This window comes from Cyanistes caeruleus, chromosome 2 (assembly GCF_971803275.1).
Source record: "Cyanistes caeruleus chromosome 2, bCyaCae1.hap1.1, whole genome shotgun sequence".
Lineage (NCBI taxonomy): Eukaryota > Metazoa > Chordata > Aves > Passeriformes > Paridae > Cyanistes > Cyanistes caeruleus.
The window spans coordinates 75,326,875-75,398,963 of record NC_141702.1 but is presented as its reverse complement, the minus strand read 5'-3'; the positions used below and the strand labels follow the sequence as shown (position 1 = coordinate 75,398,963).

The 72,089-nt window shown below is 37.8% G+C and overlaps 1 long non-coding RNA gene across 2 annotated transcripts; it reads right to left on the bottom strand.

Moving 5' to 3' along the window:
- Positions 1-38,093: 38,093 nt before the first annotated feature.
- On the bottom strand, positions 38,094-69,172 carry LOC147654930 (uncharacterized). Of its 2 annotated transcripts, none has more exons than XR_015283472.1 (3): positions 69,059-69,172; positions 48,707-48,826; positions 38,094-41,395 (listed from the first exon to the last, which is right to left on the bottom strand). It is a non-coding gene; the product is annotated as an uncharacterized LOC147654930 (long non-coding RNA). The 2 variants fall into 2 exon arrangements; XR_015283470.1 differs by lacking the exon at positions 69,059-69,172 and adding an exon at positions 65,412-65,524.
- Between the last annotated feature and the right edge of the window lie 2,917 nt (positions 69,173-72,089).

Sequence of the window (72,089 nt, the reverse complement as noted above, 5' to 3'; positions counted from 1 at the left end):
TGAAAAGTTGTTGTAGGAGATATCTGTTGGGGCACATCATATATAGAGCAAGAGAATGGTCAAGATGAAGTTTTGTAACCATTTAGAAATCAAACTCAGCATACAAGTACTTTAAATAGTTCCAATATTTTGGCTTCTCTGTAGTTACCTGTTACCTGCTTGTTTCAGAAAGAAAAAAGCTCCTGCCTCAGCTCCTATCATAGTTCTACTGCAGCCATGGAAGAGCAACTATACTCTCTCTTTCACCATGCATCACTGACAGAGTTGTCAGCTGAGTCCCCAGCTACAGATTCTTTGTTGGTGGTGAAAATGTGAGAAGCAGAAGGTAGCTCAGCTTGACCTGAAGAACCCAGGCTACTGGGTTCCCAGGCTATATGAATTCTTATTCAGAAAAATAATCCCTTTATTCATAATCTGAGCAAAACTGATAATGAGACAATAAAAAACCAATGGGAAGCAGTTGCAGTCGATCATAAAGGGTTTCATCTGACTCCACAGGATGTGCAATACGAAGCAAAGAGATAAAAGGAGGGTTTACTAGGATCAAATCCAATGGGATTGCACAGCAGGTATGTACTCCCTATATATGGCAAAATATTTCAGAAAACTGTGGAAAAACATGATTTATTAGTGTGCAGTTGGTATGAGAAAAACAAAGACTGGACACAGATGAGATATTCTGTTGCAGTCTGCAACCTCAGGATCTCATCCAGGGGAGCTGCAGGGTTCTGGGGACCAGCATGGAACACCAACGAGACGGGCCTTTGTTCATGAAACCATTTATTCAGCATGGGAACAAACTCAGATGCAGAACAGAGAGCCCTGAACAAAGGCAGGGCAGGGGTTTTTGAGGGACAGAACTTTTGAGGGTCTCTACCCTTGAGGGTGGAGTTCAGGGTCAGAGACCACTAGAAACACAGCAAGGGAGAAACCCCCCAGGGACTCAAACCCAAATCAGAGCACCTGGGCTGCCCTTCACAAGGGGTTTGGGGTGGGACAATGGAACTCTTTGCCTCCCCCAAAGCATGTCGCCACAATATTCTGCCTTGCTACTCACCTCTAAAGATTGCCCTTCTCTGGACAGGCTAGAGAAGCAAAATATCCTTCATGTAGTGAGGTGCCCAGAAGTGGACACAGTACTTGAGGTGTGGCCTCACCAGTAGTGAAAATCCTATTTTCAGAGATTTATAGTCATTACAGACAATTTGTTTCCCACGGTATAAAATACTGTATATCCTGAATAATTACTTGCAGTATCTAAGAAAAAGTATTCAGGAAATGCACACATCAGAAGTCCTGCGTGATTTCTGGTGGGTCTACATTAGCATTCTCATTTTTTTTATCAAAACTTAATATGTTTTGTTTCACACTGTAGGGCTGTCCTGACTGAATACCCTGCAAAGTAAACTAAATCAACAGCTGGAAGACCCCCCTGTGCACAGACTACGAGGCAAATAGCCCAGTTTCTCCTTTTTTGGAGGGTTCCTTCCCAGAGGCACCAGCTTAAGATATTCTGCTGCTGCTCAATGATAAAATTAGGGGAACTGGGTGTATGAGACTCTGCTGTGGGAAACCTGGGGTTGTGCCATTAAGGAAACCTGGCCTGACTGCGTGAGTGAAGTGTGTAGGGAATCAAGTGGGCATCCATTGGCTTACTGGAGTCACTTGCTGAGCAGTGGCTTCAATCCCAGCAGTTAAGGCCACTGATGGTGGGATTGTGACTGCCAGTGACTCCAAAGTAGTCAGACAGGGAAGTTTCCTAAAAAATTCTTATCAAAGACGTTGTTAAAGACCACAAACATGCCTCAGTTTGCAGTATAAACATGCCAAGAGCATTTGTACCCACGATTTGTTCTTTATGCCTGCTCCTCACTTTTTCCAGCCTTCCTTAGATTAATACAGAGGTAAATTCTCTACCATTTTAGTGTCACTTCCTTCCTGCAAGTATAGGTTACTCAGAGTTTTGTGTTTTAAACCGAATGTTTGGGAAAATGGAACTTTATGCTCATAGTTTTCTGTGTTTTGGGCAAGTCACAAAAATTCTATGCACCCTTTTTTCAACTCTTTAAAATAAAGGCAATTTTTCTTCTAAATCTCTGTAAAGCAACCAAAAACTAGCATAGCAATATTAAAGCAGAATAGTATCCCAAAGACTTGAAGTTTCCCCATGAAAAAGTTAATAGATTTTGCATCTTCCTAGTTCTGTCCAAAAACTGCTTCAAGAAAATGACCCAGTAACAATAAATCTGTATTTTCAGTACTGAAAGCTTTGCCATGGCTGAAAGACAAAGGCACAAAAGTGTGTCAAAGTGAAAAATATTTCAGGCTCTAATAAAATAACTTTTTGGTTTTCCCATGAACATTATGGAGAGCTACTTTTTTCCCATTTAATCCAGCCAGTTTGCCCATTTCTCTGTCAGTACAGACACACATAAGACCAATTTACATCTGTGCAGGATGTTTCTACCCACTGTGTTTAATTTTTCTGTACAAGTCATAATTTAAATACATAAATAAACACCTTTCTTCTTTCATCTGTGTTCCAAGTAACAACTGCTTTCATTAAAAAGAGCAAAGGTTTTTCTGGGAAGCTTGCACCTTTAAACCTAGAAATTAATTACAGGTAGTCACTCCTGCTGTCAAGCCACACAACGTTTCCCTAGCTGAAGCCCAAATAACACAAAATCCAGTTAGAGACTATAATAAAGCCATGTTTTCATCTCCTCATTGGTGAATGTTGTTTATCTTTTTCAGCTTTAACCAAGTCCTTTATCATTTAGAATGCTTCTCTAAGTCACCTTGAAATCTTCCCTTTTGCAGAGAAAAATCCATCAGCATTTGCTTTTCCTCTCTTCATTTCCCCTGAACAAATATTACTCATTTATCTCAAACTGCCTTTTCCCAACAAGTCTCACAAAAAGTCACTCAAAAAGCTATAGCACAGATGTTCCACAGGAAAATCTTTGTTCAAAGATATTTTTACTTCCTTCTCATATTCCGATTTTTTGAGGGCTCATATTTTGAGGGCTGGGGTTCTGTGCTGTTGTAGGGATATGTGTATATATATATATGTATGTATATTAATTGTGTCATAAATTTTTAAGTAGGCTCTTGTATGAACTCACTGGAGATTTCTCCCAGTGACTGGCCCTAAGCATTTGTCATTCATTACATTTTCACTGCCATAACCTGCTAGAAATCTTCCAAGTTAGTTAAGACTTAGCTTAAGGCTCCTTTCACCCATGGCTGTCTCAGAACAAATTATGCATTTTGAATTGCAAGGTGTTTCCTCCCTACAGCCATGCAAATTGTTTCTAATACTATAACTGCAATTGGTAGCTAGGAAGAGACTCCATAATTGTTGCTTGTGATCTCCTTTTGTAGACAGTGAGCAAATGACACTTTCAGACAGTAAAAGTCTCATGTATATTTGGAAACTTTCAAAAATTTCTCTTGGAGTTTTTCTAATTTCCATTCTCCCTCTTCTTTCAGAGGGATGATTTCTGCACCATAAACAGTCATCACTGCTCACTGGAGCTGGAACACCGAGGAGAAGCAAGAGCCTCTGGCACCGGTGCTTTTCCTGTTTGATTCCTACAGGGGAAGCACATGAACATTTCCATGGTTGTGTGTGGACACACACATGCATGCACACCATACTGTAGGTACCATTTTAAAAAGAACCATTTGGGTACTGACTGCAACAACCTTCTGTGTATTGTGCAGCGATTTGTTACTTCTAACATCACTGTGTGGCAAGGATGCCACATCCTAAATTACCACCACCATATATGCAAGCACAAAACAAACTGGAGATAATTATGAATGGCTGTGTACAATTAAGAAGACTATTTTGACCTCAGGTTATTCCATTTCGAGAGTTTGAAATTATACTACTAACACATTACAGGTAAGAAAGACAGGTAAGCATTAGCAGATGGAACAAAGTTTTGCTGTCATCTCACTTAGAGGCACGAGATTACTGCTTCCTGTAGCTTCCCAAAGGGGCTGGACAGACCCTTAAAACAGGTAGCAATAACACAGACTGGAGTTGTGTCAGATGTCAGACGTGTCACCTCTCTAAGGATCTCTCCAAACTGCCACCATGTGCTTGTGGGGACAGTGGTGCCTTCCACCACAGCTGGATGGAGATCTTTCTCAATAAAAGATACCCAAGCTGCAAGCTAAGAATAGATCTCCTTCCTGATGACTTGCTGAGCTCTTTATTGAAGATTGTCTTGGAAGGAACCATTAATCTTCACATAATTTCCGTTCTGGAAATGGAAACCTACTCTGAAAAAGCCAGTCATATAATTTTTCATCATATGGCTCACTTCAGTCCCTTCCATTGAAATGTAACTGGTTCTTAGTGCTTTATTTTTCCCTGGGTTTTTGCTTCTTTGGTGTACACATGCCCTTTAACCAAGTAAAAAGATTTTTGTATTCTTTAAAGTTGAAAAGAAAACAAAACATCAAACTCTATTTCTTCTTTTTTCTGTTACTGTCTTTAAAGGATATAATTTCATCTTCTAAGGTGCTTGTTCAGACAGTTGTCCATTATTATATCTCTGAAAAGATTTGTGATTTTGTAGGTCACAATTAAAAAAACAGCAGAAGGAAGCAATCCTTTAAATAACTACAGAAATGTGCTCCCCTCTTTAGAGCGCTCATAGTTATTATCATGAGCAATGTCCAAGTCATTAAACCCCATCTGAGATCAAAGCTCTCACCTTAAACTTCTTTTATCTCTAAAGATCTTCCTGATATACATGTCCTAAGTGCTCTGGGGAGGTATAGAGGAGTCTCAGCATAGCCTGACTACATTAATTATCTTGAATTTCCACCAACCTATCTACACACTGGGGAGAGAGCTAAATTTCATACCTCCTTTCACCTTGCAAATCTCATGATGTATTAGGAGAGCAAAGCAGGCTTTAGTTTTTTAGTTTTTAGCTTTTTTTTAGACCGCATTTCTTTCTCAGGGTATCTTAAAGGTTCTTTGCAACAAGAAGTTGAATGTGTATGACCCAGAATCCATGGCAGGAGATGATTTAGAAATTCAGCTATTGGCTGATGTCTGGTAGCAATGCTTGTATGAGATTCCTCTGGACCAGAGGTTTTTACTAGAAACAATATTTTCCATAATATTTTTCCAATATTATTCTTTTCCACAGAGTTTTTAACATCCAGTGAATTGTTTACAAAAACACTCAGAAATTAAATCAATTTAACTATTCAATTTAACAATTAATTTAATTTACGAATTAATAAAATCAATTTAATTGATTTAACTAATCAATTTATCAATTTAAATTTAATTTTTAGCTGAGCGGTATTCATTACTTGTGTTTGTTGGTGCTACCACCGACAGTGAATCTGGGTCCTAGGATAAAAAAAAGGAAACCATGGGTCATCTGTGCAGGAAGGAAGATAACATCAGTAACTCACATAACAACAGTAACTCAATTTAGACCACTGCTTACATTCTTCCTCTCCTACATTCTCAGCTCATCAAGTCCTTTTTCACACCAGTACAAATCAGTATATTTCAAGATGATTTTGAACTGGGTTCTGAGCAACCTGGTCTAGTGGAAGGTGTCCCTGCCCATGACAGGGGAATTGGAAGTAGATGATCTTTAAGGTCTCTTTCAAGACAAATCATAAATTCTATGATTCTGTGATTAAGGCAGGACATGGCACAGCATCTAATCATGTCTGGCATTCCAGTCATAACAACCTTATCTTTGAAAACAAATCCTGAACAGCAACTAGATCATGAGCACAGCTACCACGGTTTGATATAACAAAACCATTTTTCTTCTCCCTATTGACTTCTCATTGGTTTGCCTTCTAATAATTTCCTACAATGCTAACCACTGAATATTTTACCAATACCTCTTAATTATCTCTAAAGAACTCATTTTTTTATCTCTTAGATAAATAGTCACTGAATTAAAATCACAGTAGGACATGTATGTCTTTGCTTCTTCTTGCTGAGATTTAAGTTGTCTCTCTCATCTATTGATAGATACATGTATCAGAATGCAAGCAGGATGTAAAAAAGATATTTTTTTTTCTTCCCTTCTTTAAATATCTTAGCTTTTTTCTTAAGGCTCAACTATCTCAGGTAGCTCTCCTGTATTCCTTTATTAGCTTGCAGCATGCTTTTTTAAGCATGACATGGCAACCCAGCTTAAAAATGAACGTGATCTTAAAGGTCTTTTCCAATCTTAACAAGTCTATGATTTGAACAATGACCAGGATGAGTTCTTTACGAAAGACTAATCCACCACTTAGTCTGACTTCCCCTTTCTGGTTATAGTTTTTTGAGTTGTTTTTTTTAAAATCAGGCAAATGGCAAAATGATTTTGGAGGTCTCTGGAAAAACAACAACTCAAATAATCAGAACTCAGATCATGTCTGTAAAAATACTAGAATGGTTAGGTTGATGTGCATATCCTGAAGAAAAGTGTATTTCAAGTGACTGTGTGCTATAGGGGGAATTCAGTTTCATTTGGGCACTAGTTTGATTTCCAGTAAAGAGAGTATGATAAATCTCTTACCCATCTCCTCTTCCAGCAGGAGAATGTGAGATACAAAACTATTAGTTTTGTCCACTATTACCATCCATATTGGGTCAGTAGTGTTACATCTGTGCACTGTGAAAGCAAAATTCTCTTTGCTGTTGTGCCATCAGATCACCATGACAGCACATAGCATGCTAGGCTCATAGATAGAACTATTCAAAATCATGGGCAATGCTGGTTCAGTCTCTACATTGGTTTCCATTCACACCAACAATTCTCCAGTGTCAAAGTGCAATGGCTGCCTTAGGTTTGATTTGAGATGAACAGTTCTTCATCAGCACAGCATTTGACAGGATGAAGTTAAACGTAGGAATAAATGAAGGAATCAAGGAACTTGTAACAGTGGTCATGTTGAAGATCATCTAGTCAGACATTCTTGATCAAAGCAGGTCCACTAGAGCAGGTCACCCATGACCATGTCCTGTCAGGTATCAAATATTTTTAAGGATGGAGATGACTGCTCTGAGCAACTTGTCGGGATAGGACACTTTAGTAGGATGGCATCTTGTACATTTACAAACATGAGCAAATAAATAGATTAGGCATGGGAAGAATTTCCAAGCAGGTACATTCATCTGCTTCTCTGGGAAACTATCCTCATCCAGAACATAAAAGTCTCAGGCTTAATAGATACTGTATGGAAATGCCATCACCAATTTGTTCCAGGCCTACAGATCATTTGCAAAGAGTTTGTTCCACTGACTCCCCATTCACAGTTCATACTTTGATGCTTTGTTACACAATTCAACCTCTCACTTTCTGGATGATTTGTGTAATTCTTCATCCCAGCAGAAAGTCTAAATAGGACATTTTACACTATGTGAAGTATTCTCCTGGTAAATGTTTGTGCATTTCAGGCTGATGTTTGCTTTACACAGTAATAAAAGACCCCAACCACTCAAATAATTGTGAAAGGCAGGCACAAATGGCTTGCAATCAAAACCATTAAATCTGAATTCGTACTCAAATGTGAATAAATCACAGAAAAACTGATCCTTACTTTCACTGAGTACTCACCAATTGATGTTTTGGAGGTGTATTTGCTCATGGTCCTTTCTGGTCATTGCATGATTTTGAAAAACACCTTGCTTTTCTTCTACTTCTGCCTCTCCTGATCTATGCAGACAAGCTCACAAACAATAGCTGAAAGTTTGCCCCAAGTTGGTCCTACCCCATTTCCCACCCAGAGACCTTAGGTCTGCAGTAGCCTGAACGGTCAACACAAGAGGAAAGACGAACAAACAGACAAATACACGTGTAGGCCTATGTAAAATTTACCTAAACCATTGAGTGATGGTGAGGTGATGAATGCTCTTACTCTAATTGATATTAACAGAAGATGCTAAATGATCTGTGCAAATTCAAGCCCAACTTTGGGTAGCTATTTTTGACATACTCTCTATGAGGAAACAGTGTGAACTGAAAAATATGTTGTGAGCAACTGCTGCATTATTTGTAATAAAAACAATAGCAACAACTTCAGAACAGGCAGATTACTCTATATTTAAGGTTCTTTTTTTTAAAAAAAAAGGAGACAGAAGGACACTTTCGTTATTGTGCTTCTCAGAATCCAAGTTTCAGAGGGCATTTCTAGAAGGCTTTTACAGTATTACATGACATTACTGGCAATGTTGACTGAGATAATTTAGAGTTTAACTAAACTAACTAAATGGGAATTGACACTTTTTTTTTTTTCTGATTTCTTCCCATAAAGTGTAATAATCATGTAGATCAACAGCATTTCCAGAGAAGCAGTGAAAAAACCACATTTGATATTGGCTGTATATTCTCAGATGATGTTCAAGTACTGTCCTGGACTATCTAAACGTTTTGACAGCATGACTGAACCAGAAATATCTTGAGGTTAGCGTGACTTTTACAATTTCATATTTCCCTCTTTCTGGCCATTTTACAAGTAAGCTGTTTTATTTCATTGCTTATTGAAATCAATGAGATTTACACCTTTCTTTAGGTTAGGAACAGCCCTAGAGTGAGCTTTCTCCTTGTTATTTGGAGACTCTGTTTTTCTGTTCTCAATACAAAATAGGTATTATAGACATGACTTTACAAAGGAAATCATAAAGAAAATTTGCATTTTGGAGATTCAGAAAAGATGGATGCTGGAAGGTGATACGTATCTGGGCCAGAAAGCACATCCCTTCTTGAGAGAACACAGATGAAGAGAAGACACCATTTCACGGTTCTGTTATTACCTGTAAAATCTACCTGTAGAATCTACATAGCCAAGTTCAGCTGTCAAAATGCACAGAGGCCTAATTGTAATTTACAGCTCCATCCTGGTGGGACTGAACCATGCAGTAAGTCAGTCTGTGCCCAGATGGGACTTCTGTCTTGCATCAGCTGCTGCAAAAATATACTTACTTTCTGTAATAACCTTACCCACAAGAGAGTGAAGAAATTGCATCTCAGACACCGATCTTGCTATGTGAGCAAGTCCTGAGTCTCCCATGAGACCCACACACAAAGTCTCATGAACTCCACAGTCAACTGGAGCTAAATTCTTTGGCCAGGTAACCCTGTTACTCTTCCTCATGGTGATGTGCTTTTGCTTTGTGCTTTGCTACGCATCCCTGTTGCGCCTGCAGGTGTGGGCAGCCCACATCGGTGCCTCCTGATCTCAGGCAGTTTTGCCTTGCAAATTGAAAAGACCAATTACCTGTTCTTGTCTTCATTTTGGTGCGTTTGATTTTTTTTTGTTGTTTTTCTTGTGGTTTTTTTTGTTGTCGTTGTTGTTGTTTGTATGCTTGTTTTGTTGGTTTTTAATTGTTGGGGTTTTTTTTCCAGTACAATCTTACTTCATCTGCTTAATTCTTCATTAGAGAGCATATGAAAACTGTTGTGTAAGGAAGAGGGAAAAAAACAATTAATATGTGGAAAAGGTAAAGGAGACAGAGTTTTTTTAAACTTGTTTCAAAATACAAGGAGAAAAAGACTGAATTGAAAAGAGTAAATCCAAAGCATATAAAAAGCCTCACTGAGGCAGGCAAAGTATAACTCATTTCTGGAATTCACTGCTACATTAAGTCCACACCTGACTTTTAAAGATTAGTTATTTTGAATTTGAGAGCTTCTCTGAAATGAATCACATTAGCTTTTATGCAAGTTCACACTGGGAAAAGAAAATCAAAAAAACCAGTGATCTATTAGTAATCATGAATATGAACTTTAATACTTTCTACAAAGTTGGTTTTTCAAGCACATTGTGTAGATCTATTTCAGATCCTGTACCATTTAGCAGATAAAGGAATTATGACCGTCTTATCAGTTTAGGTGCTAATATTTTGTGTTAATTTCATATGATAAAAAAAATTCTAATGACTTTTTTACTAAGCATAATAATAGAGCAATGTAGCCACAGTAACTGGTTTTTATACCGTGGGGAAAAAAACATGCTTAAATTAATTTTATGCAAACAGTACCAGGTATCAAACTTCATTAAACTAATCACACATTTGTATTATCATTCAAATTCACTTTACGTTACTCAAATATAATTTTAAAACCCTAATCTATATTGTTCTATTTTAATGTATTTATTTATATAATCAGAGACATGGAAGAAACATATAGTTTAGGATTTTTGAGCCAGGTACATTTCTTTCCTACTGGCTAAAAAAAATCCCAGGTTTTTTTTCCTGTCTTTCTCTCTTTGTCAATCACCTTCACATACTACTGCCTTTAAAATAGTAAATGATCTTCCCTTCCTTTTAGACTCAGAATAGATTTTTCTCTGTCTTGGTCTCATCTAGGTTTCCTTGTGTGTGAGTACATGGTAAGCAGGCTACACACTTCTTCATGGTACAAGAAGAAAGACAAAAGCCTGAACAGGCATCATGATCAGTCTTCAGAACAGCTTTTCCTTCAGGTCCAGAGGGAGAAAACAGGCCAGAAAAACTTTCATTGCAGGTGTCTACACTGTTTACTTTTGCAGATGCATTTAAGGTAGCTTTTTAAGGGGTCAGTATTTAATTACTTTATGGACCATTATCTTCAGTTGAAAGATGAATAAGCTTTTAAAAAAAAAAGCATTCTTAGTAAGAATTCCCAATCTTTGTTAAAAATTCCATGCTGTGTGTTGAAGAGAATCAGAGAATGCAAGGCAAAAGCCTCCTTGGTAAAAGATTGGAAAGATACTTAAAATAAAGCAATGGAGAGGATGCGACCACTTTCATTTTTGTATTATAATTTCTTTTCCACCAATTTCTTTAAAATCTTCTGGAAGAGAATGGAAAGTTCCCACGGAAATAGAACTTAATCTAAAGAACATTGCTTTATAGCATTTTACTATGTTTTGTGTCATGTCACTGACTTCTATGGCTCAACATTTATGATAAAAATAAAATCCAAAATCTTAACTAAGTCCAGACACCTAAAACATCAGTTTTCAGAGAGGCTACCTGATGGATTTTTTGTACCTTTGCTCTTTATTTATACAAAGTAAGAAACTGCAGACTTTGTACTCTACTTTATGTTATTCAAGCTACCAAGGATGACAGATGTTTTTTTAAGGTGCAGTTAGCAAGACAGTGTAGATTGAAATGCTTTTTTTATTTTTATTATTGCTTTTGATGCACACAATCCTTTAAGAAGAATTTTAGCAATTGTTCTATTATTGAATGTCCCCTCTCCCCTTCAGATGAATTATTCATATGTTGTTGTCATAGCAATCCTTCCTCTCTCTGAAATGTTTAATTACTAGTCTTGACTCCCAACTAGACAATGAATCAAGGTGTAACAAAAGCTTTATTAACTCATGTGCTTGTGGCAGGCCTATTGTTTGTCTTCCACCTACACTTGCCTTGAGCTGTTGTCAGTCCAGCCCAATGTTACTGATGACAGCAAAGATGCCTGTAAGGAATGCCCTTTACATAAACTGGTTTCTTGGATAGCATCCATCTCCTTTGCAGAGTGGTGAACCTCTAAGTTTTCTATACTTTTCCCAAAGCAGTGGCAGGCAGCCACTGCTCTCTGCAGAGGACACCTCGCTGTGAGAGATGGGGATGTGGGATTTAGTGGACTTTAAGAACCACATAAAGCATCATGTCTTAAAAGGGAAAAAAAGGGTGACAGTGGAATTTTCACTGTTTTAGGCCTATGTCAACATTACTCACCTGTGCTGATTTACTCTTTAACTATGTCCTACAATGCAGACCAAGTAGATGTTGATCTTACTCGTCTATTTGCCCCAACATTATCATGATTGGCATGACTGATATTTTGCATCTGAGCACTGTACTGAAGAACATAATAACCTTTCCATCTACCATACTCCTGAGGAGGAAAAATCTGAATGCAAGTAAGAATTCAGAGAGTGTGCAGATCTGAGCTCTTCTACCATTTTTACAGCAGTGCCTTTGGGGAATATTACACAGATGGAATAAACAGTTCCTTTTAATTTTCCTTAGCAATCACAGAATGGGTCAGGTTGGAAGGAACCACAGTGGGTCATCTGGTCCAACCTCCCTTCTCAAGCAGGATCATGCAAGAGCACATTGCACAGGATTATGTCCAGGTGGTTCTTGGATATCTCCTTTGATAGAGACTCCACATCCTCCCTGAGCAATCTGTTCCAGTGTCCTGTCACCAGCACAGTAAAGAAGTTCTTCCGCATAGGTGAAGCTTCCTATGCATGAGTTCCATCCCATTGCCTCTTGTATTGCTTGGCACCAGAAAGCAGAGCCTGGCTGCATCCTCTTGGCACCCCACCTTCAGATACTTAGAGACACCAATGAGGTCTCCTCCCAGTCATCTCTTCTCGAGGCTAAGCAGGCCCAGCTAACTCAGCCTTAGAAGAGAGATGCTCCAGTCCTTTGATAACTTTGTAGCCCTCCACTCCAGAAGCTTCATGTCTCTCATATACAGAGGAGCCCAAACAATGGTGTCACCTCATCCAATTGAAGATCTAAAGTAGATGCATAACAGCAAATGATGATTTATGACAAATATTAAAATAACGGAGTTTATTAGATGCCAATTAGAGAAGGCATTCTCCCTTTCTTTAGTGGAATGTTGGAAAGCTGACTTTGGGTGACGGCCAGCAGCTGGGGGTGATGCTTAGCTGACGGAAGAGAGGAGAGAGGGAAAGCTGGAGGGACTTCCTCCTCACCTGACTGGATATTCTGGAGCATTTTCCTTTTTCTTGCAGCCTCTTTCTTCAGCCACTAAAGGTTTGGGAATGACACAAATGTTCTGGAGAGAAAAACAAGGTGTGAGTATGTTGGCTTGGGAGTCCTTCTGCCCAAATCCATCTTCAGAAGTCAAGTATCCTGTGAACAGAAACCCCCCAAAAGACTGATTCATCCACTTCCTCTGCCTCTCCCTCCTCCTTTAGCCCTCCTCTTCCCCCTGCTCCTCCTCCACCCCTTCTCCTCCTCCTCCTTCTTTATATCTCCTCCTTCTTTCCTTGGAATCTCATATTCAGTGGTTCCTAGCCTCCAAACCCAGTCTCACTCTGTACAAATGCAATTCATTCCCTGCACACTTTTTTTTTGAGGTCAGCTACAAGATACTCCAAAACTGATTTTAAGTTCTCTATGAGCAATCTTCATTTCATTCAGCCTATTATTCCCCTGGCTTCACAGTTCATGGGACCCCTGGAATGCCATTCCTAAACATGAGAAGGTGGTACAGTCCAAATGAAGACAGAGGTAGCCCTGTTTTAGTTTGTTCAGTTCAGTGCAGTTAGCTTTATAATCCCCATGTGTACTCACATTCCAGTTTCATATATATCCTTTATGAGTTTCCCCTTGGCAGAAACAATGGACACTGTTGGTTGTTGACATACTGGAACTCAGAGCTGTGTGAAAGTTGTGGATAAATGATCTATAGGTAATGTCACATTCTTCTGAATGTCACTGAAAGGACAGTGCAAGGCCCAGCTCATGGTGTCAATATCAGCCAAAATCCATCTGACACTCAATAAAAGCCATGTTCTAAAAATTCTGTGTTTGGTCTGAAAGAGATAAATCAGTTAATGCAACAGTCTTTGAGCAGTATTTCTGGATTAAAGACCTGACAGAAGTGTAAATCACTAGAGCTTCTGATGATGGCACTAATTCAGCCAGGAATAGCAGTCTATTTTCTTGGAAGAGAGTTCATGGGAATAACAAAGGTTTATATTTTAGGACACCAGCTGCTTTCAAGATTGAGCAAGGCATGTGGGATGAATGTCTTATTTTTCTCCAGCCTGCTGGGATGACAAAACCCAAAACCCTTGGCCAACAAGGATTTGCTTCCAGGGAGGGATATGGAACCAATTCTGCTATGCTGGCACAACTCTCATGAGACAAAACATGTCATTCAGGGAAGTGGTGCCAGAAGCCAACAGACAACCTCTTTTTTTTTCACTTCTACTTGCAGTGTGTGTAGGGGAGAAAAAGAGTGATTTTGCCAATACAGGTATTAGAAAAACTGCGGGGGAGACCAGTTGTTATCCCAAGAGATGGGCGTGGGGTCACAGCACAATTTCAAATTAATCCATTCATATTTTCTTTTGGCTGCCATTACCATACTTCACTACTTTACCCTGGATTTTGCCCATAGTTTAGGAAGTGTCTACAAATAAGTTATTCTTTTCAGTCAGAAAAGATCCAGAAAGGTTCTCCAGAGAAGGCTCTGCCCCTCTAAAACTTCTCTTTAGTTGAGTGGTACATTCAGCATCATTTACTCATCCACAAATTGCTATGTATATTTGATCTAACAAGTGCTTTATCTATTCAATGTCCTGTTAAAAAGATCTACTGAGCTCTTTCCAGCCCTCTGAGACAAAAATATTTAATATAAGGCAGAAGATGTGTGACTGGGTTTGGGAATATTTTGTGACATTAGTGCTCATTATATGTGGCCTATGCCAAAAACTCTGTTATTTTAATATTTGTCATAAATCATCATTTGCTGTTATGCATCTATTTTACTTCATGAATGTGTAATGAATGGTCTCTGGGTTAGACTGAATTTGACTTTTGTAGCTCATTAATATCAAAAGAAGTGAGGTAAAAGGAGAACAATACTTAAAAATAATTCCTCTGGCTCAGAAAAATATTGAAAAAATGCAAAGGTTTAAAAAAATATTTTCTTAATTTAATAAATATTTCAGAATTGTGAAGTAATAATTTTCTGTGCAAAATAGAATAAATAACATAGTATGCAATATGTAGCTGTGTGTCAATTTGAATACATATATATTGTTCTCTAAGCCACATTAAAATACAGGTCTTGCCCAACAAAGTGTAATAGCTTGTATGTTCCCTGGATTAATTCAGCTAGTCTTCTTAAATCATCTGTCATTACAAGAAGACAAGCTAAAGCTTTGTTGGACTAGGCTTACCTAGCCAGAGCCAACCTTCTCTTTCCAGCCCTGTCCCCTATTATTATTATTATTGTTGTTGTTGTTGTTGTTGTTGTTGTTGTATGCAATATTTTGGTACACTGAGTGGTTATGAGATTTTTGTGATCCAGTGAATTAAAAGGAAATTTCTCTTCCTTTGAATTAAGGTTTCCTGTTTCTTCTGTGGACCTTTCAATATCTTGTAGGATCACTATAATGGGAAAGTACTACAAGTACTTTGCAACATGTTAGATGCAGTCCATCAATATCCTGGCATTTGTTAATCCTCCCAGACAGTTCCAAAGCTGTAAGACTGAGATCAGAACCAGAAGCCTGGAAACAAGATAGTAGTTTCATACTGTTTTCTTGGTGTCTGTAGAGATGTGAGCATAGGTCCACATTAGAAAACAGCCCTTCTGTGGTCTGAAATGCTCTTGCCTTCCAAGACACAACTCAAAGTATCTGTTATTCCATTTTTGTTTACGGGAAGCAAGAAAGAACTAGAAATTCCTCCAAAGAACGGGTTACCTGTAAAAGTAGCATAGAGAAAAGCACCAGAGACTCAATATCTTTTTACTTCAAAGAGACTTGTGTTTTCCCAGCCTGAAGGAGAGGCCCTCATCCATAGCAGGTTTTTATCTGTGTGTGCTGGTTTGGGCTGGGGTGGAGCTGATTTTCATCACAGTTGCTGGTATGGGACTATGTTTAGAATTTGAGTTGGAAACAGTGCTGATAACACAGGGATATTGTTGTTCTTGCTGATCAGGGCATTCACTGAGTGGAGGCCTGTTCTGCCTCAGCAGTCTCTTCCTCAAAGGCTGAGGATGAACAGGGAGCTGTACAAGGACAGAGCAAGGACCATTGACCTGAGTGACCAAAGGGATATTCTGTAACATATAGCAAGACCTTCAGCATATAAAGCTGGTAAAAGAAGGAAGGTTGTGGGGACATTTGGAGCGATGGAATTTATATTCCCAAGTAATAATTTCTGCTTTCCTGGGTTGGGGCTGTACACCTCTCTGCCCACAGGAAGCAGTGAAAGAATTCCTTGGCTTGCTTTGCTTGCTTGTGTGACTTTTGCTTTACCTATTGAACTCTCTATCTCAACCCACAAGTGTTCTCACTTTTATTTTCATATTTTCTCTCCCATCCTGGCAGGTGGAAGTGAGCAAGTGGCTGTGTGGGACGTAATTACCAAGTGGAATCAAACCACCCCACCACGGAACAATCTGCTGAAAGGGATACTGCTGTTTTTGGAAACAAATGTGTCTGGTTCAAAATGGAAATCCTGTACAATTTTTTTCAGGACTTTTTCTGAAAACTTACTAATCACTTGATAAAAGATAACATATCACCGTTTTTAGGGGAGACAGATGATAGGAACACCTTGATTTTGTTGTCATTTCACACATCCATTTGACATAATTTAAAACTATTGTCAGCAGTAGTGACTTCAATCCATGAAGCAATGCTTCGCCATGGGCACTCAAAAAGTCAGTTCTACGAAGACAACGTCACTGGTTATATTGCTAGAGGACTGTGGGTGTGCAGCCCTCAGCTCTTGTGTACTTTTGGAGAACTCAGAAGCATGCTTGAGCCTCAGAAGAGGTTGTCATCAGCAGCAGCAGAGGACAGCAGACATGCCAAGCTGCTGCTGAGAGCTCTTGAGCCCAGGACAGCTGAGCTCTTGAGCTGTGATTGCCTCTTGGACCCATCTACATACCTGTCCTCCCACAGAGTTCAGATATAGACTTTCTTCTAATTTCCAGTAAAGGAAATGGCTGCTGGCAGAAATGTATTCATAAACATAATCTTTAGTCCTCAAGTCCCTCCTGAGCTGACTGTTCTTATGACTTCTGCCTGTCATAAGACTCTGCTGTCCCTTCTCTCGTTCTCTTGCCTCAAAGAAAAGCTCAGTGTTTTATACTTCTGAGTTAATGAGTCGGCCTGGCTGACCTGACTGTCAGGATGAATCAGCAGTTAGTTCTGCACCTCCATGCCATACTGACACTCTATCTCAGGTCGATTTGGCATCATTTAATAATTTTTTTTTTTTTCTGTATTAGTCCAGTGGAGATTCTCTCATACCTTAGAAGTGTGAGTTGATCATTAATGCTGTTTCACTTAAGGTGCGTCTCACAGTCCAGCTTCAGCCTAGGTACAAGATGGATTTTGTTCTTCGTAATATCCTCTGTTAACACTTACTGGTTGATGCGTAACCTTTTCTGTTTCTTTTGCATAACTCTGTAAAGAGGATTCCAGAGTGGAAGCCATTCACCCTGAAAACTCAACTTCTGAGCTTGTTGACATGGTTTTCTAAAGACTTTCCCAGGACAGTAACTGTAAACATAGATATGTGTACATTCTTTCTGATACACGTCTTGTGATGGGCATCTCTCACGGCCAGTGCAGTGGGAAAGTGTTATCCTGACCATTCAATCCCTGGCTGTGGTCAGAAACCTATAAATCCTGAGAGGAAAAATAAACTCTGCTCTTCTTTTCACCACACCTCGACCTGTGTCCGCGTGGTCTATTCAGCACCAGCGGCAACAGAAGCCTAAATTCAAAACAGATTCCTAATTTAAATTCCACCTACATTATTAGCAAACATATAAAATTGCAACTTAAATACTAGCAACTCACATCCATACTTGCATTTATCATAATTCATGAAAATATTTATATTAAATAAACATTAATATCATTGTAGTACGTGTGAACTGGTAAAGACAATTCTCTGAACCAGGTAATTCAGGAGTTATGGAGCCCTAGATCTGAATCTGCAAATGTTTTGAGGGAGTTAAAAAGCTATAGACTCTTCTGCAACTGCAAGGATAGTATTTTCTGCATTTTTATTTGTTTAGTTACTTAAATTCAGTGGCTAATTTATTCATAGCTGAGAAAATTTTGGCTGCTGAAAAATGGGATAGCTTATTATCCCTCTTCCAATCCATAAATATAAATGAGGTGTAACAGGATGAGATCTGGTAGTTCTGAAATCATGACAGACATGACAATCAGAAACCATTAGTACAATTTGTTAATTGTGGACAATACTTCCTTTGTTTAATGAATCAATTAGTTTCAAAACTCATTTCAACAAATGAATGTTTTGCCTAAGTAACCATCTATTTAAGGTAGTTTAATTTAACTAAAACAAACAACTTTATGAAGCTAGGTTTGCACTTTAATTGATTTGCAAATTCCATCCAATTGCACCTTGACAAGAAACACAAATATGAGCATTATCATAAGAGGGTAAATAGTAAATGTATCTATCACAATCTTTCTAAATTACATTCTAATCATAACCCAGCTAAATGTATATCAGGCTATACCCTGACTAAATGCATATAATTTATTCACCTCATTAAAATAAGTACTTTATTTAGCAGACAAGCTGTATTTAGGTGGAAATCAACACCCTCCCATGGTTACTAATCAGTAGGTTCAATATTCCTTTAGGAAGGTGGCTAATAAGTAAAAATGCAAACCAAGATTAAAATTGATTATTTAAAACTAATTTCCCTCTTTTCTGGTTTAAATGATGATTAAAATTGTTAATCCACAGTAGTCAACTCCTGTTTTCTATTAGAAACACAGCTTTAATTGTTTTTCTGTGGCAGAATACATCACAAATGAAGAAAAAATCACTTGTTGTGATAATCTATCTGTTGTGGTAATTTTGTATCACAAAGAACCCTTTTTCTGTGCTGGAGAAGTTTTCCAGACTGGAAGTTAGTGGGTAAGCATCCCTTAGGATTGGCACCAATCCAACATGATATCATTATGCCGTAGACTTTCTAGCTAATTGTAAGCCAGCTTTAAGATCATTTACATGTATGTAATTCTTTAATTACCTAGAGCTCTCTGTAACATTAATATAACATCCTGCAGTATTATTCTCATTTCTGTCATTACTATGAATGCTTACAAATACCATTGCGTATGGAAAGCTGCCAACTTCATTTAAGCCCCTGAATTTTTCTGTCCATCATTCAATTTTCTTGGCATACATTCACAAAATAGAAGCATTTTCAAGGAGTAAATGATGGTAACTTGCATTGTACTGCTTGAAAGAAAAACCTCTTTCATCTCAGCTGTCCCCTGATCACCTCTGTAAGAGAATCTCTTCAGCATCCCTTCTCCCCTGTCCTCTTGCTCTAGTGAAGTGAAAGACAGCCAAAGTCTTGCTATTTAAGGACTGAAGTGACACCTCTGAAGATTGCTGAAGACTGTAACCTCCTATAGGCCCACCTAATAACAATAATAGGGTTAACAGAAATTCAAAATTACTGTCACACTCTTGACAAGAGTCAAAATATATGAGATGAGTATCCCATTCAAATTTCCTTCCTTACGTTGCTCAATGGAACCATGGAAATGCTTTATCAAGCAGGGATTCTTCACATGGAAGACATTCCAAAAGCAATACATAAAAGGGTTAAGTTCAGTGTACTCCAAAGAGGCAAAATAAACCCCACTGCAAGTCAGTCAGTACATCTCTGCTGTGCATGGAGGACACATTAAAGAAGAAGGAACAGTAACTTATGCATAGACCAGCATTGTTCCTGCCCTTTTGCCCTGCTTTTTTCTGTTGGAATGGTGAAGCTTGGATACAGGAAATTTTTTTTAATGCGAAACCTTTTACTTCTCTGTCCAGAACTCACACAGAGGTCCACAGAGACCACAGTACCATTGCACTCAAGTGCTGCAGAACAAATTCTTACCTCTACTACTCCATGGGCATTATTCTTTTTCCCAGTAGCTAGCCAGCCCTGGAGAGAGTCTTGCATCTTGGCTTTTTTTGCACAGAACAGAGTAAAAGAGAATGCTTTAATATTGGGGAAAGAACTCAATATCAAATTGTCCCAGCATTTTTCCCATTGCTCACAGGAAATGATCAGGAGTTTTGCATCAACCACTGAGAGAAATCACTGAAGCAATATCAGAGTGTTTGTCATGAGCTCCCATTCCACCACAGCCATCAGTACCCAATCTGTACTTAAACTATCCCTTCATTACATCAATCCCTCTTCTACATAGATGCACATCGACTTTGTAGGAGACAGCTCCTCTTAAACAAGGACCCAGATGCAATTCATTGAAGCAAAAAAAGAGGAAATTACACCCTGGATACTAGCTGCTTTAAATTTCCAGCAAAAAAATTATTAACATTTAAGTAACCTTGCCCTCTAGATCATACACAACTGCACTTCAAAGCCAAGTAAACAAGAGGCTGCTCCACAGTTTGCATCTGAATGCAAGGAAAGACTAGCATATGATCTCTGCAGCTTTGTGCTGGTGGTATTTAATTTTAGAGTTACAGAAAGAGGCATTTTTGTCCACATATGCTTATAGCCCAGTCTGGGTCATAAATTAAAAGACAGCCCCTTTGCAGTGCTATTCTGATGGGTCTAATAAAAACAGTAATGACTTTTGTAATGACCTGTCCTGGTGTACAAGAAGCAGAAGTGTTACTGAATTCCCTGTATGTGTCTATCTAAGAAAAAAATCAGAGTAGGAGTTCTTTTATGCAAACTAGCTCATCCCCACAAAATTCTTTTTCTTGTTTCTTCTACCTTCATAAAGATATGAAGGTAGAATGTTTAGTCTAATGTTTAACAGAAATCTAAAAGAAAACTGGAATACTCTTATGATAGGATATTCTAGTATTTTGCTGCTTGATTTGTGTATAAATACCTAATGGGGGGACAGGAACAAGTAAAAAATAGGGAGACAGTGGTGTCTAACAAGAGGAGAAGAGGGAATTGGCACAGACTTACAGACAGGAAATTCAGTGAAAAGAGTTTACTGTGAAAGTGGTCAAACCCTGGCTGATTGGCACAGGTTTCCCAGGCAAACTGTGGCGTTTCCAGCCTTCGATATGTTCAACACCCAACTGAATGTTACCTTGAGCAACCTGTTCTATCCTGGACCCTGTTTCTGACTAGAGACTTCTAAAGATCTCTCCCAGCTTCACCTGCTCCATCATTTCAAAGTCTCAGCAAGTTTTTAAGGCAACAGAACAAAATATTCCACTCCAATATTTACAATAGAAATAATTATGTCAGCATTTTTGTACAGAGCAGTCTGGTTTGTTGAATCTGACTGACAAATTTGTTTTCAAATCTTTTTGGTATTAAATTACAATTACCCCTTTACTTGTCATTATCTTGGGGTAAAGCATTGCTGTTTTGAGCTTCCTTTAACAATCCATCCTTTATTTTTGTATCATGTGTCTTGTTAACATATGGCACAGCTAGACTATGGGAGAAAGACATAAGTGATTGAGTAGCCAAATGGTAATTTTAAGAGTTTGAAAAAAAATCTTCTGTGAGTCAAGAGTAAATATTTTTGTTTTGTTCAAGAAACTGAAATATTTTAAATTCATCATGCAAACGACCAAAGCTATATAAATTCAATTTCCCTGATAGAAGAAAATTTAATATCTGGAAGCATGATTCTATTCCCTGTAGTTTGTAGAGACTGTGTTTCCCTTAGGAAAAAAACCCACATAGATACAAGCTGATAATAAGAACTGGGATAGCAAAGTGCAATGGGAGACTGTCACAATCATTTCTTGCATCCTATTGCCTACTGTGTCGTGGAAAAGGGGTCACTTCAAATTTGGTAACTCCCACAGAGGTCTATGAAGAATAATATTGGGGATGGGGAGTGTCAATATCCCAGTCCTACTGTCACATGGAAGAGCTTGGTTATGTTGTATTTGACAGAAGTTAAGAGCTAATAATAAGCTAGATCATCTATTCCATCTGGCAGCTCATATGCAAAATATTTGTTCCTGTCCACACCGACATAAAATCTAAGAGTCAGTGGAGAATACACATCCCAGTGAAAAATGACAATTCAAATAGCTGCTCAACAGCCAGATAAGCTGTCACAGTCCTGTTCCCTGCTCTGACACTTTGCAGGACGGCACTATCCCTTTCTTCTGTAGTAGCACAAGGAGGCCACCCCAGTCAAAAAACAACTCAGGAAAACAAAGAGAAGATCATTTTTCAAGCTGTTCCATTCCCTGAACAGCAGCTGCAGATTCACAAGGAAGTCAGCAGGACCACACAGCCAGGGAGCACAAGGAGCAGTGACAGCCTCAAATACATCAGCCTAAGTGGCTGCTGAGCAGGTCTCTGTCTCACAAAACTCCGTGTTTGTGTAAGGGAGACCTTTATCTTTTCAAAGCAAAGAGCTGTTAATTAACTGGGCAAGTACTGGCACTAAGTGAGAGAACTGGCACCTCTCAGGAAATGATATTTAGTTCAGTTAAGAGAGAAATCATGGAGAGGAAGATTAAATCTGTGTGTACCTCCTGGAGGACTTCAGATGGACTATAAAAGCTAGCATCCGCAAGGGGTTTTCTCCACAGCATACAACCCCAGGTGTTAAATAGACACAAGTCCAGGACTCCTAATGAGGTGTACATGAGAAAAAGCTGCAGCAGGTTAGTTGTGTTGAGGGACAGACCTTCTGGACTGAGTCTCTGGGAAGCTAATGACACACAGATCCTCTAATTCTGTCTTTTAAAACTCTGCTGCTTACCTTGGATATGCACAGTCACAGCATTTTCCTTTTACCTTACCTGAGTCATTCATGATCTTAGGGCTCCAGCACAGCAAGGTATTTCTCACCCAAAGGCCTGGCTAAGGTCCAAACTGTGACACAAAACACCCACATGAGCATCCCTGCTTCCAGCCTCTTCCCTGGAGAGAGCAAAGGGCAGCAGAGCAGCTGCTGCTGCAGTCCTGATGCCACAGTGTGTGTCTGAGTACTGTTCACATCCTTAATGCACAGTATCTTTTTCAAATAGTGGAATCCCTTATCTTCTCTGTTCATAAGCATATACAGCTTTTTGGAAATGGAATAAAAATCTCTAAGTACCTCAGAGAGACAAAAAATACTCAACAATTGATCTTCTGTGACATTTATGTACACAACTAAAGATCAGCCACCATATATTAAACATAATATACATTGTACATATATTTTATTCCCTTGCTATTCTTGAGGAATGAAAGTGCTTCGGAGGACAGGTGTGAGAAATGAAAAGTGCTTGGATTGTGTAGGGAAAGATAGTTCTGAATAACATTAAATTTTAATAACTTGTGAGTTTTGTCATCAGCAGAGCAGCAGTAGATGTGAGAAAGTAGGAGTAGGAACCACATGGAAATCTTTTTGCACATATCACTCCTGTTTGCTTTCATTTTTTCTCCCACCAATCTATTTGAAGGATACTGCTGACTCCAAGTGTTCTGCTGTTGTGAGTCACATTGTGTTGATCACCTGCCAGCATCCAGGTGATCTCTAGGCAAGTGGCATATTTCAGTCTGGGAATAAGATCTGTTTGAAGGGAAAAGTCAGCTCTCTTTTTTTCTCCAGCAGAGCAAGCAGAAATGGTGATAATTTCTCTATGGCAGAGCTACCTTATTCAAAACACACATCTCTTTTCTCACTGCTTAATAATAAAGAAATACAATACTGGTCTACTTCCTAGTAGAAATTCAAACAAAAATAGGTTTAGTTATTGATTGTTCTTGTATAACCAGCTGTTACAATTATCTTCTCTCATCCTGTTAATCTAAAGAGAAAAACAGGAAACTGCCAATTATACACTACTGATACAGGAAATCTACACAACATGGGATGTGATGTTCAGTTCCCACAGCTAGAGTTCAGTTGACCAGTTGTGTGCTGAAGATTGGAGCAAGCTGGCAACTGTTTAAACACATCTTCTTGTTCAGCTGGTCAATTATTCATGAGAACAGAAAAGCAGGAAAATAGTTTCTGTTTGTGTGAAGTGTGCATACACATCTATCAATGGCTTGCAGTGAGATCTGTGGCTATTTCTTCCCTCCTCTGTGCCCCCGGTTTTCCTTCCACTCCTCACTCTTTGCTAGACCAGGTTCCACGGTCTGAGTGGCCTCCTGCTGCTGTGTAATGTGGAGCATGAGGCCCTTGACCTCAGTTGAGTCTTCAGGGTTCTGCTGTTCACAGTTAAGGGATAGATGCATTTTCTTCCCTGCTGTAAGCTACAATATCCTCCTTCCCTTAGAAGAAAGATGCTAAGATGGAGCTCCAGGTAGGTCAAACAGTCCCCACCCTGCCGTGGCCCCTCCGCACACCTCGGGGCAGCCCAAGGTAGCAGGAGATGAACATCTCAGCATCTTTATGTACTCAGTAATTCTTGAAAATCTGAGCAGGAACAGTGGTTTATTTTTCAGCTCATGGGCCACCTAACTCTCTTTTAAAAAACAGACATTGTAGGCTACATTGCTTAGCACAGCTTTTGTAAGTTCATTAGCGTTACAGTGTTCAGCTTCTGCAGTGTTGACAACCAGAGACAAAGCAGCCTGTACAATTTTTTTGAAGACCTGTTTTGACACAAAAAATCCCTATTAATTCACAATAATAATTTATTGCAGTCTCACACCTCAGCAGGAGGTCCTGTCATATTGATAAGACTGAAATCTCACTCATGCTTCTTTGAAGGTTTTGCAAAGCTTTTTACCTTTTTAATTTATTATTTAAGGAATATTGTAAGCACAAAAAATTCTTTATGAAATACAGCAGAACACAAGGTCTCTGGCACCAGAAGTCCTGTGATCTGCTTCAAATACAGTACATTTAACATCAGTTTAGATGCAACTGGTGCCAGTTATGTGGGAAACACAATGTGCAGGTTTTCACTAAAAGACAAAAAAGACTTAAACTCTCGGAAGACCTCCACTGATTTTCTTCCCTTTGAAATCATGCAATGATACATAACTCACAGATCTATTTTTACACTAAAGCATTATTGGGAGCTGGCAGTGTAGTATATTTGTTGCAACATAGCAAGAGGCCAAAAGTTGAGCCTATTAAAAAGAGAAGAAATCTGTGCTAATGCAACAGATTTCATATTTAAGTGTAATACGATTACAGAAACAAATAAAAGAGACTCCTTATCCTACATGCATACTAGACTTCTAGAGGAAAAAAAAAAGTCATGGAGGTTTAATTGCATTTTTTGACTTGAAACAGTGATTTCATGATAGCAACATGTGGAAACTGCTATTCTGGCTGCACTCTTCCACAAAGCTCTTTTCCTCTGTACTGTCTCCAGACCTGTAATAGTCATTGTGCTTGATAGCGCCTCTTGCTAGAGGTTAGGATCTGGGAATGTTGCATATGATGCTTTGGTTTTCAGACTTTTTTCATATCACACCAGTTAATGCTGACTATTAATTGTGAATGTCCATCTCACATTTAACCCTTAAAGACTGCATTTGGTATTACAAGATAATATATAATATTCTTTATATTATGATACATTTTATATATATATAAATAGATCTTTTATATATATATATATAAAAATAGATATTTTATATATATATATAAATAGATATTATATATATTATATATATTATATATATATATTATATATATATATATATATAAATAGATATTTTATACAGCATCATCACAACCAATGAGAAAACTGTAAAATTCTCCATCCTGTAGAACACGGCACAAAGAGGGAAAAGCTGGAACAGAGAAACTGTTCTAATTAACTGGTCCTGAAGCAGAAAAAATACACTATTGGGTGGCCTGATATTATATGAACAGCAGTATTAAATTAAAAATTTGGGAAGCTGCCTTCCCAAGACTGAAAAAATAAATATGGCAAATTACTTTTGCCAACATATCATTATTTTCTGTTAAGTGGAAAAACCAGACATCAGAATACCAATGGCTTCACCTCTCTGATATATTCTTGAAAACTTTTTTTGTTTGCATTTAGACAAAAATGAGATTTTTTTTGGGAAAAGGTTGCATTTTGGTCAGTCTTTAGGAGCAGATTTTCCTGAATTTCCTATGAAGTATCAGGTTATTAGGAATTAAGTTGCTGTGAGCTCCAAAGGTCACAAATATTTCAGTACTTCATTCAGACTAATTATGGGCACTGCTACAGGCAAATGTATTTTAGAAAGAAAAAATACCCAAACCCAAACCAAACCCCTGACCTTTCCCTGCCTTAGAAACAATCATTTTCACTTTATGTTCAATAGTGGTGCATCTTCAGTGTTTTTTCATTAGAAATACTGTTTATTTACTTGCATGGACACCTGCAACCAACTTCTTCTCATTAGAGTAGCAGAGGTGCAGTGTAATCCTATTAAAGTAATTCAAGTAACTATAGCTTCCCATGGCTGTAATGTCCACCCTCCTAATAAAAAAAAATAATCTACTTGTCTGTAGATTTGTATCTATTCTTTAAAGTTTAATGGGCAGAAACATATATATTGAAGAAACCTAAACTGTAAGACTAAATACTTTCTAAAAGAGTCAGTTTTATCTTATCTCTAGCAATTATTTTGCCGATCACCATTGCACAATTACATGAATCTACAAAGATTTAATTTTGTCCTTGCACAGCAGTGGGAAGTTTGCGTGTAAATGAGTATCACAAAGCATTACTACATAACAGAAAATGTGTCAATTAGGCTGTTTCAGTGCAACCTGAAGATTGTGATGCAAACCAATATAACATGTCTTTACATCACATGGCTGGATTTCTGACCCTTTTGTGACAATAATTAGGCTGAACATAACACTGTAAGCAAGATCTGGAATATGATTTTGTGTTAGTCTGTTACACATGTAGCCCTTTGCTTTGCTGTTTTAGAGCCATCTACACAGGAAGACAAACTACCTGTTTATCTGGAACCAGCTGTTTGACCCAGAGAATATTAAGGCACCAGATCTTTACAATAAAATTTGGATGAAGAAAAGCCTAATTCTCAAGTACTGTGTCAGATACATACCCCAGGAGTCGGGACCTGATCTCTGATCAGAGAGATCAGAGATTACTCTTCTAATCTTGTACCATTTTTAAAGAGTAATAATTTACTTCTGATATGTATTTTCTGCCTCCCTGATAAATTGTTATAATCAGTTTCTCACTCTCTAATCCTTAATTTTCTTAATAACTTCTTGTGAGTAACTCTGCCTTGTCTTAATGCCATCTTTTTCATCAGCACAATTAAGATTAAATTATTAGATTTAATCATATTACTCACATTACACAGATTTGGATATCATTTACAAGGATCCCTATCAAGTCTGAAAACCTCACCAAAGTCAATAGGGTTGTGGTTTTTATAAGTGATAACAATTAAGGCCACAGGCAGCATTGACTTGGCATGGAAGAGCAATAAGCACCAACTGGCATTCAGCTTCCTGATGCCTTGAGCTTCTGACCTTGTGCATTTTGACTGGCTGACCATTTTGGTGCTTGTACTATGATTAATGAGGTTGTTAAATAGTGGGAGACTATGAAAAGGTGATGTATTTTGAGAATTTCAGACTTTAGAAAGATATTTGAGATTTAACTGACAGCTTGATCTTCAGGGAGAAAAAGGTTAGTAACCAGAAATAGTCAGGTTAAGATATGATTTGCACAATTCATTTGTTTGGTGACCTCCTTGAGCTTCATCACAAAAATTACAAGAGGACAGTTTTAACAAAATTCTGCTGCTCACAGCCAATGGTTTTAAAGGTTTAGGATTCATGCCAAAAGAATGGTCTATAGGTGTAATGAGGAAAACAAACTGGAAAAATGTTCATAATCTTAGTTTTAAAACCTAAGGACTGACTTTTTTATCTCTTTATTTCCTCTTAGAACAAAAAGTAATAGTGAAAATAATATTTTTTCAAGCATCCTCAAAGGACTGAGGTTGTTAACTTGTTCATATTTATTGTGTAATGAAAGAACAATCTTCATTCTTTGTATCAAGCTTTGCATCTAAAAGAACAGCCTGTAGATTTTTAAAAGGCATCATAAAGACCAGGTCTAGAACTATTCATCATGTTTTAATGTCTGCTTTCAAAATAACATCAGTCATGACATCAGTACTGAACTATTAAGTGAAATATATTTTGTTTGTTACTTTCATCTTCTGTCATGGTAACATGGTCCACTAGTGTGTTAATACAAAGGAATCCCAGGGACTCATAGTAGCACTTTATCTCAGCAGAAACTCATGACAAGAGTAGAAATGTAAAACATAGAATAACATTTCTAATGGGCATGTCTGAACTTTTGTTTGATTTTACCATTTCTGTATGTTTTAGGGCAAATACAGTGCTTATAGAAATGCAGTGCACAAAGCCTCTCCTCTGGTGAGAATGCCTGACCATTCTTGAACAATTCTGTACAAAGAACACATGATCATTCTCTTTGAAGTGCTAAATCTAATCTAAGGTCTATATTTTGCTCAACTTCTACTCAACTAAGCTTTGATGTATCACAGCAGACCAGCAGGTATCACTAAAACACAAAACATCACAAATTATATTGGCAGTTCTGCTTCCCAAAACAGAAGATCCCACAGTGAGATGAAATTTTGATTCTAAATTAGCACACACTTATCATAGCACTGTAATCTGTCATTAAAGTTTTAATCTACATATTTTATCTTTGTTTTATACAACAACTTGCTCACTAAGAGCAAAGCCCTTATCTCTCAGATGGACAGATTAAGAGAATGACAAAAGGGTGGGCAAGCTCAGCAGTTATATCATTACATCAATAACAAGAGGGAAATCAATTGGCTTCAATAAAATCAAAATTAATCTTTAGTTAATAATTTCAGAGAATTTATGATTTCAAAGTATTTTCTTTGAATTTTCCCATCCTTAAGATCCCAGTTTTATTTAGGCTAGAGAGAAAAAAAGCCTTTTTCTATACATTATTTTAAACACAGGCAACTAATCCCAGGATTTCAGAATCAACTGGGCTGGAACAGGCCGCTGAGATCACTGAGAACAGCCTATGACCAAACACCACCATGTGAACTAGACCATGGCACTGAATGCCACATCCAGTCTATCCTTAAACACATCCAGGGACTCCACCACTTCTCCAGACATCCCATTCCAATTCTAATCACCCCTTCTGTGAGGAAATTCTCCCTAACATCCAACTTAAACCTCCCCTGGCATAACTTATGACTGTGGCCTCTCATGCTGTCCTTGGTTGCCTGGGAGAAGAGAATGATCCCCACCTGGCTACACTCTCTTTTCAGGTGACTGTAGCGATCAAGAAGGTCTCCCCTGAACCTCCTTCAGCTCCCTCAGCTCCTCCTCATCGGACTTTTGCTCCAGACCCTTCACCAACTCTGTTACCCTTCTCTGGACAAGCTCTTGCACCTCAATGTCCTTCCTGAGTTGAGTGGCCCAGAACTGGAGACAGATCTCAAGGGGTGACCTCACCAGTGCCAGGTCTAATGAGCTCTTGAAAACTTCTCCCACTACATTCTCATGAAATTTCCATTTCAGTTTCCAATCCAAATAATTTTAGACAAGTTCAGATACATTAGCTTAGATATGCTAAACCATATGGACAGGGTTTTTTAAGCTTCAGATAAAAAGGGCTAATACCTCCTTAAAATACAAATTAAAAAAATTGATAAAACTGTCACAGTTCATCTTCCTGAAACTAGCATTTTCTCTTCTACTTAGAAAACTGCCAGCATTTTATGATGGACTATTCAAAAGACAAGATTTTTTCCATTGCTCACAGACATTAGATATTCCATCACATTCATTAAGCACATGAAGAATATAAAAAATATCTTTTGTTGGCATTGTCTTTCCCTTCCTCCAGTGAGTTCTATAGAGGGACTGTCCATGTGGTTTGCCTGTGGAGCTGAGTGACTTCTTTCTTTCCTGTCAACATGGATTTCTTAACTGACTCTAACAAAAGAAGGGCTGAGCCTTAGTTTGGGGTGCAGGTAAATGATAAATGTTTGGTGTATGTATATATGGAGTGGGGGTATATGCACAAAGATTACCCTACCTCTGCCCCTCTAGGATATGTCATATATGGTGCTGTACAATGATTTTTGACTTTAAGAGCGAGAAGGAAAAGGAAAATAGTATTGCTTGAGCTTTTCAATATTTATGTCAAAACCAAAGAGGCAATGATTTATGGAGAGAAATCGTATTTGTGTACATGACTCCAAAAGTCTTTGAAGTATTTCTAGCAAACCCTTGTGAAAGAGATCAATATTAAGCAGCAGAGATGGAATTTTCAGTTCTACTAATGCTTTAAGCTGATAATCCATTTGGAGTAAAAGTATGTCTAAATTTCTGTTCTAGTTAAGTAGCCCTCCCCTCTGGCTTTGTAGGGCTCAGGTGCCAGCTGTGCTTACTCAGGTGCCAGCTGTGCTTACTCCAAATCAGCAAACACAGTCCAAACCTAGAAAATTCTCTTATCAACCTGCTCTAAATTCCCAGGAACCTGTATTCTGAAAGTTGATTTTTCAGTATCACTTCATACATATCCCAATAGAAAGCATTCTTCAGGATTAGGGATTTCATTTAAGAACTTTACAAAGAAATTTTTCCTTCACTCCCTGCTTTATATCTCCATGTTTTAGATATCATCAGAACCCAAAGCAGCAGAGGGCTTTCATGTTTGCTTATAGCTAGAAAATCTAGTCTGTGAGACCCTGGTGTACTTTTGCTATTTCTGCTTACTGTTGCTGTTTAATGAGCAAAACACAAATCCACCCAGACACCTATTGTAACTTTTTCATTTATTCCAGATTACACCATTTTTGTTTCTCTTTTCTGCCTGTTTTTGTTTGAAAGACATAAGGACTTGCTGAACTTTACTCTTTAAGTCAGTTTCTAAACAAACAGGTGGCATTACTTCCTTTTCCATCCTACTCTGAAAGAGCAGCCTTCATCCTGGCTGCTTGTACAACTTACTATTGTTCCCATCACAGACAATGTCTTTAACAAAACATATTGAATTTATTTAACACCTTCTTACAAAAAAACAAAAGCCTGTAAGCAGACTGGTTTTTCTGTCATGAATTTCCACTCAAAGACACACAAATGGAAATTATGGCACTTTGAAAATTCCAGTTCGTAAGACTTAGGATAAACCAAGTGGAACAAAATATTCTCCATCAGTTTTTCACAAGAAAAGTTGAAACAAAATTTGTGATATTTCTAAAAATGAAACTTTTCTGTTTTTCCAGCCAAAGTGAATTGTTTTTTCTGGCATCAGTTTAGTGCTGATCTATCTGCCTGTCTCCCAGGAGCAGCAGGCTGGTTGTCTGTGGCACATATTCCTTGTCTTTGGTAGTGCTTCCTGTCTGGACTACTGCTTCTAAGATAAACTGCAGTGTCCCATCTGTCTTCTACACTAATTCAAGTATTTTAATTAGAAAATTATTTAAACCAGCTTTTAAAGATACACAGTCCACCAAAACACTGAAAAACTACTCCTATCACAAAAAATCAAAAGGTAATTTAGGAAATTATTAAAAGCATAGATGCCCAGTTTAACTCTTAAGTCAGCACTGCATTTTTCCTATAAATAATTAAGAGCAATATAGATACCTTTTTCAAGGATAAACAGCAGTAACATTATATAAAATTTGGTATGAATTTCCTGTCTGAGAAACTGGATATAAATGCTTTCTTTGTCAATTTGGAGGTCTTGTCAGTTCACAAAATGAGTTTTGAATAAGTAGAGCTGTTTAACGGTACTGTCATTGTTATTGAGTAAAAAAAAGTATTCTTTCACTTCTGAGTCACGTAATTGTCTGTTTCTGTTTTAATATTGACTGCATTAATTTTTCTAGTATTCTAGTATTCGTTGTGAAATGAATGTATATAAGATATGTGGGTGGAGATAATACATTGTGGGCATAGATTAGTCCATGGAGAAACCAAGCATTTATTGTTTCATAGAAGTACCCATTTGAATATTCCAGAAGCTTTACAATAACTCTTGGGGATTTGGCTTAAGTCAGCACATGCCCAGGGCACTTCTTCCCACCACCTTCCTCTGTGTTTGTGTGTGAAGTTGTGGATGCATACCTGAATCCCCTCAAAATAAATTCCACTAGACAAGCCCCACCATGCTGTCCACCTCAGTATGAGTGGAAAAGAAATCTTATGGAGTCCTGGACATGTTTTTTCCAATGCAACAGCTTTAGATACATTTAAAGAGATTTAAAGCTAAATGAGAACTGAAATCCTTCCTCAGAGCCAGATACAGGGAAACTGTGTCAGCCCTCAGAGTGCAGAAACATGAGCTTGGTTGCCCACATGATGTAATTGTGCTGAGCCTGCAGAGACCAATTGCCTTAGAGGATTTCATGGTGAGACATTGATTTATACTGTTCCATGAATGATTTAGGGTAGGGTTTTTATTTGAGAGTGAAAACAAATAGGAAAATGTATGGCATAGTTTAAAAGATAGAAGATATAATCTGTCTGATAAGTTTACTACTACTCTAGAGATAGTAACAATATGCTAAATTACAAATAACAAGGAAAATAATTTTCTCCTGAAGAATATTCATTCACCAGTATATCCAGAGGTTGATCTGATCTCCTTTGAATAAAGCTATATACCCCTGGATGGATAGTATACAGTTATTTTCATACATCTTGTAGGAACCATAAAGAGATACCTTTTCCAGAAAGTCTGAGCAGCTGCTCAGACTCAGTGTTTGAAAGTACCATCAGATAAAAGGTCTGCAAGGTAGGCAGTCACTAGTCAATGACCATCAAACACAAATATTAACTGCATGCACTGAGGACCATCTTTCCCAAAAGCAACCTGTCATCCCCCTCTGCAGTCAGTCACAAATAATCATATGACAGAAGCATGGTATCATGCCATGTCTGCTCTAATAGATGTCCTTTTAAATGATAGGGTAATTTTTAGCTTGTCTTTCAAGTAATCTAACACCAGAAATTAATTTCAGGCCAATGAATTTTGTGTGCAGGAAGGTTCAAGCATGCTCCCTAATCCTTTGCATAACCTCTTCCCTAAAAAGGGGCTTATGCACTGGGTGTTAGTAATTGCCAGTTACATTTAAACTGTGTTCAAGATAATTTGCATTTGAAGTGTAAGGACTTCCCACTGTGCAGAGGAGATGCATCATATTCCCAGGGCTGAACAAGGTTCATCCAGTAGATGGAAATGGAAAGAGCTGGTTGCTCTCTCACTTCTATTTCCTCCACTTACTCAAGACTTCCTAATCTCCATCTCTACAATCATGGGGAGATTGGTCTGATCTCATGCTGGCCACATGAAAGGAGGAGTGACCATTCTATCTGTCATATGATGTATTCACATAAGGCAGGAAGAGTATGGGTGGGAGTGAGGCATATCATCAAGATATATTGGCATTTATGATCAACACTGAAAACTATGCTGAATGTGAACTTGATTTGGAGTCTGTTTAAACCTTACCATGCCTCTGTCTTAATGTACAATTAGCAGAGAGAAAAGATGATGATTTTGCATGTAGGTTCCATTTCACTCACAAAAATTCTTTTTCAAGAAAATACTTTGGGGTGATATTTAAAATGTACATGTATGTATATTTAAGCAGATGCCAAAAGCATTTATGAGAATTTTAAAGAAGTGTAAATTCCTGAATGTCTTCTGATTCAATAGGAATTAGAGAGTCAGAAACTTTAAAAAAAAAATCTCCTTGTATGATTCTTACATTTAAGAGCATAAAAATTAGAAATTAGACAAAATATTTTCTGTAGTATAAAAAAATGAATCACTGAAAGATCACAAATAAACACTTACTGGCTATGGCAACGGCTCAGTAGAAATTCTGGATTCAACTTTCATGGCCTATTGCAGCTACTTGAGCCATCATGTTCCACTTTCCATGAGAATACCTTTTCTGATAAGCTACGGCATATGTTACTGTTCCATATGATATGCATGTGTCAATGAGAGGAAGAACGGCCTGCTCATTTATCTCGATTAATGCATGGCTAAAATCAGTGAGTTTAGATTGTTTCACTTTCTAAGTGGGGAAAAGAAAATATGCCTGAGCAATGCAGAATGAGAGAGAAGCCATCTCCCTTGCACGACCAGGGCCTCTGAGCAAACACAAACTCACAGTCTGCAGGAAAAAGGGAAGAGTGAATCAAGAGCCTTGCACCATTTGTGAACAATTTCTTAGTGTAAAAGGGCACTGACAACTAGCTGTTTCAAGTTGTTTGCTGCCTGCCTCAGATGAAAACAAATATATAATAAACAATCTGAGGGAAATCATGGCCTTTGACACTAAAGGAAATTTTGAAATATTTTCCCCTTATTAAAAAAAAAAAAAAAAGAAAACATTGCCTTTTATTTAATCACAGCCAATTGCACTTGGTGGCATTTTCTTTTTATTTGGCAGATAAACTAAGAAATCAATTATTGTTCTATATATTGTACAGTACAGTATATTGCTGCACCTTTCTGAATACCTTTTAAGTTATGGCCCTTACCTCCTGAGGTAGATTTACAGAAATGGGGGTCGTATTTTTCTTTCTAAGTCAATAAAATCCCAGGGGAAAGAGGAATGTTTTATGTGACAGAAATTCCCAGATTGAAATTCCTAGACCTTTCCATTAATTTATCAACCAAGCAGAATTTATGAGGTATCTAAATTGGAAATGAGATGTGTATCTTAATGGTCTGTTTCCCCTGTAAGCAAATGAATAAATAAATAAATCACACTACTCTCGTGGACAAAATGCAAAGTTACTTGCACGTTTCTATTCAGGCTCTAAATATTTGCAAATCATGAGAAAAGAAGGGTGGTAGAAAATGTGTCATATACCCACGATCCAGTGTGCAAGAAAAAAAAAATCCATTTGTTTGTAAGATGGAAAGCAATAAAAGATCACTAAAAGGATAAAACACTTTAACAAACAAATCACAGATTTTAGAACCCTCTATACTTCTTGGATGAAGATGTAGAAAATATTACTCAGCAAATTTAGAATGCTGCATGCCACAAACATTGAAAAAGCAGTGTAACTCATTATTACTATGGGGCTTTCAGGTAAAACAATCTGGTGAATTTAGATTTTCATGATAAATTAATATTAGAATCAAAACCCTGAGTTTATAAGGATGTGCGTGATGACCTAACCAAAACAAAAGATTGCAGGGAATGGTAGCAAGAAATCATGTCACATCTACATCTCCATGACTCATAAAATTAAAAATGTCATCTACTTTTACACAGAAGTTGCTATTCCAAAATACTTTTTAATTTATTTTATTTTTTTAGTGCTGTATTTCCAGGAAGTTAAATCTTTTATATTGCAGCTGATCAAATGTAAATATGTTTCTGTAACTAGCATTCTTGGAACCTGCTAAGAAAATTGACCTCCAAACCCCACTTATGAAAACTGGACATGCATGATTGCTCCACACCAGCACAGAGCATGTTCAGTTAATGCTTAAATTATAAGTATTGTGCTAGCAACATAAACTGGAATTAAACCTTTTCACTACCCATCTACATCTGAACAGTCATAAATTGAAATAAGTGTAGAAGAGATACATCCAGTTTCAGCTCGATTCCCTGGCCTGATTATGTTATGCATGTCAATATACATTCTCTTAATTAAAAGTGGTTCAGTGAACACTTGTGGTAAGAAAAAGGGAGGCTATTGTCCTCTTACTGCTACCCAAGATACAACTAGGAAATAATAGAAAGTAAATTAATGGGGGAAAACATAAACTAAAGATGAAGCTGTTGTGTTATGTCATCATAGTGTTCTCCTATGCTGAGAACACAAGCAGGAAACAAAAAGTGTCATTATTTTTCCCTCGATGACCAACTGTGGAGCTTAAAACCACACAAAAATGCATAGCACCTCTGAGGAAACCAAATGCTACGCTTAACCATGTGTCACAAATCATCACAAACGACAGGATGGAACTGCTGGAAGACTGCAGTTTGAGAGTTGAAGAGTAGCATTGAGCCCAAGGCTTTCTACCACCCTCAGTTCTTTCTATTTCACATGTGCCTGATGCACTGCACAGAAGGCTTTTTGTTTTGATTTGGGTTTATTTTCTGCTTCTTTTTTTTCCTCAATTCTCTTCAGTTCCCTTGTCCCTTTCTTCCTCTTCCCTAATCAGTCTGCCACAGTGACACCTGCTGAAGTCATCACAAAGCAGCCATTGGCACACACAGCGCATAAATGGATTCCACATGGGAATGTTTTCATCAATATGATTTGGTAGTGAATGGTTGACACACAAAAACTGAGTTTGTAATGCTCCAAAGAGCGGATACTTGTGTTCAAGGGCTTTAATTACATTTCCAGCAAAGATAGCTTTTTACTCAGGGTAATGCAGATCCTTGGAGAAGAAGATGTGATGGACTGGAAGAGTCATTGGGTACTGTCATGGAAACTGAGTCAGGAGTGGAAAAAATATTTACAGTTTGTTGGTTTGTGTTATTTCTTTTTCCCTCTCAGAGTCAGGATATGGATTACACAGGACTTATGTTTCAGAGGGAATAAAACATTCTCTGGCGTGGTAGCAAGCATATGTTGATTGCACAGATGAGAGTTAGATAATCCCAGGTATCTATTCCCATCATTACTGGTTGCACAGGGTAGAGAGACTCTTATTTTAGCCCATTTTGATGATTTGATCAATTCTGGACCTGAGAATAGAAGGAGGACCTGAGAAACTACCAGCCAGAAAACATCAGCTTCACCTTCAGTCCTGGAAAGGTGATGGAACAGATCGTTATGGAGGACATAGAAGAAAATAAGGTCATCATGAATAGTCAGCATGAATTCACCTAGGAGAAGTCATGCTTGACCAATCTGATAGCCTTCTACAGTGGCATGGCAGGATGTGTCGATGGGGGAAGAGCAGTGGATGTTGTCTGACTTCAGCAAGGTTTTTGATGCTGCCTCCCATGGCAACCTCACAAGTAAGCTCAGAAAATGTGGGTTGGATGAATGAACAGTGAGGTGGATCAAGAATTGGCTGAATGGCAGAGCTCAGAGGGTGGTGATGAGTGGAGCAGGATCATGTTGGAGGCCTGCATCAGTGGTGTTCCCCAGGGATCAATACTGAGTCCAGTCTTACTCAACCTGTTTGTCAACAACCTGGATGAAGGGGTAGGAAGCACCCTGAGCAGTTTGCTGATGACCCAAATCTGGGGGCACTGGCTGATCCACCTGAAGGCTGTGCTGCCATTCAGTGGGATCTTGATCAGCTGGAGAGCTGGACAGAGAAAAACCCAATGAGGTTCAACAAGGACAGGTGCAGGGTCTGCAGCTGGGGAGGAATGACCCCAAGTACCAGCACAGGTTGGGGACTGACCTCCTAGAGAGCAGCTCTGCTGAGGAGGACCTGGGAATCTGACTGGATGGCTAACTGACCATGAACCACCAGTGTTCCTGTGGCCAGGTGGGTCAATGGGATCCTGGGGTGCATTGGGAAGAGTGTGGCCGGCAGCTTTAGCCCTAGTGAGGACACATCCGGGGTATTGTGTTCAATTCTGGTTTCCACAGTTTAAGAAAAACAAGGATTAACAGGTAAGGGTCCAGTAGGGGGGTCACAAAGGTGATGAGGGGTCTGAAGCATCTCTCTCATGAGGAGAGACTGCAGGAGCTGGGCCTGTTTTCTTTGGAGAAGACTGAGAGGGGGCCTCATCAATAAATACAAGTATCTCATAGGTGGGTGCTGAGAGGACGGTGCCAGACTCTTCTGATGCTCAGTGACAGGACAGGGACTAATGAACATAAGCTAAAGCATAAAAAGGTCCAGCTCAACATGAGGAAGAACTTCTTCATATAAAGGGTAGCAGAGCACTGGAACAGGCTGCCTAGGGATGTCATGGACTTTCCCCCTCTGGAGACATTCAAAACCCACCTGGATATGGAACTGTGTAACCATCTCTAGGTGATACTGCCTTGGAAGGGGGTTTGGACTTTTTGATCTCCAGAGATCCCTTCCAACCCTAACAATTCCATGATTCTGTAATAATATTTATGAAAAAAACATTTAAATTCAACTTCATACACAGAAGAAAATTAAAATAAATTAAAAGTATTGAAATGATACTTGGAGCAGATCACACTGGAACACAAATCTGACTCCCTCATGTTGTATTGACTGCAGTCAGGCTTGCACAGATAAATATGATGACAACTGATGGCTCTGCATCTTGCCTTTCAGAAACCCTGCCAAATCCTACTGACACTCTCTGCCCTCTCTCCCCTGGGCTCTTTCAATCTAACAACCCTGAAGTCTAAACATATTAGAGAAGTTTTCATTCCAGTCAATTAAAGGATACATATTTTGGTCTCATTTTTGTCTTATTTAATTCTTTTTTTGGTTTAGTTGTTTTTTTGGTTTGGCTTTGTTTTTTTTACATTCATGAACAGTCTTTAGTTAGACTACGATGGTTTCTTATATATTTGCACAGTAATTTTTGAAAACACTTACAAGGCTGAGATTTTTCACAAATTTCACAAATACATAGTATGATTTTCATCAAATAGCAAGAAAATCCATCACTACTTACTTCTAAATGAAACTCAGAAAGATGGTCCCCATCCCGAAACAGTTGCAAAAAGCAGCACATTGCCAACAGAACATGATATTATATGTGAAAGAAGAGCCACAGGCAGTGGAAAGTAAATGAGTAAATCTTAGGGTGTACTTATTTTCAATATAGAACTATGTGAAGCAAAAGCACAAACAAATAAATGGGAAAATAAAAATTTCATTAAACTACCATAGGAAAACTTCTTCCCTTTTCATTTTTTTAATAATGACTAATATTTTTTACTTCCATTGTGGAAAATAGGGACCAATGAATGGAAGAAAGGGAAGTAAGTTTCTATTTTAATCAGTCCATATTTCTTCAAGTAAGAATTTCTTTGCTGAAATTGGCCAAGGTAGCAAAACAGCACACATGCAAACTGAGATCTGGAAAATTCTAGTTTTACTATAGATGAAAATTACTTCTGGTCTTCAACAGTATTATTTTGAAGCAAAGGAAATTGGGGAAATTCTTGTCTAGCACACCAGTAACATCCACATCTCTCTTGGCAGTTCCCCCTCACTGGAGAAGATAACAAAAAATTATCTAAACCTTCACAATCATCTTCTTACTACAGGAAAGCCACTCACTACCATGGATTTGACAATAACTTATTTTTTCCAGCAGCTCAGCTCTGTGTCATGGTGTGGCATTTATTTTTAATTTTCTTTTTAAAGGCAGCTGAGTGGTGGGCTTGGGAGACATAGAAAAGATGAAGATGATGTTCAATGTAATTTTGTTATCTATTAGCCCTTCTGGGCCTATAGGTTTTCACAATCCAGTTTGTCTCAGTGAAGGCTGAGCAGAAAAGCAGCTACACAAATAGATACCTGCCCCACTATCTTGTCAGCAGCTTTTGGTCTTGCCAGAAACAGGAGAATCATTAGCAAATATTAAATACAGATGTAATGAGCAATACAAGACAGGGAAAAACCCCATATATTTAATCTTCACTATTCAAATAAGCAATTTACACAGATAGCGTGTTTCTAGTTCCCCAGGCTACAAAACCGTATCTGACACCATATTAGTTCGTATGACTTCTGTAAGCCATCTAGGTTTCCCACCACATTTATCATATTAAATCCAAAACAATTACTTATCAATCTTCAAATATGACGTACTTTTCCACATAAGACAAACCTTTTGCCAAACAGTTGATTAAGAGTGATAAGAAACTTCAGACTTTGCTGATGTTGTCAAACAGGATGCTAATTTAAGCTATTTCTGGTGATAACATTTTCTTTTTTTCTTTTTCTTTCTCTCTTTCAGTCAGTGTCAACATTTAGACACATGAAACCCAGACTAAATGCAAACAATCTTAATCCAATGCTAACACAGAGACTTTTTTCCCCATTGGCTTTTCAGGGACTCTGAATAGCAGCAAAGTTCCTAGAATTTTAATGGCTGTCATGTCGGTGCTTCTTCCAAAAATTTTCCTCCCTGCACTGTAAGCAAAATAAATTACTGTTCTGGTAATTGTAAAGCTGTCATATAAGCACTATAAGGGTCCTTTCTCCCCTGTTCTGAAAATCAGGAAAATATGTTTTTCCATCGACCTTCCCAGGTTAATCCAAATTCCCCCTTCGCAAGAACATCTGGAGGAAATTAAATGCAATAACACAAATCTTTCTAAATGGTTTGAGTTGATGCTTCCATAAAAGTCTTATTTCATTTATGTTCTTATATTTCCCCTGTCTTTCCACTCTCTTGTTCACAGATAATAAAAGATATTACTTACATCTATCAAAAGACTTTTAAGAGCTTTAAGAAGCACAGTAAGTTCAACCAGTCTGGCCTATACTGGTGAAAAAAAGTCCCAAACCAAACAGTGCACATGACTTAGGTTAGATTTTAAAGCCTGAGGTAAGTTCTGTGACACACAGTCACATAAAGGACTCTCAATCTTTTCAAACCCCTCAGACTTGGCCAAATGGCTTATGTCTTCCAGAATGAGTTTTCCATGTACCAGGAAGCTTGTTCATGTCTTTTCATTGGTTCTGTCACCCCTTCATCCTTTTGCCTCTGCCATCATCCCCAGCACCCTAACATCCCCCCCGCCCCATAATCTTACTGTTTTCACAGCCCGATGGTTTTAAAAAGTTTAAAATTGGGCTTAAGTAGGATATGAGTCATCCAACATTAAATGCAGACTGCTTCTCCATCTACATCCCTGCTCATGTACATAGGATAGCAAATGGAACAGTATTCCAGATAGGAAAATCATATCATAATCTAAGATTCAAAATTTTGAATTTTGAAATGCGGTTCAAATTTTTTGTATGAGATAAATTACAAAAATTATGCAGATAGAAACATTACTTGCCTTTTGCCATTTAGAAAATTTGCTGTTGTGTCCCCTGAGATAACAAATTGAGTATCTCAATTACAAAAAAAGAGGAAGTATCTATATTTCCCTTTCCCCTCTTTAGCCACACAGGCCCCACAGTGGTTTCTAAAAAGATCTGCCTGAAATGAGTACTGCCAGTGTTGTATTGTGACAGATCAAGGGCATCTCTGTCTTATAAATTTATTTAATGGCTGATATTGAAGCAGATGCCCACAGCTGATGGTTCCATATTTTGTCTTTGAGGGCTACTGAATTGAAATTTAGAGAAAAGCAGCCTTGCTGTTGTATTTTCATAGTGATGCCATGACATCTGGAATACAAGTCAGTCAATTTTACTCTTAGTTAATACTCCCCTATGGCAATCCACCCCAAAAACAGATCAATTACAATTATACACTTGTGCTAAAAGTCTATTAGAGGAATATGTGACCTGATAGTTAAAATCAATTGAAAACAGACCAAGAAATTTTATTTCTAGTGATGAAGCTGAAAGTGCAAGGAGTCACGTGAAAGGATACCTTTCTTGGTATTTCCCTCTTGATATTATCTCCTTCTTCAGTATCATTATTAAAGACCAGGATAATCACTTCAGCCTCAAGCTTTCACTTGCAGGACCCAGATGGGGACTAGCTCTGCATTCAATCACATGGCCTTCGTGTTTTCATGCTGCTGGTCTGACGGCAGCAGGTTAATAATTTCTTGCCTGTGGATATGTGGCGGTAGATGTGTTAATGCAAACGTGCAAAATTTAAGCCATAGATTTCTAAGAATGGCTTCAAGTGAAGCCAAATATTCTGTACAGGTACCCTGCAGATTTGACTAGAAAATCTTCAATTTTGGAAAAGAAGTTACAAAACTGTCTATGCAGAACAGCATTGGACAAGTTTCTTTGATGATATCAAAACTAGTGTTTCACTGAATAGGGTCAATTGGTATTTTTACAAAATGAAAAGTTAATTTAGGTTTATTTTTTTTTTTTCTCCTAAGATTTGTCTCAGTTTTAAAGAAATACCCTATTTCAATTTGGAGCTCCAGAAATATTTAATAATGCTCTATTTTTAAACTACTAGCACTAATTTAGGATGACAACTAAGAATCTGTAGAGCACAATCTGCATTGCAAAAACTCAATTTTTCTCTAATGACATTATAAATATTTTAATTTTCCTTTGTATTTTTTTTCCTTTTTCCATATTCAAATTGCTAAGAATTTTACTAAAATGCCACTATGGTTTAAAAATAGTTGAATCTAAATGTATTTTAAATGTATTAAAATCATTAAGCCATGCTCCTGACCACAAATTGAAATTGCGGGGGGAGTTCTGAAAGAAGATTTGGGGGTTTTTTTTGTATATTATGTTTCTGGCTTGGTATGGTTTTGGCCTCAGCACTGTTTTACCACAATGAGTTTTAGAGCCTTAGAAAGAGCTTTTCTGTATAACCTTTGTGCAATCACATAGATGCCTACTGAAGCTCAGTAACTCTGCCTCATAGTTTTCTGTGCAATTTCTGCCAAATTTCACATTGTACACCTGTGATTTTGTAGGCTGATGGGTCTAACACTAGAACAGGACTTGGTAATGAGATGTCAGCAGCCTGCAGATAAGGAGGTTTGACCTTGCGATAGGAAATTGATGACCACATTTTCTAAGATACACGATTATAGATTGAGAGTCTTTTGGAAAGGAAATGCCACTGTTACTTTGTCAATAAATAACAAATATGACAAAACCACATAATCCTGTAATCCTCTGAATATCAAGGTCCAGATCTGCTCTTTCTGAAGCCAGCAGGGACTTTGTTCCTACTTGTAAACAGTCTGAAGAAATTTTATCTAAGACAGAGTAACAGCTTATGCAAAAACTGCCACCATTTGAAAACAACCCACTGATCTGGGTATGGATAGTGGTTCTGGAAAAAGAAGAAATCTCAAATCAAAGAAAATTTGGCCAAACACAAGATACATAAATAAAAACTTCTGAAACCAATCTTCACTTGGGATACTTCAAATAAAAGGAAATTTTAAGAATGTTACATCAGAAAATATTAATCAAAAATAAGAGTGAGAGCATGCAGAAATGCAGAGAATGTATGGATAAAATTTGAGAGACTGTTCATAAAGAATGTAGAAAGTTTAGTTCAGGAAGAGTTTACAAGACCTTCCTTGACATTCTGAAGAAAAGATTTTGCAATAATTTCTTTGATAATCTTTGCCTGAAGTACGTGGTACTTCTTGATAGGAAAAAATCTAAGCTAGATGAAAACATAGTGGACTACTTGAATATTCTCAGTTCTCATAATAAGAACCATCTGTCATGCTCCAAGAATCCCGTATTTCACTCCTTCAGAAGATGTTACAGGTTGGGGTTTTTTCTTTGTCCACGACCAGTTCATTATTATTAATCAGCAACTTTCTGTGTATTTTTCTGTACTGTATTTTCAGTATTTTTCTGTGTATTGGGATGGCAAAACTGTGTTTATCATATCAAGGACATCCCAGCACTTAGCTAAGTGGAAATTGAAGAAATTGTAAGGTATTATATTGTTGGGGTGTGACACTGATAGCTCAGTTCTTTTCTTCCGGACTAAGATTAACGAGAGAGACTGCTTTTGTGTTAGGCCTCAGTTGTTTCTTATTTTCTTATCTATATTACATATTTACAGACAGTGAGCAGCTATGTACAGTAACTAACAAGCTACAAAATGGAGGGATGAACTGTCTCTCAAAGGTCTTCTAAGTGTCAGCTTGCCCAATAATGAAATGCCAAGTAACTTATCATCATTTATAACCCAGTAACCAAATACTTGTGTTTTGCAATGCGGATTCTTCCATCCAATCACTTAATATTACCTAAAAACTATAGAAGAAGAAAATTAAGATGAAGGAGAAGGAGGAAGGGACAACACTCTAAATCCTCCATGTTGTCTCTTATTCACTAATATAGCTTAAACTCTAAACTCTAACTTTCTCACCCAGTGACTTAATATAATCCTATCTAACTTACACATTCACATTCTTAGCTTCTCCACTTAGTTTTGGAAGCTTTCTCCATGGTCTTAGGGAAAATGCAGTGTTTCCTTGAATGTCTGAGCCTGTCAGCATAGATAAAGGGATATTTTTTGTGCTTCTGACTCCAACATTATATGAGAAAAGGTTGAAGTGAAATGCTCAGCTCCAAAGCTTGAACAAATAAACAGAGCAGATAAAAAGCAGTTTTCTTGCTCCTCTGTGCATTCAGTGGAAAGAAACTATCAAACTTTTGCACCCTACTGATCCAAGATGCATTAAAAATCTCTCTCAGTTGAGAGCAAAATGTGTCAACCACCATTGCTATTCTGGTTCAATTTAAGGGGCAAAAAAAGTCTATTTTTGTAAAAGCTGTCAGTGGAAAAACTCTCATCCAAACATCCATTCATGCTCTAGAGTGATCATGTATTTCATGTTTAATGAGCCAAATTTAGAGAACACAGATTCTGATAGCCAGCACTGACCCATGCTGAGTGTTGACAAAAGGCATAGAAGTGTGGCACTATTTCTGTGTGAACATAAGACAGCAACTTAATTTAGAGCATCTTCCAAGCAATTTTGGTTCTCTCTGTTGATCAGCTGAAGGGTGCACATACACAGTACTTTTTGTATCAGATCACTGGAGACAGTGAGCTCAGAACTTTCTTAGGCCACTCCTGGAGGTTTCTAAAAGAGATCCAGAGCCCCCAAAACCTCAAAACAAAGCATACACTGTGGGTATGGAGGTGACATTAAGCAAAGTGAGGAGCTGAATCCCTTCTGCAGTAGTCAACTTACCCTGAAGTGAGAAATTCTCTTATTGCTACTGCAGCACATGACACTTAGCAGGGTTATTGCAGAACCCTCACACAGTTCCTCACATGATAACTGTAATTGTAATTGTAATTGTAATTACATGTGTTGCCTGTGCCTCTGATCAGGTAGAGGCAACAGGCATGCAATGGTCATGTATTAATAGTTGAGGAAAAGCTATGAGTGATGAGAGAGGAAGGGATAAAGGAAGAATATAACCTTTAAATATTAAAGGGGATATCACATTGCCTCTGTCAGTGTGTAAAGAGATAGAACCTGTTCCTTTTCAGATGCCTTTTTTTCCTTCTTTTACAGTAACACACTGGAGCTGAGCACTAATGAGTAATGCTTGGCACAAAACAAGGATGATACTTCTGAGCAATGAACTCTAATGTGAAACCCTGTCTAGGAGCACTGTATATACTTATACATTCTCATCTAACCTTTTTTACAAACCTTTGGTAACAGCAGCAAATATTATGATTTCAACCTAACCACAGTCTAAATCTTTACCTGATAAGAGTGCTACACACAGAACATTTCCCCCAGATATCAGCTTTTATTATGAGGCTAAATTAGAGAACCAAATGTAAGGAAAATACCAGCAAAATACCTTTCTTGAGACTCTAATAAGAAGCTAATTTTATATTCATATCCATTCTTGTTTTCATCTACTCATAAAAAAGGGTGGGGGACCTTTGGACAATGGATTTTTTTTTTATTTCTTTCTTTCTCTGGAAACAAGATTTTGAAATTCTTCCAGTAGTTTTTTTTTTATAATAGAACCAGGATAAGGCATGCTGTCCTAAGATGTATTTCAGCTACAGACATTTTTACCAAGATGCAACAAATTTGAAATCATCTCAGTTGTATATGCCAGCTGCTAGGGAATTAATTTCTTTTACCATTAGGTCAATCTACTTCTAGTGTTCAGGAAGCCAGGATGCCCTGCAAGTCACTGCCTGTGAACAAACATGCTTCATACTCCCAGTATCAGTAAACCACCCCAAAACTGAGCTTGTCCTTAGTATTTCCCAGTAAAGTGACATAAAACCCACACAGAGTCAGATGTCCTTTAGCTTCAAAGTGAACCCTTGACACCTGAAAAGAGTTTATGCCTAAGAATGGCTCAATTCTACAAAAAAACCCAAACATCATCTAATTTTCTTCTTATTTTGCATTCCTATTTTTTTTTGTTGGATTTTCCTATTTAATTTCTAACTTTTAAATAATTTATTTGTTTTTACTGTCTGCCTCTGTTCTTCCTTGTCATACTTAATAGACAATAAGCCTCATTCCAAGCCTCATGCACATGGACACCCACTTTCCCAGAGAGACCAGCAACACTGGCTGGAAAACTAGCTAGAGGGAAAAAAAAATGTTGCTTCCAAGAGTTCTTCTCTGTCACCAGCTGCATGGGGAACAACATGCTAAGGGGGTACTTGGTATCAGAAGGACACTGTCTCCTATATTCCGCCTACTTTTTTTCTTTTATTGTCCACTAAAATACCTGCTAATGTTTTATACCTAGTATCCATCTTCAGTGCCTATTTACTAAACATTCAAAAAAGTTCCTTTCATATTTCCTACAGATTGTCTCTAATGTTTGAAATTAACAACCCATCAAAGGTTTGCTGAGGTGAATTAGCTGAGACAGAGCACATAACCTACATGGCACACAGTAATTTAATTAAACACGAGCATGTGTGTCACAATACAAAATGGTAAATCCAGATAGATGTAAGTTGAACACTTCCTTACCCATCATATCTTATCATCACACTGGTTCAAATCCATATTTTTAATCCAATTCTGTTTAAAGGCAAAAAGTGTCAAGCTGCCCAAAGTTTAGACCTGAGAAATAGTTAGGGAGCTTTCCGTCCTTGCCAAGTCAGACTGCCATTAGGTGGTCTTATTAATTTACTTCAATACACCAGGATATTTCAGTCCTCTCTTTTCTGTGGTTAAGAGGGAGCCATCAAGCTTTGCATCCTTGGGAAATGAAGCCAGCTGAGACTTGTGAGGTCCAAATACTGAAGCTGGTTGATGTACTGTTATATTATTACTTCCAGGACACTAACAGTGAATACAATGAACACTACAGAAGAAATGCTGTACTTAAACCACACAGTTGCATAGAGAGTAGGGTTGCACCCACCAGGTGGACTGATATTAAAAAGTTTTGCACAGACTCTAGAAGCAAGTTCAGAGAATAATAGATGAGTTCATTTTCAGGGTAAAAATCATGAGAACAAAGAAAAACTCCAGGCCTTCAGCTTCACATTCCTAATCAGAGATTTTACATTACAATTTTATTCATTTTCCTTTTGATAAATTAAACATTATATTGGAGGTGACTAAACAACTGTGTTCCGTAGAAATACTGGAAAAATAATGAAGATGACAGCCAATTCTTTATATATTATTCACAGACACAACATCCTATATATATAATCTTAGATATGCTCTTTTGGAGCCCACAACTGAAATAACTTTAAAAAAGCAGCAACATTGGAGAGAAAAAAAGAAAAAAAAGCTAGTGCACTTATCACCACAGAAGGGAGACAGCAATACCAACAGTAAATGTGTGCCTAAATGGCTCAGCAGAAACATCCTCCTACGTCTGATAACTCTCCATACACAGAGCAATTCAGTGCCCTTTGAACATATACACAGTGTTTCCTGAAGCAATTATGATGCTGGCATATGGTCCATTTACCAAGAAAGAAAAAGACAGACATTTTAAAAGCATTGTCATGACCATTATGACAGAAAAAGTTGGGCACTATTACAGGTCCTGAACCAACATTTATTTAAATAAATGGAAAGACTTTCCCTGACTGTGGAGTGTACTTTGGATCTGGTCCACAGTACTTGGAGAGTGTTGCTAATATTCCTGGCCTCATAAAGTGCCAGAGACTAGAGCACCACCAGCACCTAGCTAAACAGAAATTGTTCTTTAAAAAAAAGCCTATAAGAAATAATAGGGAGGAAAACAAAAGGTACCCTTCGAATTCAAGAGGCTTCTAAAAATGCATGATGTGGCTCTTATAGAAATTTTAATGAACCTGTGTTATTCAATAAAATACTGTAGCTGTGTTGCAATATTCTACTGATAAAATTACTGAGTATGATTTTATGAGCATTCTCCAGTAAATGGTATGACAGTTTCTATAAAACTGTAACAATGTAAGACCACATGCCATGTCTTGTTAAACACTGTCCGAGAAGTCCTGAGAGAGATTTGTGGATACAGCATTGTGCTTATAAGTCTTAGAAAGTGTTTAGTTTAGAGTCAACCCTAAGGAAGTATCTATTTTCCAACTAGGCTGTAGTGTTCTGCAAGGCCCTCACCTCAATCCTGAGCAAAAGTTCATCTCAGAAGTGGAAGTTTGGTTAAGGTCAGTCTGGAGTTTCCTGCCTTCCAGTATCTCCACTCCTGGCATTGTTTCCAGCCACCCTGCAGGCCTCCAGCATGGAAGCAGGAAGCCCATGGTTCCTTGTCTTGATTTCCTCCCTCTGCGTTCCCTTTCAGCCCTAGGTAAGAACAACTTTTTGGAAGCAAACAAAGGTGACTGCACCACTTTGTGCAGTGCAACAAAGCCCCAGAGGTATCTAAATGCCCAGCTGGAGATGAAGTACAGATAATTCTGGTTAGGAAGGGTACTGAAGATGAGCCAGCTGGAACTTATTCTGGACAACACCAAGACTAACATGAAACACTACAGGAGAAAAAGCCCAAAATGAGACCATCAGTCCATCTGAGTATGGAATCTGGAAACATTTGCATTAACAAGGTTCCTCTCTGCATGCAGAATTTCACATATATCCCAAAAATGGATTACCAAACTGATGCAGTTTCTTTTCTTCCTCATTTCAACTACTGCCGATCAAACCCTCAGTTATAAAATTTGTAATTCTCTAGGTACTTTCACTGCCACCCCAGTATTTCAAATAACTCTTAAACTGTAACCCATGTGTTTCTTTTTCTTTCTTGCAGTTAGTGAAATGATGCAAAGCCCAGCTTTCAAAAAGGTGTGCAACTCTTGTTCTAAGCAGCGGCATTTTTCAGAACAGTGTTAAGCTCTACCAGAATCTCACAACCAAGTGTGAAAAAAAGCCAGCACAGAAGCAAATGACAAGGTACCTAGGACTGTGCAGGCATCAAAACCTGTGAAAAGGTGCTAGAACTCACCTCATCCTGTGCTAACATAGCACCAATCCTACATGGACATGAGTTCCTCAGAGCTGTGACTACATGTGGTGTGCTTGCTGCATTCTCTCATCCAGCTTTGCTGTGCAGGGATGTTTCATCCTGAAGTAAAATGAAGCATAAGAGTGTTTTGGATGAGAAAAGAACATAGACATGATATCTATAAAATATGACCTACTCAGTACAAGTGCAAAGAAAGAAAAAAGCAGTTTCAGTAAAAGGTTCTCTAAAATAGTTTAAACAAACAAATCAATGTTCAGAGGGCAATGGAACAAGAAGAATTGTTAAACTTACTCTAAACATTAATTTCTGATGTTTCTTTTTATTTACATTGTAAATTTATGCAAGATTTTTACACATAGTATACTAAAACACAACTGAGAACCATTAATTGAGAACTAAAGTGACAGAACAGTTTAGAGAAACATAAATTCAGCAGTGATATAGCCAACAAATCTGACTGCCAGTGCAGAGCTCCTTACATCATCCAAGCATCAAACATTGCCAATAAAAGAGTTTAGGTTTCATGGAATATATAACCCAGAATGACTGTATAATAAAAATATATGAGTGTTCAGAATTTTATATGGATTTCAAGAAAGCATTTCATATTGTATCAGCAGAATTGGAAAGACAGAGTGGTAAAAAGAGAGAGAAATATTACATTGACTTAAACACTAAAGTGTATAAGTAGAAGATGGTACAGTTAAATTATGTACACTGCTTATTATATTACTTATTATGGCCTCCAAAGAGCAAGCCAACACTAGTATGCAGCGAAGCTTTTTTCTTGGAAAAATAGACTCCTGCCTTCTCACTCTGAGAAAATAAGTCCTCTCTTTTAGATGTGACAACAGCTACTTTAACACCTAAGTGCTTTAAATTCTTTAATGTCTTCATTTCCACATGCCTCTGGAAATTATGCCATTCATGTTTAACAGATTATTCATGGTTGTTTTAAAAGACAAATAAGTTCTTTTATTGCCTGTTTCTGTTTAAGAAAATTGTAGTAGCACAGGTCTCACTGACTGGAAAGAGACCAAATACCCTATCTACATCACAAAACTTTTGGATAGTTGTCATGACAGGGAACTTAATACAGATTATCCTAACCCCAGACTGGTCCTTTAACTTCTCAATGATCTTTTTTTCTATGACAAGATGACATTAAGTCAGCAGACAGAAAAGTGGACAACCAGGCCATATGCTCAAGCGAGAAGTGGAAAACAAAACTTTATTGCTAGTTAAGCTCTCCCACTTGTGCTGCTGCACAGAAACAGATATTTTTTATTTTTTTTTACTGAACTTAGCAGGCACAGAAAGATGTAATAACTTCATCCTTAAAGTGGTGATGATGATGAAGAGTATTAAAGAGTAAGAGAGTGAGCACTCTGTAAGTAAGCTCTGCTAACAATATATACAGATCTAAATGCTGCTCTCACACAGCTCACTTCCTTACCCATCAAAATCATTGGTTAGTTAATCTTTATCATGCTGCATCGTATTCATAGATAACTCTGACAAGAATCAATAGTAAAGAAGCTTGTTCATTTAACTTGGCTGGCTCTTAATTAATTTAAATTAATCATTTTGAATGAACTTTTTAGCAGAATCATTCTTACAGCAATTACCATCTATATTTATGGGGAAAGGGGTAGAGGGATACAAAATTTTAGGAGATAAATTTGGCATAAAAAATGGTAAAAAAGAATTTGAACAAAAAAATAATAATAAAAAACCAAAACAAAACAAAACTTTATCCAGTCACCCAATGGCTCTTCTTCAGTTTAAGATAATCAAGAGTGATGGGGAACTAAAGTAACAAGTACAGTCAGAGGAAATGATTAGAAAGAATTAATCTTAACAATGATAACTCATGAGGATTGAGGGAAGAAAGCATGACAAAGAATGCTATTCAGAGATTCAGAGGTAATGTATTGGCTGGATCACCTGTACTTTACCACCTTGGCCTCCAGGACAATATTAAGAGAGACTCTCTCTGATCTGGAAAGAAACAAGCAAAACCTAACAAAAGAACACTCTCTACTTGGCTTCCTTGTGCCACTGGTAGCAGTGATGAAAGATGCAAAGGGAGCATGACAGCCCCTGAATAAGTCTGTAATTATTTCCATTGAAAGATGTTACAGCTTCCAAGGCACAGTGCAAACAGTTTTGAAATGAGTGACATTGCATACATCTGGCAGAACAAGAGAAACATTAGCCATGCAGAGGAGATTAAGCTCTGAAAATGTCAATTTTAAGACTAAAAAGGGTTAAGACTTTAATGTCAGTGATTTATTCAGATAACACCCATGAACATTAAAAGGGCATGAGTTATGCTTGTAACTTCCCATGTGTCAAGAATGACAAGACTTTCTCAGACTGAATAGAGGAATCTGTCAGAAGCAGATGGGAAATCAAATTTTGCTGAGAAACAGAAGATTCTTATCTCCTCAACAGAACCTACAAATTACTCTATGAGCCGAAGCAAAATAAGAAAGATTGTGGACAAAACCTTAGGAGAAAAAAGAAAAAAATCAGCATGTGTGCATCTGAGCTGCAAATAGCTAGTTCGTGTCCCTCATCATCTGTGTTCTGTGTCTTTGTATGCACCGAAGTTTATGAAACTTGTTGCCTATCACTAAAATAAATTCCTTCTGCAAGCCAGGGTTATGCTATGATGTGGGATGGCACAGTTCAGAGGGTTACACAGCACAGATCATGATGAACCTCGAATGTTAAAAATAAAACAAAACACAGGAACAAAAAGTATTGAACTGGTGTAATTTGTGCACTCACTTGTGAACAACCTATGCTCAGCATGACTGCCTCTTTGTTCCTCCAGCCCTGAAATAAACAAAGAATCCTCAGGGAAAGGCAACTCACTAAGACCACTCTGTAAAGACAAGGTAACTAAAATCCTGCAAGCGCTCCGTGTGCACCCCACTCACATGAAACTTGCCTAGCCCAGGATGCAATCACCTCCTGAGTATTACAGATTCTGAGGGCTATCTGTGTGCAATAACCACTACTAGGTACTCTCAGGCCACTTACAAACACTTTCCTCTAGACTGTGCTACACAGACCTATGTTCAACTTCTCCTAGGGCTTTCTGTCTGGAATGGAACAATAAAGAAGCAAAGGGTTGGAAAATTACAACTGAGTAATTGCCTAGCTACAAAATGCCACCTGTGTGAAAAACACAGCAACTGAAATTTCTTAACATCTCCTTTTATGGATATTGCTTTTCGCTGCTCACTGGTTTGCTAAAGTTTTCTTCTATTGGTTTAAAAATGAACTGTTGAAATGAAACGTCAATCACACAATAAATAATCTGCTCAGAGATGCAGCTTTACTCCTGCTGACACCATTTTTGCAATTACAAGTTAATTGGTGCTGGGTTCCCTGTGTTTAGTGCTGAGCCTTTTTCTTGTGGGAAGTCAGTCAAAGCTTAGCTGTGTATGGACATTAAAAGTTACAGGTGATATGGTGGAAGCTCACCATTTAGAAATAACACTTCCTTCTTCATAGAAGAAAAGAAATAAAAAGCATAAGTTTTTTTACTCCCTACACGGGATGTTCTGCGTTAGGTCAAGTGGAGTTTTCCTCCAATTGCAAGCACCTAAACTAAGAGCATTTCTCTTTCTACCACTGTCAGAGCCCAGAAGCTTCCCAATAACTGGATAGGAGAGCATCTGATGTTACAAATAAATGTGGGGAGGAGATGTGGACTGGAGGAATTGTGACTATGACTATGCCAAAGAGATCTGGTCGCTGGCTGAATAGGATTGAAAGATTTAGAGGAAAGGACATCGATTTTGTGCATTTCAGGCCAAATGTGTCTTGACAAGTAACTGAGACCACCTATACAAGATAAATGGGAAGTGGGAGTCAGTGCTGCAGGGGGGATGTACCAAATGAGACCCCAGTGTGCAAGACCAGGCCTGAATGAGCCAATTATCTGGATGAACAGCAGGGTCTCCAGGAAGAAAATGTAAATTCTGTGGGTCATGCCAAAGAAAAGAACCTGGGAAAAGGCAGAGGAGGAACTCAGGAGTGGATATAGACAACCCAAGAAGATGAGTAGGTAAATTATCTGACCAGAAGGATGGATACAGGTAGAGTTCCAGAACCTGCCAGGAAAGGTACAAAAACTGGAAGGCAAGGCAGATGAGATTGTGTACAGACGAGTCAAGCAGGCTGAAGGAGGATCTTTTTCAGGTTAGACTTCGATTTTTTCAGATCACACTTCGATTCATGGAAGGGAGATGGTGAATTCAAGCCTCCCCTCTCCCTCTGCAACCAGCCACTGCCCTTGCATGGCTAACCCACAGAAATGTGCTTGGCAGCAGGGGTTTTGACCAGAGTCACCTCTAGTGATGAGTTGGGTCAATAATGAGCAGGTGATGTTTTTACCACAGATATTTTGTCATAATTTCTAGAAGCGAAATGCACCACACAGTCAGTAAAATGATAAAATTTAAATGAAAATGCTCAACTTTACAGAAAATTCCCAAATTAAATTTACTCCGGCTGAACACAATAATTGGCAAACTATCCCTGAATACATATCTCCAGCCCCATCTTGTAGGGATGGTTGTAATTTGCACTTTTCAGAAAATCAGCAGAAGTAAAGGACAGATCATTTAACACTATCTTCTCCTTTAGGAACGTAAGAGGCACCTTAACAACAACCTGCTTCAACTTCTGCTGAGCCCAAAATTGTTCATGCACATAGACAAGATGACCACTGTAGGTCCCTTCCAACTTAAGTACTCTGTACTCTTAAGTACTATTTATCTTTTGTAAGGCCAACTTAACTTGAAAAGAAAAAGCACAAAGCTTTAGGGACAGTAGCCCTTTTATCACAGCTACAGCAGCTCTATTTCTACTATGAAAACACAGAATTATAAAGCAAAATTCTCGGTTCAGACTATGAAAAGTTCAAGGCAGAGAAAGATAATGCAGACAGTATCCAATAACATGCTTGGCCAGACCAAACCCTTTACTGCCTATTTTCATCTACTGGCATGAAAGTTTTTGGGTTGTTTTCCTTACTAAAGTGAGGTAGTTGCCATTACAAGACTTTAAGAACTACTCAGGTTTTTTGTGTTCATCTGGTTTTTTTCTTCCCACATAATTTCTTAGGTAATACATCATCCTTTCCACCCTTTGGAGCTTCTGGTGTGATATTATCGAATAGATGCAGTGCATTGATTCTGGACTGCTGGGAATTACTGGCTGGCACAGTGGGTAACAGGAAAGTATTAACTGTTGCAGATGGAGTAGTTTCTTCTGTGCAGAAAATGGCCTCCTTCCGTTAAAACTAAGTATTCTAAGCATTTCTTCTTTATATTTTCCCAATTTCCAGGACTTTTGAAGTGGATCCTTGTAATTTGTCTTCTTTATGCAACATTACCAGATAACTACTATAGAGGTTTTTCTGCTCTGTATTTATGTCTGATCCCTAGCTCAAAGCTCTGATTTTCACAACCCGCAGATATATCCAGAATTGATTAGTGCTATGTAACATCTTCCAAGTTCCACCTCCATATAAGAAATGTCAGATGAGCTATGTAGCATTTGGATGAATAAAGTGCAGTAATCCAGGCTGCAGCAGGAAGAATTTGCAGTGTCACAATCAGCACATATTGTTGTAAAGCCCCTGTGTTTGCTGGTTTACAAACAGTGCAGGTGGCAACACAGGTTCTAACTCTGGCAAACATATATGAGATTAGTTGTTTTCTTTTTTTCCCATAAGCTTTGTTAAGCTTGCCTCCTCATGGACATAAAACTAGCAGAGGCACTGTGAGAGTGTACAAACCAAGTCTACAGGTAATGATAAATAAGTAGCTTTAAGATGTAAAGTAGTGCTGTTCTCAGTGGACCCCTCCTCATTCCAAATTGCATTTCAAATGTTTGTGGTGCTTCCCAAGGGAGTGTCATCGTTCTGAAGAGAGGAAGCAACCTGAATGTACCAATGGTGTACATAGGCCATCCAGTCTTTATGACATTTGCAAGACATTGGGATTGTCAGTCACAAATCCCATTGCAAAAAAACAAATAGTTACAATAAATTAAATTTCCATAATCTGTATATTAAAGCCTCTTTATTAAGTGCATCTCATTAGTGACTGAAATGTTTATCTAATGAGTACAAGCACTATCATGGGAAGCTTTTAAATTGATTACTTTTTCATTTAAGTTGCTTGAATGTGATTAAGGATCTAAACTCTAGAAGATGTTCTGAGCTTTTTGGAGCTTAACTGAGATGTAACTTGAGGAACAAACAGTAAAAATTCTTATTATTCAGATTTAAATTCAGTAATGATGAGGCAATGCATATCACAGAAAGGATAAAGCACCAAGGGGATGATGCTAAGAAAAATTATGGTTAATAACAGGAGAATCTGAGCTAAAAAGAAGGAAAATATAACAAATATTATAAAGAATACAAGGAACACCTTTCATAATGAGCTCACAATAAGATGTAGCTAAACAGGTTGAAACAGCTTTTATGGTACATAAGAAGAAGAACAATAGCCTGTTATAAGGGAAGTTATAATGCCTCATTTCATCATTTCTCAAAACTGATAAGGCACATGCAGAACAAAATTGAAGGTACTTAAGTAAGACAGTGATGTTGTGTATTGGGAATTGGAGGTAAAGATTTCTAAGATGATGTAAGGCACAGACTGTTAGATTAGATGAGTGGGTAAAATGATTTTAAATTATTCCTTCTTCATTCCCCCTATTCTTTTTTACTATCCTTTCCCCCATACACACTTCCCAGAACTATCAAGCATCTCCTTGCAAGCACAAAGGCCCTGAACTGCTGATGTGTACCTTACACCACTTTACACATCTTAATTTGACAATTAGATGAGGGATGTGAGGAAGAAACACGAAATTGCCCCACAGAGAGCAGTTTCATGATATAGCTAAATTATCCTAATGGCATTCTCTGTCAGTTTAGCTACCAGAACTGTCACACCACTCAGTCACATGTCACATCCATATTTGGGCCAGAACCATTGCAAGTCAGGTGGATAGAGGAGGGGCAAAACTCTTTGCACCAACAGTTAGAGGATTAACGTAGTTATTATGTAAAATGCAGTGGTTTGCAGTAGAACGTGTGTGTTGGGGTATGGAGTTTTAAGTTAGAATTCCTCCTTGTGAGCAGCTCGGTGTTCTGTCACTTCTCATGGACATATTAGCATTATCAGTAACAGGAGTGGGGGTACCAGGAAGGGATGTGATAAGAACAGGAAAGAACAATCTTTGATCTAGATGCCTCTGTTGCTATTGAGCTGTGTCAGATTCAAGAGGTTCCAGAGTCAGACACGGAGCGGAGAGTCTTTCATTTAGCAGATTCTTTCAAGATATCATTCAGAAAAGAAAACAGATATACGACAGCTATACCAGGGCCACCACATGTGATCAGGTTATTGCTCTATTTGGCCTTTGGATTTCACAGACTTAGCAGAGGATTTGCAGAGTTTTCAAAGACAAAGAGCCCAGAATAGACTGACTACTAATTGGAAATATTATATGCATATATATGTATATGCATAGGAAAATTCCTGTTCCCTCAATGAGCATTTCCCTCATTCAATGAAGAGCTTCAAGCTTGAGTTCCCTTAGCTTGCATAACTGCAAAAATTATTTGTGATACTAACATTATCAAATGCATCAACAAGATCTGTCTGGCTGACCTCCTAAGGCTCTGATTTTCAAGATGCAGTGACTATGCATTAGTCATAAAAAAGTAGGGTTTTTTATTAGTTATATTACTGCCCTTTGATTTTATTATCTGTCTGGTTTTTTTCTCCTCCATGTCCCTAAGGAGGTTGGTCTGTTTTCATTATGTTCATCACATTTCAAGAAAATGTGAGAAAAAATACAGAAACACAGACATTATGATGTAATAAAAAGCAAGGAAGAACACTACATCACACTACATTTAGGCAAAGACAGTTTCTCCATGTTTCAATCAATTTTAACACTAGGGCAGCTTTGGTCTCAATTCATTATGGACTTCTTCAGGGCTTGCCATGCCATAGCTTGAGTCATAAACTTAGAAAGGTCTCCCTGAATCCACCCAAAAAATCCCACCTAGGTATTTTAAATCCCATCGAAATAGCTCTCTGATGAAAACATTTGTCTGATACGTAAATTTATAGATATTTTTCACTGATGTATTCCTTCCCACATCAAGTATCTTCACTTGATGTCATATCCATAATATGCTTATGGACTCAAACTATCTCACATGCATGCATACACTTGTATTTTCTTCTTTGCTGAATCACTTGAGAATTGCAATTCTGCCCAATAAGCATTCTCATTGATGGGGACAGGTAAAGAGACTCTGGAGAAACCATCTATTGGGGTACCAGATATTATAAACACAGTAGAATGAGCCTTAGCTCTGCCAGATTAAACAGAACTCATCCAAGAAAAAAAATCATTTAGTCATCACAAACACATAGCGTATTTCAATTTTACTCAACAGAATTAGCATCCTCATTTTAGTTGGTATGGGAAAAATAAATTATTTGATGGAGCAGATCCAAGTGTATCTGTACCCACTGTTCTTTAATTTGAGGCAATTTTTTATACAATAAGAACTCTAGTCACACTTTATTCTAATTCTGCTACATTAAGTAATGGATTTATTTCAGCTTGGTTTAACCAAGAACATTATGCTACTATTGGCAAAGCCTTTCTCTCACTTTGACATCTCAAAAGCAGAGTTTTTATCAGCCTAGGATGCCTCCTGCAGATGAGTTAGGAGCATCTGCTTTTATCTGTAATCTGAATTCCTCCTCTTTTTCAGTCTTAAGACTGAAAGCAAGGACAATAACCACCATGCTTTGAAGCTCTTCATTCAGTAACTTAGAGCAATAGCTGGGATTAACAGTCTCCACTGTACTTTTTGCTTTCCTATCACCTGACTTCAGGAACAGTTAGATAACACCAAATGTTATTTGCTTCATCACAGGTGAAGTGCACAGTAAGAAGTCACTTTCCATTGTGCTCAGAGCAGAAAAATTGCCAAGAGGGAAGAAGTCAGACCTAGGTCATCGTCTGACTTAATTAATGGAAGAATGAAAGGACAGAGCCAAAATACAGCGTTCTACTGGAGCCAGACACCTCCAGAGCATGCTGAAACCTATTGTAAACAGGTTCAGGCTTTTAGGGTTTTTGTCCTCTGCCTCCAAGTATTTTCACTAGTGCAGCTACAACTCAGTGTGCTCTAAATAGCTTTGTATTACTTTACGCAAATAAGAAACACTTCAGAAAGACCAAAGAGTATTAGAGAATTACGGTTCAGCCAGCTTCTTCACCTATTGAGCTAGGCTGGAAACCTCACAACGCAAATATAACATCTCTTTAAATTTTGGCAAGCTATTTAGGTGTTGAAGAACCAGGTGAAATTGGGTGCCACTGCAGGAATTCTTTTACAATGGCTCCCAGAGATCAATTCCAAGCTCAACAGCCATTTATTTAGTCGAATCAGCAAATAATTTTGTTATAGACAATTCTGTAGAAAAAGTGTGAACGTGCAATTTATGGGGGTTATGTTCTGCCATTTAAGAGTGCAGAATTGTTACTTACATGCCAAGTCACTTGTTCTAACATAAGTCCCAGGCTTCAGCGGTGAAAATGAGTTCTGCATCTCGTCTTGCCTCTTACACACATCCTGCCCTGTGACATTTCATTACACAAAAACTCACATGCAGTTATGATCAAGAGACCCAAAACTTGGTATCAGAACTGTATTTCTTATGGCAATCCAGATCACTCAGCACTCAGGACAAAGACTTCTTTCTGCAAACCATCTACACTGAAGCTGCTAGACGGAAGTTATAGCCTTATAAACTAAGTAAATGAAATCTTTCTGGATTTTGGTAGAAATCTGGAAGCAGATATAATTAAAATGGACCAAAATTTTTAAGGTAAAATTATTCCCATCAGAAATATGTAATATATATTCATGTAAATGTGTCAACATCTTAGTTTTTAGATGCTTCTGTGAAAACTCTATGACAATGCCAATCTTGCAAGCTTCAAGCTTTCCTGTCCTTCAATCAAAGTTCATAGGGCTCCAAGCTCTGAAAACATAAGTGAGGCAAAAGGCCTCTGGTTCTTTCAGCCTCATCATTCCCTTAGGACATTTTCTGCCAGAAATGGTACCTGTAAGTGGGTTCATTTAGGTTTTGATAAACATAAATAAAATAAAGACACTCCTCACACTCGGCTGGGTTAATGGACCTGTGACTGCACCAGTGTATGCAGACTCTAAATCATTCCAAAATTACAGATATCCAGAATTTCCTGGATATCATGGTGAAGACCAGAATAAGTAAAATGCTAAATGAGAAAGTATTCCTTACTAAAAAGGGGAAATGAAAAGAAATAAACCAACAAACAAACCCCAAATAAATTTAGTCAGACCACCAACAGACTCAGCTGAACTTATACCTGGCCATAAAGAGACAAAAAGGCAAATCTTCCTGTTTTATGTATCATCAGAACAAGAAATTCAAATACCTATTCCAAAATGAAGGACAGTTTCAGAGAAAGCTGACCAGCACTGACAAGAGATGGATTATGACAAACTACTTTGCCTGTAGTTGGAGAGATGAATACATCATTCCTGTCTGGACACAGACTGGTCTAGTTTTTGCTCAGCTATAATTGATTATCCTTAAACTAAACTTGAAACCCACTACAACTTCTCTCCATAGCTGCATTCATTGTTTTGGCAGAATAAATCACAAGCTACAATCACCATCAGAACTTATATTCATTGTATTCATTTTGTAATGTTTCCTGACACACACTGGGATAAACTAAATTTCTGCCAAACTTAAATTCATATAAATCCATTTCTATTCTACCTAGAATTATTCTATCTGCATTATTTACTTGATAATTATTAATCTAGATGCTAGAGGCAGTTTGGGTTTTTTTCCTGTCTTCCTAAGGACATCCTATTTTTGGCTGGTTACAGCAGCCATCACTTTCCAGAAAGATTTAGCTTTTCCTGAAACCTTTGCTGGAAAATATAGAATCCATTTTTTTGGGGGTTTTGGGATATTTTTTTTGTCTTGTACTTAAGAGTTGATCAGATAGTTAATTGGAGATCCAATCAGTTTCTGGTGGTGTTAAACTCAAGACTGCATAACTTCAAAAAAAAAATCTTTAAATATATAATTAAACAATATTATAAATCTCATAAGTGGAGACCATTAGAAATTTGAAAGATTACAGAATATGGCACATACAGAATATCTTCCATGCAAAGATCCAAGCAGTTCAAAACCATTATTTGAAGGAACATAAGATACCTTCATGACCAGTGAATTCCACCATATCATTGTACATTGTACACACAGCCAAGGAACAGAATCATCCTGCCTAAGGTTACTCAGGAGGGGAAAGGAAAGGAGAGACACAAACAGCAGTCTTGGCTCTGTTTAGTGCTCTGGCCACCTCCAACACAACTGAGGAACAGGAAGCAGGTTAATGGCTTCAGCAGTCTCAGCAGCCACTGCTTCCCTTTAGCAAGGGCATCAGTTGTACAAATATCTTGGTTTCCAAGGTCCTTAGGCAAATAACTGAGGTTATTATTCACCAGCTATGAAGTAAGACATTCCCTTCTTGTAGTTTCTTCTGCACTGATAGCAGAGAGGTCAGCCATTATACGTGGCAGTGTAACAATCATAAAACACTGTCCAAGAAGTAATTAAAAGTTCTGACTAAAATTGCCATTTCTATTAATATTAATTCATTTTGGCAAGAAATCTCCATGTTTACATCCGCAAAAGCCTCAAAAATCCCATTGCAAAGAGGGAAAATCTTGCTATCTTTTCCTAAAAAGGATGAGGAAACAATTTAAGATTTTAAATTTTAACCCAGTTTTTGGCACTCGATTGATGACCACAGAACCCAAGAGCTACTTTTTGGGGAGCCTGCTGATTGAAAGCTCACATCCCCTTAAGCTTGTACACGAAAAGCAGGAGTGTGACAATCCTCTAGATACACAAACAAAAGCAGGGGGAAAAAAAAAAAGTATAGAAAATAACAATATTTGACTACTAAATGGCATTGATTTCTCATTTATAATTACCAGGATTTCTTGACAAATGGAAAACACAGCTTCCCTGTGTTTTCGCTGTGTTCTCCCTGTGTTCTACTGTACTTAGAGTGAGGGTGCACACTCTGTATATATGTAACAGCAGATAGAAGAAATAATGAATTAAAGCACAAGGATTGAGATACTGATTCTTCATTCCTAAGTTGAAGCATGCAACTAACCTTCCTAAACTAGGAACCTGTACTTTCTGTACATGGATGATGAAAGTGAGAGAAGATGAAGCAGGGAAGCCCTGTGTTCTTCCCTGCTTGTTGTTCACTAGGGTCCTGGCTGATGCAGTTTGATGCTTCTGCCTGTGATGCCAAGAAATTTTAACTTGTTTTTTGGTAAGTCAGTCCCCAAAATTGAGGTGGAAATTCAGATTAGAACTCCTCAGTCAGAAGGTCTGTCTTCATAGGCAGTTTTTTGGTACTGTGAAATAGTACTGGTGTAGTTTCACAAGTGAATACCTAACCCAGAAAGAGAATACTTTTCTTTAAATGCATTTGAGGTAAAATAAAGCAATAAGTTAAATGAAAAAGAGACACTCCTACATAAGTAGAACAATGCCCACATGGAAATTGCAGGGTGTTTGATTCATATCACAACCTGAACTGGCAATAACTGCCCCGTATAGCTGAGTTATGATCTATGGCCTTATCCATAGGAAAATACTGCTTTTTAAGAGACATGTAGGAGTGGTGTCATACACTGAAACATAACTCCACAGTAAAGAAACTCACTGTTTCAGATGCTAACCAAGGCCAACTGCTTCAATTCCTTGCACTGCCAGCAGAATACATGCTGTATCCCTTTGAAAAGAAAAGAAACACCTGCACTCTGTTGTAACCACCCAAATCTGAATGGAGACATCCGCAGAACACAGAACTGATGTTATAGCAGAAAATCCCTCACAATGCTGCCTTTGAACAAGGCCCAAGCCAGTGGGTCTAGATTTAGAAGTGTCTGCCCCCCAGAGTGAAGTAAGAGTTTGTATTCCAGCATGTATAGTGATAAAAATGTATCATGAAACTGCACCTGGGTTAAATTTCACTACAAATCCACATTGTATGCATTGAATATATTGTACACTGTCCAAAATCTGAAGAGATGGGAATATTACTCCAGAACCAGGGCTCAGGAACACTGACACTTTCAGAACATGAGCACCACTCAGTGTTGTTCCCTCCTGTCCTCTTTAGTAGCTGTACCCAGGGCCTGGTACCTTGGCATTTAGTTTTGTGCTGCCAGTTCCTGGGACAGCCCAGAGCTCACCATCCAAATCAGCAGCTGATTTCAGCCTCATCCCTGGTCCAAGTAAGAGCCCTGCCCATCCCTAAATACTACACAATGGGACAGAAGTTCTGCATAAACTCCTCAAAACAGGCAAATACCATTTAGAGACACCAAAAAGCTCACTTCAGCATATGTCTGGAGAAAGAGCCATCCTCACTGTGAAACATCCCAGGCACAGGGTGATGGAGAAGTCAGAAAAGCAACCTCTTGCCCATGAATAACCTGGCAGGATATTAATCTGTCTGTCAGAAGCAAAAGTGATGTCACTTCTGTTCTAGCATGGAAGAAGGAGTTATTTCTCATTGCCTCTGTTTTGGTCAGAACATGAGATTTAAGCAGGGGGAAAGAACCCAAAACTGCAAAGCATACCATCTCAGTGTTCCCCTACGAAATTCTCACAGGGTCGAGATTAAATAACCAAACAGCTGATTGCAGTTCCAGCCCATGGCTCCACTCTAAGAAGCACATTGTCAGCAATGACAACGGGCATTTGGGAACCTCCAAGCACAGAGACCACTCTGGGGATAGGAAAGTGCATATCCTCTAATTCAAGGAAAAATGGGAACTTCAATTCCCCTACAGGAAGATCAGGATGGAAGATCTCAGTTTGCTAAGAATTTTAAGGGAAGTTAAAAATTAGTTTAGAATAATTAGATAAACACGTAAACATCCAGGCTGAGTTCCAGGGCAAAGATTGTGTTATTCATAGTACTTGAAATGTTAACTATTCAAGATTTCACTTATTTTTCCAATAATAAGATAACAGAATAATACCAAAACAAAGAGTATGTTTATGATCCTTCAAGATTGTGATTTGTTTTGGTTGCATCAAACAGCATCTGCTCTGCTTTCTCTTTACTCAAAACACCAAGAATGTACCTAATAATAATATCACTGTATTTTCAAATTTGTCTTTCTGCATACTCATTAGAGTACATAGAGAAATTCTTCCAAAAACAACTTGAAAATATAAAAAAAAAACATGAGGAAAAACCAAAAAAACCTGTCAAGAATATTGCACATTTCCATTTGTTTTATATTTTTGAGAAAATGTATCTCTGCTACACCTCAGACTCTGCCTCATCTGCAGAGAAGTCCTAATCTTATGTTTATGTCATGCATTGGAGTAGTGATGTGAAGGCTGTGATCACTGTGGTGTACAATTTTTAATTTCCTAGCGACAACATTTTTTATTGCGACTGGCAGGTTGTTTATAGTTGCAATTTTGAGATGCGTTTTTGTTGTTGTTTTTCTGGTCTTTTATTAACATACTGCCAGATATCAGTCTATGATGGCCCATGCTGGGTTAGTGATAATGTTGTCTGCACTGCCAGGTCTACCTTGGCAGATTACGGGCATAAAATGGGCAGGGGGCAATCAACTTGTCAGAATATTTACAAATTTCAAATTGCTGTCTACACCGTTAATGACTTCTGCAATGAAAAAGATTGCTATGTCACTATATCTGCTCTGCATGAAAAATGGTAATAGTTGGAGAAGATGGGCTGGGAGGGAGACAGCCCTCATTAAAAACAAAGAGCTGTGACTCACATGAAAATTTGCCTAAGAAGCCAAAAGAAAGGTAAACACGTTTAGATTTAAGTGGCTTTATCGGGGAGGGGGGCTTACTGAACCAAGAGACCTTGCTAGCCTTATATAGACTCAGCTGCTGAAACATGTATCAGTCTTATGCATCTTATCAGCTGCTGGTTGTCCAATTTCTCCATCCCATATCAATTTTCTGGGATACCTCACCCTTCATTGCTATCCTCTCTGAACTCAGGTGAGAGGGGGAAAATAATTCAGTCATGGTAAGAGTTAGTACGAAGAAAAGTTTGAAAAAACATGTATTATTCCAGCTGCTTTGAAAAAACTGGATTACACTTTATCTGAGTTGCACTTATCCACACTCATTTTCTGCTTGGAAACAACTGCTGAGAGATCCCTCAGCATTCCTGCTAACAACTTCCTCACCCAGCCCTCCTGCCTCTTAAGAGTTTTTAATATTATTCTTGACAGAAGCCAGGTATGGGACCATGCACCCCACACCAACCTAATCATTCCCTCTGGTGAGTAAAAATCCTTCCACTGACCACAGCAGAGGTCTACTCTTAATGAAGGTGTTTTGGGTAAAACAGTGCAAGGTCACTTGGGCAGCAAGATGGTGATGGTGATCACACACATAGCTGCTCTTATTGCTTTTATCAACACAGAAGTAAGCATTACTTCAGTTAAATGTTAAGTGTCATGTTAGATCACTCTTTGAGATGGCACATGAAAGATGAGAGAACCACTCTGACAAAACCAGAAGCATAGTAGTAGAACTGGGTATATAAACCAGGTTTCCTTAATACCAAACCTGTTTCTTATCCATGCAGGAGTGCTTTCTTCCTGGTCTGTTTTTCTATACACGAGTCCTACATGAGTTTCTGATAGCATAAGGCTTTTGCAGTTTAACTTTATAATTACAAAAGAAGAACAGTTTGAAAGGTACTGTCTGAAATACGATCATTTACTTCTTGTTTCAATATAGTTTACCGGTACCATTTTTCATAATCTTTGAAAATGTTAAAAATAAAAACAGTAACAGTCTGAGCATCTGGTTTGTTATGAAATACATTTACCTGAAAATGAAAGATTTACAAATGCTTTTAATGTTTCTACAGAAACCAGAAAATCATAAGCCACTTGTGTCAGAGCTGTTAACATAGAAATCACATGTTTTCTCCATATATATGCAAAAACATATTTCCAGCAGAACAAAACCTGCTTTGACTTCAAAGGAAATGGAAGTGATGGGAACGTCTTTTGAAATCCAGGACCACTGCTTAGCCATGGACCAACAGCAACATGAAAGAGTCACAACATCTGCCAAAATTCCTCATATCCTAAATCTTTATTTTCACTCCCAGTCACGTATTTCTTACATTTGCTACATAAGAAGCCATCACAATACACACACTTCAACATTAATAAGTACTAATTACAAATTACTTCAACTTCATCCCAAGAAAAAAGCACAAACCCATTTATTTTGCCATTTCTCCCTCCTTTCATCTTTTTAAGTATTGTCAAAGGTGATCAGCAGATATTTGAAAGTGAGGGCATTTTCTAGAGGGGTAGTCTTTATAAAGGAGCTATTTCATTAATTTGACATGGCAAAAGTAGTTTAAATTTATACATGCAAAAATTCCCATCACAATAAAGACGCCAATGCACATATAAAGTTGCACCTGTACAACCAACCTGAGTCCTATGTAATTCTGGCATCTTGGTGAGACCTCTGCACTGAGCACACAGTTATACCCTAGATCTGGAGAGAGAGACCTGTGTGTCTCCACTGGTCACCAGTCAGGTGGAAAGAATTAGCCTTCCATCATGATCATATACATTTACTGACTGTAAAGGGGGCATGGAGCAACCACAACCCTAATTGAGAGACTCACTCAAAACAGGGGAATATAATTCCCCATGATGATCACCACTTGTTGCTAACAAGGATTTTCAGACATGGAACAAGCTTGACCAAAAATTAAAAAAAAAGAAAAAAAGAAAGACATTAAAAAAAAATTCCATCATATCCATCATATATACTCATTAAAAGCTCCAGTAACCTATGGTTGTAAGTCTCTGAATTTGTAAATAATTTTATTTTTATGCATGGAAGTTTGGATCTCATATTGAGAAATACCTGAACTTACCAGAGTACCAAGTGAGACTTGTGGGCAAGCTACATTTCTTGCAGCCTAAAGAGGCAGTTTATAAATATTATGGGAAGTAAACACAGATGGCAGCTTCAGTTCAATCCAGTTGAGTCCTAAATATTAAAAACCAATCATGAAATCTTGACTTTAAGAATCAAAATCTCTGTTAGTTATCTCTGCTCTGATTTCTGTTCACTAATAGAAGACTCGTGAAACTTACATATTTTGAGATATTTGTAAAAAGAGCAATCCATAAGCAAGCAGTAACATCACCATTAAAGAGATTTTCAGCATATCTTTCAAAATATTTTTTAATTCAGGCCGCAACTGTTGTTGGTATTAACAACTGATAAGAAGGATGAAATTCTCATCACCCAATTTCAGCTGTCTCACAGTTCAGTGGCTTATTAAAGCTATAAATATAAGATTTCTGTAACATCAACACAGAGAAAGAATCCCACAAATAAAATAGAACTAAGTACACTTGGGAGCACACAAGCTTTAGATGGGAATAGGTGATTAGACACCTAATTTTTAGATGGATAAAATTAGGTGAAATGAACTCTTCTCTGTGATTTTCCCCTACCAGATTTCAAATGTTAGCAATTTCTGTGAATCCTGTGTTACTTTCACCAGTATGGTAGGTAGCAGAATGGGTTTAGGAATTACAGCCTTTAAAAAACTTCTGGAATAGACTCAAGAATTGGTTTAGTGGCTGATAAGGACACAGAGAGAACAGCATATTCTTCTAGAGAACTGGAATTTCTACGTCAGTGGTGGTGTTAGCATGCTAACATGCTAACCACATGTCTCTGAAAGTCTAGCTCAAGTAGACATATTTCACAATTATCTCATAATACATATCTCAGCACACTTTTCTAAGACACGTTGGACAGCATAAACTTATGAGAAATAATGCAAATACTCTTCCTGAAAACAGTGGCAGTAGTAATATGGACAAGTGCTCACTAAAATAAGTCATCTACAGTGTGGTACAGGAAGGTTGCCACCTATCAATCAGAGCTCTTGAAAGAGGCAAGGTTGAGCATTTAGTTTTCCTTCAGTTTCCCACGGTTATTTTAAGGTCTGTAAATGACCTCTCCAGAGAAATTAAATTAAGCATAGAATTATTTTTTTTTATAAATACAGCAATCATCATGCTTCAGAAAAGAATTGTGCTATCTGTAACTTCATTAACACTAATATTCTTATACACACATAACAGGTATATAAATTATTTCATTGACATCCTGCTCCCTGTCATTTAGAATTAATATTTTATTAGTAATCACCCAAACACAATACACCAGGACTCCCAGTGAACTTTTGCTACACTGGAATGTAGCAATAACATACTAAAATTCCTTACTGGTATTTCTGTCTGTTGATTAACACTGCCTCCAGTACAACCCTGCCCACCCTGTTGTACACAGGAGAACTGACCATGTTGCTACAAAAAGAGCTGCTTCAGGATAGAAACAAAAACAGAAGAAAAACTGTTCCCCTTCAAAAACACCAAAAAATTACTGTCTTTCATATGTCTGCAGCTATTTTCTATGTTTATTTTCTCTTCTCATTAAGGATGTTGTTCTTTATTATTAATTAAATGGAAAATATCCACAGCCAGTGATTGAATTACCCCAAAGTACCTGCTTAAAAAGATCAATATTGATCAAACTAAAGGGTAGAAAGTACCACTAGTCTTCTTAATGTAAGTGATTTGGCTCAAGGAAGGTTTTGATCAAATTAAGTGGAGGATCTAATTAACCTGTGATTAAATTAAGTGGAGGGCAAGCTGTATAGGCATAAATCCCATACACATTGAGATGAAACTAATAGTAATGCACATATTTACAGAGGCTGCCAGGGGAAAGCATGCAATAAATTCAGCAAAGGAAAAGAAAGTCACAAAAAGAAAGGGAAAATAAAGCATGAAGGGATTAGAATACAAAAAGAAGATAAAGACAACCACAGATAATGATTACCATTGGAAGAACATTAGCCAAGCCTAGGAGATTAAAGACTCTGAATATACTAAAGCATGATAAAAATTCTCCCAGTCTAAAAACATGAAGCAGTGCAAAACCTGGTGATCTATACTGAAAGAGAATTCCAGAAGCTACTAAACAGGCTCTTGTACAAGGTCAAATTATATCTGTCGGTGGTTTGTACCTCATGGACAGCATGTGATCAGTGCTAGGGACAAGTTGTCAATTCACAACACAAGCAAACTCCATGCCATTCCTCTACACAGCAGGCCATTGCTCCTTGAGAACTGGGATTTTATGGCTCTACACTCACTGAAGAGCCATTTGCAACAATTCAAACAGTCAGATATCCTTCCTTACATGACCCACTGTCTTCTAAGAGACCACTGCCTTATTTCTTTCTCAGGGCCCACCATAACCTACTCCTGAAGAAGCCTGAGCATTTTTGACCCACTGCCAAAATCCTATTAGAGTAAGATTGAAACAATAGAAGTCAGAGCTCTTTGTAACTCCTCACCACCTAATTCCAGAAAAAAATTATGTGCCTTCAAAACAACTGGCTTGAGTATTAACATTCCATTTAAAAGAATGAGGAAATCTTGAGCCAAGATGCCAAGACAGGCTGAAATCCCAACAGTTTATTGTCTTTATCTCATAAAGACTTGCCTTTTTTCTGAAGTTTTAGACATTGTGCAGCTTCAAAAAAATAAGATATGTATGTCTTTCACTCTTATTAGACCACAATACTACATTAATCTCGAGGCTCCTCTGATGATATTTTGAAAAGCTGCTAGTTTTCCCTGCATTCAATTTGCAGTTATGCAAATTTTGTTTAAACATTTTTGAAACATTTGATAGATTAAAAAACTGTGGAAAAAATGATTGCTTGTAAATTATTCAAGAACAATAAATATGAACAATAAGATATGGAAATTGATGGCATTATAGAATTTCTATATTTCTGCCAGCTCCTTGCTAGTTGCAAAAGATTACATAAAAGTGCCATTCCAGATGTAACAGTTCCATTCTGCCAAGGCAGAGGTGGTTTTGTCAGACAAAATTCTTGACTGTTACTTTTTCTTGCTAGACAAATATTGACTTCCCAGAAGTGAAAGACAATCATCTAGAAGATACAAGACCCATAGTATTTCAGGGCTCAGTGATTCTCCATGAGACACCTCTGTGCCTTCTTGAAACCTACCTGTTCAAAGACCACAGGCCTTGGTCTCCAGTTTTATGTAGCAACTCTGCTTCCACATCTATTGGCAATTTTCCACAGTTTTGAAGTCTTGTAAAAATACAGCAGAGAGTAATTTCTGAGAAACAGAAAAATAAAGCTCATAAAACTGAAAATCCAGCTAACCAGCACCATTGCCAAACTTGAAAACCTGACATATTTTTCAATGTTCCAGTAAGACATTAATATGGATTTTTGGTTACATTGTGTGCATAGTGATGATTTCTTGTTTCAGCCAGTAACAGTAGCCAGTAACAGGCAGCCTTTTTTTTTTTTTTTTTTCCTTTTTCAGTCAAAGAGATTTACTTCTACACAAAATAGCCTCTGTTTTGCAATCAATAGCAGCACTGAACAATTGGATTGGAAATCATAGTGTATAATCAACTCCAAGACTCAAATGGAAGAATATCTATTGTTCTTTCCTGAGCAGACAAATTGAGATCTCTGTTATCTCTTAAGTATCAACAATTATGCAGTGAAGATATTAATTTTCCTTTAACAGGCATGGAATTATACATCTGGCTGCTGTCAGCTTTTTTATGCTAGTGGAATAATGAATTAACCTTGCCCCATGCTGGCAACTCTGCAAAATTAAATATTATATCAAGAGCATGCCTTTCCTAACTCAAATGATTGCAAAAACTTTGCATCATAAAAACTTTTAAAGCAGTTTAATCTTCTTTTATGTATGAAGTAACATTTTTTTTTTATATAGTGCCTCTTCATTTCTGTACATTTAATTGTAACAATAACACGAGTTGTAAGAATACTTTCCACTTCATCTCGGGTTGCAGAACTTGTTGCAGCATTTTCAGTCCCCTTTGACGGTTCTGTTGGTCTCTTCTCTATAATTTATTATATCCCAAAAAAATTGGCATGTACCCTGCCAACAATCAGGAACATTGGAAGTTCCCAAAAAGACCTCTGGTTTTCCACTGCACTGCACATAATCATGGTTTCCATGACCTTCATGACATTTTACCACATGCCCTGAAACAAGGAGGAAAACTAGATAACAAACCTAAGGAAATGGCTCAAACTGAAAACAATAATTTATCTGGGTTCTCATGACAGCCATAGATGAATGGACAAATGACTTTACACAATTTCTCTGTTTAGCTTTTCAGACAGGTTTTGTTTAGACCTTTGAAACTTAACTCCTTGTTCCTCAGAAGATACTCACTTTTCTGTCTAAATTCCAACTAAAGGGCATGTAGAAACATTCTTGCAATTGCTCTGAGTTTATTCTCACTGAAAAAAATCCCCAGGTGTTAATAGCTGCCCTAGGTCAATAAAGAATGCAGTGGCTTCTTCAGTGGAAGGCAGTGCTTTGAAAATTCCTTATGCTTTTATTAATTCCAGTGTCTTACACTATTATCTCTACGTGTGGAGGATAATCAGCCCATTACTCTGCTACTCAGTGTTACACACACTTAACACTGTTAGACTTCAGTGCAAGTGCTTTGATGTTTATTTTGTAAGCAATTTGAACTTACCTACCAGGTTTGGGGTTTTTTTCCCAAGTATTTATTAGCAGCTGTGTGTACTAACAAGTTAGCTGTACCTGTGGCATTCTAACCCTGCATACAGAGCATCTGTTTCTTAGGAGGCAGAAGGATATGTTTTTGTATTTCTTTCTACATCTTTTCAAGAAAGGTACTAGGAGCATCAAAACAAAGGCAAATTTTGAGAAATAATCATCCACTTAGCATGTTCCTAACCTATAGTTCACTTTGAGAATAATCTTTAATATAACACTCCCACAGAATACCTAATTTAGGCAAAACAGTGAGGAATTAATACTGAATTAAAGTCTATGAATTATTCTTCCCTCATCCCTTCCTTAGATATAAAACAATTAAATATTGTTTTTGTATTAATAATTAATAAAAAAATTCAGCACATTTTTATTTTACATTGAAAGTGACGGTCTTAAGCCAAAGGTTTCTCCTGGATTACAAACTGCTGCTGCTGCCCTCAGGAATGCTGTTCTTACCTTGTGTATCTGACCTTGCTCTGTTTTGGACAGAAAATTTCTGGCCAAAGAAATCCTAGAATTCCTCTCTCCTTATGTCTTCCTTGCTCACCAGATCTCAGGACAATGGGAAGATTATTGAAGAACCACTCACCTGAGATCCAATACCAGGACGCTTCTGCCAAGCAGAAGGAGCAGATGCGTGGAAAAAACTATGGTCAAGGCAGAAGCCCACTGTGTCTGGAGCTTTTGTTGCCTTCCATTCAGAACCTTCCACCAAGGAAATAAGGGTTCTTCTCTCTTTTGAATTGTTAGATGTGGTTAGATTTCCATAAGAATAATATCAAACAAGATAATCTGTCTGACATTAAGTGGAGAGGAAGTTCAGTTTCCCAAACAATTACAGAAGTGTTTTCTATCACTTTGTAACTGAACGATTTTTCCTTGAAGTTCATACCCTAAAAACAGACAAGGTTCATTTTTCATGTATTGAACCTTACTCCCAGTGTCTATTTTGAATTTTAAATTTGTTTTAGGTATTTTAAAAATATAGTGGATGAAATTAAAATTCCAGGCCTACTAATAAAATCTTTGCAAAACTGAAAAATTACAATCAAGGTCATGTCATCACTAAGGGCTTCCAGAATAAAAATCCTTACTGCAGGTTCCATAACCAATAAGTGCACACGTTTTGACATCTCTCTATCAGTTTTGTCCAAAAAAATACTGTTAAATTAATTGTGAGTTTGAGAGACCTAGGAAATAATTTCAGCCATGATAACTTGTACTAAGAAGCAGCAAATTTCTTAACATTAGCAAATAAAAATCAAACTATTTCAGTACAAATTGATACAGAAGATAGTAAAATATTTTACTAAAGGTTCCTTCCGTCCATTCTGTTTCAATTCCTGGGTAATATATTCCCCTTCTTTCTGAGACAGAAGTCGATAGAAACTGCATATAAAGAACTAGGACACTATACTGGCCTCTAAGGAGTTTGGCTGCCCCAGGCAACCTGGA